Source organism: Polyodon spathula, chromosome 30 (genome assembly GCF_017654505.1).
Source record: "Polyodon spathula isolate WHYD16114869_AA chromosome 30, ASM1765450v1, whole genome shotgun sequence".
NCBI classification, from domain to species: Eukaryota; Metazoa; Chordata; class Actinopteri; order Acipenseriformes; family Polyodontidae; genus Polyodon; species Polyodon spathula.
Window position 1 is genome coordinate 3,224,854 of NC_054563.1, and position 72,089 is coordinate 3,296,942.

A 72,089-nucleotide genomic window follows, 5' to 3' on the forward strand; every position below is an offset into this window, starting at 1 on the left:
AGCTAAACTGGCTCATTAACTGACAATTTAATAAAGGAGAAAGGAGAGGAGCGTCTCAGTTCAACTCAGGACTGTGCTCTGGTTCTCCAGCTCTGCAAGAGCCATTGCCCTGGTGACGGTAAATATCGGAGGTTGCTGTCAATTTAACAAACACAAAAACAGATCAAATTAAAATAATTTGGATTTCAAATTAAATGCAGCTCCCTCGTGTCTACATTTACCATTTTCAAAAGGGAAAACCTGCTTTGTTTTTGTATTAAATGTAATTCTGCAAAGATCGTATTTACTTTTTTGCAGAGCAATAGTGTGGGAGGTGTACACAAGACAACCAGGCCCGGATAGAGAAACTAATCCGGTGAGACATTCAGACCTGCACACTTCTTCACACCTCCAGCGAGGGACAGAAAGAGTTTCAAAGAGAGTTTCATTAAAACATGATGCGGTTAACTGGACAGGAAGCTTCCTTCAGCTCCTGAGAGCCACCCACATGGCACCCAAGCACCTGTAAGTGCTAACTGCTCGCTCTGGTCTGTTGCTTCATGTTAATAAGAGGCAGAAAATGTGTGACCACGTGTTAAAGATGTAAAGATACATGCTATAGACCTTTTCTGCTGACCTACAAAGTAAAATATACAGCTCACACAAAAAATGGAGTGCAGCCGAGGTCCCACCTAAATACTAGTTCGGTATTTGACACAGGATCAGTGCTTGCTCATCGAAAATTAAAACTACCAAAAGGCTTGTTCTAAATAAATGCTGATTTAGTGCATTTTACTTGTATGAATCAAGCGCATTGCAGTGGAGCATTGCACTGAAACATTGCACTTAAATAGCTTAAAGAGCTGTGAATGTTGCCTGCATGGTATGATATTGACACCTAGCCATAATGACACTTTGTGGTCAAAGTGATGGTTTGACAAATGTATATATTTAGGTGCTTTGAAATGTTTTTGTGTTGGTGGTTTTGTGGAGTCTCTTTGTTTCAAGTAAATAACACTGGAAATAAGATTGAGCTGAGTTCACAGGAGACTTCTCAACTTTGAATAACATAACCAGTTGACAACGCCTCTGTGACTACCACCTTCTGCCACCATTCACCACGTTACCAACCACATGGTGTCCTGGGATAGCAATGAGCCTCGTTACACCAGGCCTGCAGGCCTCACAACAAAGACTCCACAACATCTTCCCATGTCTCTACTCACAAACCTTTAAGGATGTTTTAAACAATGTTTTGTTGGGGGCTATATTTTTTTTTAAATTATTTTGATAAACCTTTTCAGCAGTTTGAAAGTATTCTTCTTTTTTTTGTTGTTTTTTTTTGGTTAGTTTTTTGTTTTTTAAGCAGTCATTAAAATCTTCTCAAGTTTTTAAATCCCTGTGAATATGAGCCACCACCCCAAGAACACTTCTCTTAAAGCACACCTCTTAAGTTTCCTGTAATGCTTTCAATTCATTCTGAGGGTGCTTATTATAAGTGTACTGTGAATTCAGTATATGTCTGTTGCTAAGGGCCTCATGTGTAAGGCTAGTGAGTCACCAAGCGATAAAAGCTTTGAGTAAAATGGTCTTCACTCACCTTTCCGATATTTGACTAACATGCTGATCCCCAGTGTGATCGCTGCAGACAGACAGACACACGTGACTATGATTGTGATCCAGCTCAGGGTGCAGCACTGCTCAGCTGAAACAACAGCAACACAACAATGAACACCATGCAGCTTTCCTTTCTACTTTCAGCTTAGCTGAATGAGAAGCAGAGGCACGACTCTCAGCTGTGCTCAGTGCGCTGCGCAGCCTAGGTCGGCCCATGGATCAGTTTACACTTTACACAAAATGAAAAAATAAAAAAATAAATACAAATAATAATTGTCTTCCAAACTTCACAACTGTTCAATGTAAAATAACAATAAAACAATAACCTGAATTATCAACTTTTGTGAACCTGCAACCTTCAGGACTGGAGGCTCTAACTGCTATGCTGTGAAGGCAAGATCCCTGACATGTAAGAATTGAGTCCCAATATATGTGCAGTTGGCTCTAGAGCAGCAGTGCTTGCACCCTGTAAACAGACCCTGGGTTAGCCCATCTACACCTGTTCACATCTACAGCTGTATTCTCGCTTTTCAGATGATGCATGGAAACATAATCTCACCCAGTCTTGCTAGACTGCATTTGGAGGAAGCACTGTGTAGAAAGCCTTTCTTCGAAGTTTGTTTGTTTCATTACCTCCATGGAAAGTAATGGTGATGTTATGAATGATAGGCTGAGCTGTGACTGTGCTGTTCACGTGACAGGAGATCACGTCTCCCTCGTTCCAGTTGGGTTTGCAGAGGCTCAGGGTGCTTCTCAAGGGGTACAAGCTGCTGTTTGTAAGCAGGGTATCGGAAAGTGTCTCCCCCTGTTTACTCCAGGTAACATTGACTCCGGGTGGATAGAAGCCAGCTAGGCTGCAGACCAGCTGTATGCAGTCCAGAGACTTGTTGGAAGACAAGGGAAACAATTCCAGCTTCATACCTGGAAAAGAGAAAACAATCAAGTCAGCACGCCTTGGAACCGTGGAAAGAGGGGCTTCAACGAACAAGTGTAAAAACACAGGCTCCAGCCATCGGCCACCTGGAAGAGCCTTCTATTTCTGAACTGGAGTATTACCGTGCCATTTAATTCACTTGACATACATTTCTTATGGCCCCTGCATAGTATTTTCTTTATAGGACACTAGGTTGGGGGCAGTGTGTTGTATCAAGCAAGGCACTGTCTGTGCCTTGCTCTAACATCACATACAAGCAAATCCATCTGATAAAGGAGCTGGATGTGCTAACAGTTCTCAGTCCACCACATCCTGTCATTTTACTAAAATAAGACATTTCCCACACACTGCTGCGAAGTATTAGTTTTAATAAAGTACCCTGCTTTTAATAATTTGCGTTAATTTACATCAAATTGAATTGACTTAAATGAGTTCATAACATACAAAGTAACTTACATCTGCTTTGGAGAGGGGTGATTAGTTATAGCCTTGCTTTTCTACACAATGTAAGGTAAAACCCTAACCAAGTTAAGTAGTGCCTTCTTCAGTCTGCTGATTAAAGGTGTATATACCCCCCACTCACCCACCCCACAAGAGCAATATGTAAACAGCCCCCTTTATTGTGACGAATGTGTTAATGGTGGGTGACAGGAAGTAGAGTTGTGAAAGGCGGAATTTTGAATGTCACCTCGCTGCTGCAGCCCACCTATCAATCAGGGTGTCATACAGAATGACTGCAAAGATAAAAGAGAGAATGTTTTCAAATGTCATTTGTGGCTTTTGGTGCACGTGGCCAGTGATTCATACCCAGGCATTGCGCTGTTACACTTGCACATGGAAACAGATCAAAGGGAGACAGTTTGTATTCTGTAACAGCAGAGGGAGCAAAGGAAAGGCTGTTGTAGCAGCTTTAGCTTTCCCCCTGTCTGCAAACCCAGGTCGAAATCCCACCCCCTTGATTCAGCACACTCCACTTCACTTTGTATCAAACCAAACGCAAAGGTAGACTTGAATGCATAAAAAAACGCACACTTAAATATACCTACCCTCGACAAGAAGAGTCAGTTCACTTCGGTTTTCTATTGAAGGTGGGGGTATAAGACTAATAGCTACACAGCTGTAAATACCGCTGTCACCGATTGTGAGATCTTTGATTTTCAGATGGTGGCTTTGCCATATCACCTCCATTCGACTCTCGCATTCATTTTGGGTAATAGTGTTGCTTTCAACAGTGTATTTACAGAAAGGACTCTTGCGTTCTCCTCTGCTCCACTGAACCCTGACCATCCTCGAGTTATTGTTTGTAGGGACGGCGCAGGGCAACAGGGTGCTGCTTCCTTTAGATGCTCTAATGATCGGAGGTGAATGTGGAGAGCAGCTGCCAACATCTGTGTTAGATAAAGAAATACAGTGTTAGGAATATCATCCCAACATCCTTCTGTAGGAAAAAAAAAAAAGATTTTTGACAAAGGGGCTGATAAATACGTATGTCTCTGTGAAGGACAATGTACACACAGGCCTGGTTATTATTTGCAAGTGTGTGTATTTTATTTTATTTTTGATTACAGTACAGTGCTCTCACATTATAACACTACAGTTGGGAGCCATAGTTACAAGACCATGCTATTTGTGTTCCACATTACAGCGAGTATGACCGTGCTAATGGAATGGCATGATGGGTAAACGGGAGCCTCAACCATGCTGCTTCACCCCCAATTCCGTGGTAGAAAGGGACACCTCTTATGAAAGTATAATAACGCCCTTGGTTACTAGTGCTGGATTGGGACATTGTATCTGGGCATGGTCTATACACTCTACAACGTCTGTAGAAATATTTGTCATTATAATAACACGTTAAACAAACAATGGATCATCTTGTAAAGAATACCAAAAATTAATAACGTGAAAAATAATAATAATAATACAAAAATGTGTGTGTTGGGTGTCACATTTACTGCCTGTCCTAGAAATTCAGTAACTGTGTGCGTCAATAACTTTGTAAACATACAGATACATACGCATTTCTACATTCGAACATTTCTTAAATCTAATATCGAAATAAACAAATAAATGCAGTGGCCTTTTAACCACAGGCTTTCGTTCCCTACCAGACAATCACTATAGTAACCCCTGAGACATCTGCTTAATAATACATCCATGACAGACTGATAGTATTTGTGTTATCAGCTAGCTTTCTACTCTGAATTAGAACACAAGCTCACTCACTGTTAATACTGCTATATCTTTTTAATTATCCTCTTGAAATATCTATTAAAAAGAGGAATAAAGTAATAATTGGATAGTTGCTATTGCCATGTGTGAAAATTATTCCAGAATAACCCAATATATTACTTACACTGTACTTATCAAAATAATAACCGGTAACAAACGTTCTGCTAGTACTATTAACTTCCATAAACAAATGGAAGTTGGAATAAAGGCTGGCTCAATTTATATAGGAGTTATAAACAATAAACCGTTGCAATTCCTTAATATCGTGACATGACTGAGCCCTCAATTTCACCAGCTGTAAGCCTGGCGTGTGCAATACCCTGTCTCTGGGCCATAGGGGCTGCCTCACATCTGTCAACCTTTGTTTTTTTTTGTTTTTTTTTAAAGATCACATAAACGCTCTTACCTGTGAAAGCAATGATCAGGAAAAGGCCAGCGTGCAGTGTGCAGGCGGGATCTAGCTGTGAAAACATTGTGAACACAAGATGTAAGAGAAAAGTCTTCTTCAAACTGCAAAGGCTTTACTTTAATCTATGTGGGCCCTTCCTGTTTTTAGCATGTATTTCCTGTTCACAAAGACCACAAGGCTCTTTATTACTGCTTGCTCTGTCCCACACTGTCCAGGGCGTAGCTATTTACACGGACAGGTATTATAGATACAGAAAGATATGCTATTTTAGTCTTTTTTCCACCTCTTGCGGTACTTTCCTCCTAAAGGAGTGAAATCACTTTAAAGGAAGGTTATCTTCCCCCCTCCAAGTGCCTCCCATGCCATATTACTGAAAGCAATTGGAATTTCATCATGCATGTTTCTAAAAAAGAAATACATCAAAATAATAAAGTTAAACTTGCTTACCTTCTCCTGTTTCTACAAACACCAGATGCAATAACTATTGTGCAAGCCACCCATTGAGTATACCAGACAATAACCTGAGCCTAGAATGATTACCCGAGCAGCTGTTAGCCTTGTGAGTGGAAAACCCTTTCACAGAGCGGGCAGCAAGGTTATCGGCAGCCCTGATTGCAGTCCGAACCATTGGTTTCCAAACCAAATGCTTTGATTTATTTTATTACCATGTTCTTGACTTCGGGGTTGTGGACGAGGCCGTTCTGTTTGTGGTGATCTTCTCCTTTGTAGTTCTGTTTACTGGAATAGGATCAGCCAAAAGAAAAAGAGAATTGAAAGTGTTTAAAGTCTCGTGATTGTTGTCATGGGATGCAGTGGTCTTCATTTAGGAGGGTGTAGTTAGTGTCCACTTTTGATACTTTGCTATTAGTGCAGAGGACTCAGTTCATTGTGCGACTGGTGCATATCACAGTAAAATTGCGGCAATAATTAATATAAAGTTAAATATTTTTATACTTATTTAACCCCATACACAATCAAAAACAAATGCAATGTTCAGAATGTGCTTATAGCGAGAGATCATTGTGTTTTGCACTCACACAAAACCATTGTGAGTGCACTTCTTTACTCTCTCACTTCTGAATTCCCTCTCTTCATTCATTTCTACACTCTTTTCTCATTTGCAAAGCTGTACACTGCATACGTGATCCAAACAAAAAGCGAAACAGCAGCAAACTAATCCTGACCTAACCGTGCTGGTACTTTACAATAGTGACTGGTGGGTTGGAGGCAACACCCACCTCAATATAGTCAAGATACAGCAGAAAACTAAAAATGATACAATTTGAATTAAAAAAGACAGAAAAAATACAGTTTAATTGCAAAAACTAAAATAAAAAGTCAGCTTGCAAAAATAGAACAATTCAAAACACAGTCTAATAAAAAGACACTACTGACATATAACGGTCCCAGCAGAAACAATGGTCTTACCACTTACCAAACTGGCATGGAACTGCAGGATAATTCCCCTTTCTATCAACTTGAGTTTTAAGTGAGAAACTCACAGGCTGACTGCTTCCTGTTTTGAAATGAGAGCAATGAGCATTAATCAGAACTGCAATCTGCTGAGTGCAATCACTTTTGCACAATAAAGGTTGTTTGACAGTTTAACAAATGTTTGCATTTCAACAATAAAAATAATAATAAACAGTAATAAAAATGTCACAACCAAAAAGTACAGGATACAAAAGGAAAAAAAAAAAAACTGAGGTTACAGTTTCTTTCAGAACCTAACAAAACCACAAAATGGTAATATTTACACACGCCCGCACACAATATATACACAAAACAAGCATGTGAAAGTGCCGTGTCTGAGAGCTTCCTTGGCATTTGAATCAGGTCACCGCGCTGAGAAAGTAGCACATGTCAAAAAACTGTACTTGCAGAATGTGAACTCCCAAAGATTGAGGTTAAATAGGGGTTGTCCTAAAAGCAACAACTGTAGAACGCATTTTGGTTAACAAGCTTATTTTAAAGCTTGATTCATACACTATACAAAATCACTCAGAAGCATTATAACATCCTTACACCTCCAGGTCTAAATTGTCCAAAGAAGTAATCTTTAATTTGATCAAGGAAGGTGATCAGCAGGTTAATCTCGGGATGCCCTGAACTTCAGAATACATAGGAAGGTTTATACTCTCCCCACTCAACCTCAACATTTCTTCACAGTTCAAGGTGCACCTTGATATCAAATGGAATGACACAGTATTATCGTTAGGCCTCTTAAAATTACAATGTATTATTTTGTGATCTTAGTCTGTGACCATTTGAAAGATGACTCACATATGGATTTGAGAAGGACAGATGGACATGTGATTGTTCTAAGTGAAAAAAAAAAACCTAAAAACTAAAACATGCTATACCCTTTGTGAAACCCACTTAAACCAGTCAGTGTTGCAATACATTCTAAAGTTGAATGAATTCAGTCATGTTGCCAAAAAGAGTTGATTAAGAATCTGTATAAATAACCATTCGAAAAGACATGATTTTAATTAATGCAAGAACAGCAAAATATATGACCATGCCATGCTTGAGTAGTGAAGATCGCCTGGTTGCTATTGGCATGATTGAAGGCGGCCTGTCTGTGAGAGAAGTTGCCCCGAGAATGAGATGTTCTGTTTCAACAATCAGTAGACAAGTCCAGAGAAATCAGGAAGGCAGAGGGTCACCACACCGGCCCAGGACCGTTATGCTGACTGTTGCATTGCAAGCCAACCACCACCTTCCACTACTACACCCCTCCTTAGTGGAATTGTCTCCTTTAAACAAACCACGCCTTGTGGTGCAGATTGGGGCAACCTTACTGCTCAGCGTACGTTTGACAAGTCCTTGTCCGTTGTCAAAAACGCATTCCTGCAAGCCAATCTGGAAGTATCAACAATGCAAGACCACACAGTGCTAGGATTACAGTTGCATGACTTTAAGAAAACAACGTCAAGGTCTTGCCATGGGCCAGCGAAAAAAAAAAATATATTAAACATAATAATTATATATATATATATATATATATATATATATATATATATATATATATGGCAACATGCAGGACGTGATGTGAAAAGTAAAAAGATAAACACAACACACTGTATTGCACTTTTGTAGTAGAATACCTTATACTGGGAAACTGATATCTTGCTTAGTATTTGTATTGTATCTACAGTATTTGTAACATTTTTGTAACCAGTACCGTTTGACTTTTACTAAAAAAAAATCCCCTTTACATTTAACCAGTCCCTCACAACAACATTAAGAATTAAACTGTATGGAAATGTCCAATGGAGATGTGAAACCACAGGCAGAATGAGGGCATACATAACCTGAATAGAACGTTGTTCGAGGGGTGAATGAGAAATAACACACCAGTACATACAGACATTGCAGACGTATTCTGCAGTATGCCAGGATCCATTTCAGTGATCAACTTATCTGACACAATCTAAAAGCTAAATACTGAAAAAAAAAGAGATACTAATCGTATTTGTCTTTCGCTCTGGGGTATCAGATGTGAAGAGAAGGGGTGTGATGTTGTATTTAGCAATGCAGAGGTGTAAAAGCATCATCGGCATATGAACCAAAACTTCTAAAGACGCCAAAAGTCTGTCTTTGTAAGACAGTACTGATTTCCGGGGTTAGGTGCAGATAATTGGTAGTTTAGTTACATTGAACATTTCAAAACCTTCTCCTGAAACCTGCTGTACGGGAAAGACAAAGAAAGGCAGTCAGAAGTCAATGAGACCCTTGCAGGTAAAGGTTCTTTCAAGCCAAGGAGCAGCCTTAAAATCCATCCCGGTCTTGCAGGCGTGCATATGCTGTATCTCTTAAGTCATGGACTTGAATAAAGCAGCAAATGCCATGTTGTCTTCATATAGTCAGTGTTCCTTGAACAAAGCATGAGGTTTTCATGTGGTCAGTGTTTCTTGAATACAGCAGCAAATGCCATGCTGTCTTCATATAGTCAGTGTTTCTTGAATAAAGCAGAAATTGTTATGCTGTCCTCATGTGGTCAGTGTTTCTTGAATAAAGAAGAAATCGCCATGCTGTCTTCGTATAGTCAGTGTTTCTTGAATAAAGCAGCAATCGCTATGCGGTCTTCCTGTGGTCAGTGTTTCTTGAATACAGCAGCAAACGCCATGCGGTCTTCATGTGGTTAGCGCTTCATTCCTACCTGCGAGTAGCATGAACACATTTCATTTCCCTCTTCAGGTTGTAGTCTGATTGCATTTACATTTTTACAAGGTTTAGCTTAAGTTTTATTTTGTGTGTGTTTTGGTTTAAAGGTTTCTGATTTGTGCATTCTTAAGGAAGTGCGTAGTTTCAGTTTGTGTGCATGTGTGTGCTGCTTACAGCAAATCAGAAAGACTCTCCAACACTTGGAGCAATCACAGTAGGCCCTAAGGCGGCACCCCCATTCAAAATAATGTTTTTGAAAAAAAAAAAAGTCCTACCGTATTCATGCCTCATGCTGTCAGCTGCATCTAAGCATTCCAAGACCTGAATTTATTACTGGCTTAAAAGCGTCAGGTTAATCACATATGAAACAGGTTTGCATTGATTTAATCCAACTAGTCTCAGCTAAAATATCTGCATTAAGATGGGTGCATTAGCTAGGATGACTATCACAAGCTGAAGCTTTCTGAACCAAGGTCTCCCATTGCGACGGAGTACTGAGACAGGATCTGCCCACATAAAACAAAAGCCATATACTGAAATGCAGAAACTATGACAGACCAATATAGTTTGAAATCTTCTTAACCCAAATACGGTTTAAAAAATAACAACACAGCTACTGATTGGAAAACATAGGATAAGCTTTATTGCCTGCTAGTGATCGTAAATAACAACACTGTAAAACTGCATAAAGCATTGGGAAGAAAAACAAAAAAAGTTTAAAAAAAGTCACATACCAATAGACAGGCTGAAAAAAAAACAATGCCCAGTATAAAATTAATAGTATTTTTGTTTTCCCTTCTTCAAATAAAATTGTGACCAGTGGCTTTAATCTAGTAATCTTCAGTAGTAAATTCTCTGGGATTAATTGTCACACAGCATTATTAGTAAGAAATATACATGGGAGTCTGCAATGCACAATACAAAGGAGCTATTTACGCAGGCACCTTCTGTTGAACATAAAGGTATCTCATGTAACATGGCAACACGATCCTCAGGCTTGTGAGATCGCAGGACGCTCACATGCCCTCAGAATGTCTGTGCTATGTGGGGACTCGCTGGAGTGAGGAGAAAAAAGCATAATGGGACATTCCAAATTAGGGGAAAATAACTAAAAATAATAATTAGTCACTCTAAATTAAAAAAAAAAAAAAAAAAAAAAAAAGGAATGCATGGGAAAATGGAGTATTATCAAACTAATGGGCAGTGACAAAATAAACCTCCCTTAATCCTGCCAGCTGAAGATGATGCATTTTGGCAGCGAGCACTTGTAGTTTCTTGTTTCCTTTTATCCTGAAACATTTTTTAAACCTGTTCTTTTCATATTATCGTAAGCCTTATCTACAGCCTCTGAACATCAGTGTGGACTTTCTCAATGTGAACTTGAATCTGTTCTTCTCCAAGACTAGGTTAAAACCGCATGAAAACATCCCAGACACTGCACCGATGAAGTAGCACAGCAAGGATAAAATCTACTCGACTAAAGTCATGTTAGGGTGTTAATACTAGTGAACTCAGTGTGTGTAAAGAGTGAAAACCAGCAACTTTGACAAGGCTACAACTGGCCGAAGACCAGTAAGTAATGCAAAAAATGAGGCAGGCAGCACTTTTCAATGGCCCTCTTAGCCCTTAACTACAGGGGTGATGTAAAAGATCAAGTGTCTTTCATGTCAAGGAGCAGTAACAGCGTTCTCACGCAGACGCTCACTGCCTGGAAGGGAAGACTCAATCTGGTGCTCAGCTTCTCCTGATACTGTGATCACAGCTGACATGTTTACAAGAGCTCTGGGGAAGGGAAAGGAATGAAACTGCAAACCAGCTAGACGAATGAGGGGGTGAACAGAACCACTTTACCAGTCTACAGTATTTGCATTAGTAAGGCATATATTCTAAAATATTGCACTAAACCTACATAGTAAATCACATATACATATATATTAAAAGGGTTAACAAAACACCATCATCACAACATCGCTTTAAATCCCACATTCTGCTTGAATGCCCCCAAGACTGAACACATCTGAACAACATGTTCTACCAAGCCAATCTTACATCAATACGACCTCCTCCTACATTAGCGAGGCATCAGGTAAACATCTTTATGGGTATCACACATTGTAGTCAACAGGATTTCTTTCTCAATCTGGCTGTATGACTGATCCCTGGGTAAGTGATTTCTAGACTATTCTTAATAGTTGCCCTTAGCATCCTGGGTATTAAATACGGGTGTAAGTAGAGAGACAGTTCTTTGCAGAGGCGGCTTCATTCTGTAATACAAGATCTTGAAGTAACTCCAGCAGGAGAAAACATACAAATAACCTCATTTTAACAGGGAAGTAGGCCTGTTAAAGACTCCTAGATAAATAACCAATCCTTTAAAACAGACCCCTTATTGGTACGCTGACCTTTTTGCTTGCCATGCTGTATTTTAATTCAGGACATTCCTCTATATTTTTTCTTTCTGGGACTTGTGTACTGCACTGGATTTGATGCACAGGAAATTCATCTACACTGTGGTGGCAAGAAAACAAAATGGCAACAACATGCGAGGCTTGTGCCAATGGTGTCATGTGATATGAGAGGGAAGAACAGGTTTCAGGTATTATTACACATGTAATGGGCCGATGTTGCTTGAAACAATAGAGCACCAGTCAATGAAGAGAGATGAAGAAACAGTGTTTACAAAAGCAGCTGATATAATATAGTTTTTTTTAATAAGGGTGTAATAGTTGAGTAAGATCAGGCAGTGTTATAACAGAAAGCTCTGCAGAAAGGGCAGGAGTGCAAAGGTCAGGCTAATCCTTTTGTCATGAGGGTGTTCAGTAAGGCAAAGCTGCATCATCAACAACAGTATTGGAACAATCAAGTCAATATTATCATGATACAGTACTTTTGACATTAAATTAGTTTAAGCACATTGTGTACATAGCTTAAAAGAAGACATATCATAGATCTGTGGGGTTGCCTTGACAAGACATGTCACAACATGTCCTCAGGGCCACACATACCCGCTGTAACATCAGCAGTCACACTCGGCTTTTACACATTCACTGGACATGATTCGTTAAACAAATAAGATTAGTAACTGATGGTTTGGCAAGGTTTGGTTAGATGAAACGCAAGAGGAAAACGTCTGTTTTTGTATTCATTAAAGCCTATATATATATATATATATATATATATATATATATATATATATATATATATATATATATATATATATATATATATATATAAACACAAATCAATCATATAAACAATGTCAACACATTTCTGATACCGCAATACGGTAACAATTACTAGTATCATACTTGGCCAGTCATTACAATGTTTGAATCCAAGGTTTTCAGCAAATATTAATTTTGTGGGGTGCAAACACCCCTACGTCATATATATATATATATATATATATATATATATAATATATATATATATATATATATATATATATATATACACACACACAATGTTGTGTTAAAATTAATCGGTCACATATCAGAAAGTCAATAAAGATAAAAATAGAAAAATACAGGTACAAAATCCCAATACATTCAAGAGACAGTACTAGCACACAATGGGGATATTGTTATTATAATTCTATAGGAAATGTGATTAATATAAACATCTTCTAAATAGGAAAAACAGAAGTCCGCCTTTTTCAAAGTTGAATCACAATGCTGTATAACATGCTTGCTGCACCAAATCGCTACCAGAAGAAATAATAAGCCGCTGGTTATCAACGACCCGGGTTATCTTTTTGAACATTTAATTTATATATATATATATATATATATATATATATATATATATATATATATATATATATATATATATATATATAAAACACACGCAAACATACAGACACACATTTCTTTTCTTCTAAGAAAACTAAAAAAGAGGTTAAGCGATTTGTTATATAGAAAGAACTAACACAGAGAAAAGTATTTAGAAGATCTTGTGATAAGATATTTTGGTTTAGGGTTTAAGGTGCAAGTATTGTTAAAAGAGGCATTTCAATAAGTGTCAGTGTTTTTCTACACTACATCAGAAATGATTTGTGCTGACATAGCACATCTATTACCAGAAAACATCAATGCCCCCAACTAGTTCAGTGCTAACCTAGCGACTTCCTTTCTTTTAAAGAGACTGCCCCCTATTATGTCGGCTGAAAATAACTTTTGTTGCTTGATTATCAATACCCAGCAAATGTTTGTCTTTTTTCCCTAAAGAATCAAGTTTCATTTTTTTATTTTTTTTAATGATTTTACAGAATACCATTTTTGTAATATTTATTTAATAAAAAGCACACATTACTGTTGCTTCCTGGTTATCAGTCCTTGTGCATGATCAGGTGTATATTTAATAATTTCTGAAGTGTTACCAGCACCGTATCACTGGGTTTCTAGTGGTTGCTCAGAGCAGGTAGTGGAGACATTAACAAGGCAAATGCCCAGAGTACAGAGATCTTTTGACATCAAGGAAAAATGTACAAGAAAATACAATATTATTTAAAACTGCGTTCATCAAAATTGTAGGAGGAAGCAACAGAAATAACTATTACAAAAAAAAAAAATGCATTCTGTTACATTAACATTTTTAATTGATAAAAATCACTCTTTTCACAGACCCAGATTAGTGCTAATCAATGTTAATTAAGGTTAAGTATTACTGGCCCAATTGCGACCTGCGCAGAACTCTAGTCACGGTCCACAAAATGTGGACTGCTCCACTTTCTGTAGAGGGGTCACCTCCGGGGTTGACAGATTTCTGACAGAAAAACAGCGACCTCGTTCTTCAAATCAGGCCCAAAAGAAGCAAAACTCTGGCCACGCCCCATTTCTGGTCACACGTGCCGATAAATATATATTTGAAGGCGGGACATATAGGTTTGAAGAAGGTATAACTGCAGTGTACCAAAAGTATGTGAAGAAAAAAAAGATGTTTTGAAGGTCTGAAAGCCCTTCTGCTGTGCAGAAAGACATGTATGTATGCAAGCATGCATGTGTGTATATATATATATATGTGTGTTGTGTCAAAAATGTACATTTCATTTGTAATACTTAAAGTTCACAGTAAAAAACAAACGGCGATGAGTAAATTAATAGCTTTAGTAATCACACGGACAAACTTCAACAAAGCAATCACGCATGAGCATATCTCAAAGTAGTGCAAAATTCAGCAAGGGGCAGAACTGGGAACACCAGGGTGCGAGAAGCGGACCAGGGGAGGGGTCTGAGGCTGCTAAGTGTGCAGACGTGGAAGACTATAGTCTTGTGCACTGACACCGGGAACCTACAGTTTTTATGTATGCACTGGCCATAAACATTTGTTACGTTTTTAACATTCAACTAGGAACCAAAATATGTGCTACACATGATGAACGAAAAATGTAAGCGACAATTCCGCTAGTTGTAAGTGAAACGGGCAACCCTGTTCAACTTGCGAATGAGCTATGCTATCAAAGTCTACTTACAGCATTAACAACCAATCATACAATGCACCCATAAACTACGCTTACCTGTCAAATACCTCTGCGATGTAACCACGGTCGCTGTTGGTACTAAAGCACACTGGATACAATTTCTCTCGCCTGACAAGTGTTTTACCGGACAAAACTGTTTTTTAATCATTTTATTTAAACGGCTATTTAATTCCTTGTGGACGCCGCTTTTACTTGCCTGCTTCAAGACGATTCTGCGCTGCTACACAGCATACACTTTTACTAGAGGCGGTAGTATGCCAAGACTAGTGCTAATCGAGATCTGTGAAAACAGTTGTTAGTCGATCAGTTAAATTCATAGTTTCTTCAGCATTATAAAATACAGGAAAAGGAAGCAGACATGTATATAAAACTATACAGCCTCTTTCCCAATAATACTCAAAGGACATCAGCCAAGAAAGGGTGATGCAGTTGCTTTAAGAATATGAGCTCTCAGAAGCAGTGATGCGGTAACTACTGAGCTAAAAGCTATTCTGTATCTCTACAAGTTTCAGTGCCTATCTGCTTAAGAATTAAGCAATATTATTTTTTTTTCTATGAGCATTTGACAACAGTCATAATCCAGGAGAGGCTAGAGAGGTTAGGAAGAAGAAAAAAAATCAACAAAATAGAAAAGCAAATCAGACAGGTTGCTAATGCACACACACTCAATTGTAAAGAAGCTTAAAATTAATCTCTAAATAAACATTACTATATAAAAACAAACAAAAATAGATAAAAAGCAGAAACGAATATATGATCCCTCCCCCCTCATTTTAACAAACAAGCGCACATTGACACAGTATTGTTGCACCATCGTAAAGGTGTTGCAACCAGAATCCCTCTAGTTCTACAACAGCAAGCATGGCGTCACTCTTTTTCAGCGAAGTGCGAAGCTCAACTGGCGAAGTTCACCTCGCCTCCCATCAACTGTTTAACCTACCACTAGCACCCTAAAGCTCCTCCAAAGAACATTTCTACCACACACACACGCATGCACACGCACACGCGCACGCGCACGCGCACGCGCACACGCACGCGCGCGCACGCACACACACACGCACACACACACACACGTACAAAGAACACTTCCTCCACACACGCACACACACACACACACACACACACACACACACACACACACACACACACACACACACACACACACACACAACACACACACACACACTCACACACACACACACACACACACACACACACACACACACACACACACACACACACACACACACACACACACACAGACGTACAAGGAACACTTCCTCCACACACACACACACAGACACACACACACACACACACACACACACACACACACACACACACACACACACACACACACACACACACAAGGAACACTTCCTCCACACACACACACACACACACACACACACACACACACACACACACACACACACACACGCATACAGGCGTCCTCAGTGATGACACAAGCGATTAGAGGAATCCTTCACTGCTTTCAGCCAATTTGTCCCTAACTGCATCACCCTTTCTGTACAGTACCTTGGAACTTAATTTCAAACAGCGTGAAAAAGTTTAAATTCCACCCAAGCAGCTACTACACCAGTAATGGGTCCCACTGAGTCTGCCTGTCTGTGCGCATGTGTGGGGGGGGATGCAGGGGTAAGCAATACATGTCCCTCCTTAGGAGGGGAAGAAAGGCAATATTCCTACTAATAGGCTGTCAGGCTACTAATTATTATTGGTAAAATACAAACCATACAAATACAACCTGTCCCAAGCAACACATAACACTATAGGAATGTTCTGTGATCAAGACAAAGCAATATATAAATGAGTATTCACAGAATACCAATTGCACACTCAGATAGCAATCCTGCTGGTGGTGTTAGCTAGTGAGGAGGGAGGGATGAGGGAGGAGGGAGGAGGGAGGGAGGGGATGTTTTAGCACTTCAAATTATGCTGGTTATGTCAGCTACTGAAGTATTACTGGAATTCCAACAAAGACAGGGATAAGAGAGACATTTTCAAAAAGCTAAGGGCAATAACACACAGTATCTCAGTCTGACTTAGCAACAGGACAACAAACAGAAGCGTGATGTGTTGACCTACTTTGTACCCACAAACCCAACCGCAACACTTCAACAATAACTGTGACCAATAAGAAGCCTGCCCTTTAAAAGAATGAGGCCATGCTGTACCACTGCATAGAACCCAACCCAATTAATAATGGTACATTCATCCACAATCTCTATATGTACAAGCAAAGGTTCAAATGATTCATAAATAATATACAATGCGTTTAGAACGGTAACAGACACATGGACTGGGAATTCATGTTTTTCTGTTCCACGGTGATAAAATCAGAATAATCAATAATAATTCATCAATAACCACTCATGTCACAAATTAAAAGGGTCTTGACGGTAACAGTACATGGTTATAAACTTTGACAAGCACTGAGGGTCAATCCAAATGGAAATTTGTGAACGGTTCTCAGAACAAAACAAGAAAAAAAAAATAAACGAGAAGCACAAGCATTTCCAGCTAGAAAGGAGTGCAGCGTGTCTGTGCTATTGAACTTCCGCTGAGTATTACAGAAAACTAGCATCACACATTCACACTAGCTTTCCACATGCTACTGTTCTATATGGTCAAGTATCGGCATAAAATGCATTTGTTTTATTTTTCAAGTATTTCAAAGTCATTGTATAAATTGAACATTTTACTCATACATAGACACAACACGTGTATTAATGTGAAATTAGACCGTATTCCTGCATGCTGACCGTATCATCTGGACCAATCCCTTAACATTAGCAGACGAGTCTGACCGAAGAAGCACGTAAACTTGGCCAAGGAAGAGTCTTTGCATTTCCAGTGTAATAAATAGAAAACTTTAAAAGCACGATTGCATAAAGGCCTTGCTGGCGATGGCTATAGAAAGGGCCGGTTCCGTTCACCTTGCCTAGGAGGCTTCTTATCTAGTAGGCTGATAAAGAGGATCTTTTGATCTGAGTTCGGTGCAAAACGTACAGACCACCAACATGCCTGCTCGCTTCATTTTACACTGTACACTGTGAATTGACGAGACTCCAAATTGACGAGACTCCAAAGCTCAACGGAATCGATCAAAGTGCAAACTAAGCTTCCGGTTCTATTTAAAAGGCCAATTTAATTTAGAAGTCAATTTGATTTAAACAGTTAAAAAAAAAAAACAGCAAGGATTTTCTTTCTAAAAAGTGTACTGTATTTATTCATTTAGTTCATTTGTATTTAAAATATGCTTTAGTTTTTAATTTAAGTAACTATAGTAAAAATACAACAAATACAAATAAATAAAACTGGCACTGTGGTTATTATATAAATCAGTCTCACTATCAGTCTACTGTAGATACTACCAAACAATTGAAACCTTGTCTTTATAGGGTTACTGTGTTTACGAACTGAAGCCACCTTCCTGCTGTGCAAGCCTGGGCATGATGCTTCACTAGGGATGGATCCCACTCAGGATGAGACACCTTAGATAAATATTTTATTGTGTTCATTTAAGAAAAAACAGAAAGCAAAGTAAACAAATTAATAAAAATAAATAAATAAAAATAGAAAAAATGCACTTTTGCTACAACACTTGACCATAAAAAAGGCAGCCTTCTCAGAACACAGCAGTTATCTGCTATCCTGTCACAGCCATCGAGTGGCAAGCTAAGATCTGGGACCAGCTACGGGAGGTCCAGTCCCCGTGGTGTTAAATCGACTCCCCCGAACACTCAAGCAAAACTGAATCGCTCAGGACAACATCTCACACGGGCCTTCCATAGTCAGGACTTGGGAAGGGGATTCAAAAACAAAAAAAGCACTATTTTTTGTTTTTAAAAATGCCTTCACTGGTCTGCACAGGAAATGAGCACTGAGGTTTGGCCCATGTCGTTCGGCGTGCCTTCGCGTTGCATGGATACCGTGTGCTGGTTCCTGTAATAAACACAAAATCAACAGTGTTATGGAAACGGGCACAAAACTGAAAGAGGGTTTGAAAGAATATCTGGAAAAATGCAAGAGTGGCATTGCACAGAGAGCTTCGTAAAGGTTCCTCTTTAAAGAAGTGGTAACCAACCAGCTTCTAACCCCTTCAATCAGCTTCATTAGCATTATCAACTGCCCCCCTTTTACTGTGCAGAGAAGCTTTCGGATCTTCAATAGTTTTTTTGTTAATTTAAAAAGGTATGCGAATGCGCTGCTTACCGTGTATTGTGTTCTACTTAAAATATCTGCATATCCAACACAAGCAAAGGACCAATAGGTCTTCAAGACTAACACAGGCAATCATACATCTAGTGCTAACAACAGGTAGGAAGGTATATTTTAAAAGCTTAGTTAGCTACTCTGTTAAATACTAGTAAACAATGGACTGGACTGCTATATTGTGTGACTAAACCTATTAACTGCTTTTCACTGCTTGCAGGTGCAGCAACCCATAACGATCAATGTTAAGGCTATATTGTGCAGATTGTATAAAATCTAACATTAAATGCTGTACTACTGTTATGGCTTCCGGTAGACTTTTGCAATATCCTTTTGCAGTTCCTTTGATATTATATATAAATCAGTTATTACAAAATACTAAAATTCAAAATGGCAAACATTTTGACTAGAAGTCATTTTCAGCGTCTCTTAAATGGATATTTCAATGTCTAGTCGAAGACACCGACAACAGCGTCTGGTCAAAACGTTTGTCATTGAGCTTTAGTTTCTTTTAGTATGTCTTAATTCAGCGCTATAGCGTGTTTCACAGTCATGGATAACTGAGAGTCACGTCTCCTCCAGTAGTTTCTGAGGAGTTGTTTCAGAGGCCCTCGTCCACTGGCCAAAAGCTGGTAGAGTCATGAAGTGAAAACGCTTCACACCGAGCTGCAAGGCATGACAGGGAGAACAGCAACGTCAAACATGGAGACCTTAAGGGATGTGATGAAGTGTGACCAAAGAGCTCTAATCCCCCCCAAAGGATGTGATTAGCTCACGTTAATCCCCGATGTGAAGGGCGATTGCAATGATAAATGTGTATGTGCTTCAATTGCAGAGAGATTGTCAGTCGTTTAAAAGGTAATGTGGTGAATTGTATTTAGTGTGATACACTAAATCTTCCTGGCGGGAGACAAGCAGCTATTTAGCACTCGCTAGTGGATGGAATGCAGAACATTGTTTGTGAGGGGGCTCATGGAAAATAAAACTGCAGCAACAGAGAAAAACCAAAAAAGATACAGTTTACTAAATAAGCCTTTAAAATCACTCTAGTGGACAGTTATGCAAGGCTATGTGGCACCACACATGGCTTATATTCCTGGCTTACCTGTGCACATTCTCCATCGCTGCTACCTCTGCCAGTGCAGCTAGGCTGAAGAAGGCTGGGATAGGAGGTACACTTGGCATGTCTGCTGTAATACTGCACTCTGGATGGGCCTCTGTGCCTCTGCAGCTCCCCCGGTCCTCGTTGCATAACGTCTCCTGGTTGAATGGCTTCTCCTCATGGTCCTGCAACAGTTCCCCAGCCTGGTCTCCTATTCACAGAAGCATAAAACCCAGGTAGGATTTAGGCTTCAGAAACGTCAACATGAAGCGCATTGCACACTTCCAGTCAAAGGTGCTGTGGAGAGCTCTGGGTACAGCTACGGCTAAAAGTACTGCATCACCCAATAAAATTCACTCATTTAGCTTTATAAAATCGAATGCAACCTAATGAATAATGTTACGTTAACATATTGAATTACATACCTCTTTGTAGTTTCCCATATACTTATATATATATATATATATATATATATATATATATATATATATATATATATATATATATATATATATATATATATATATATATATATATAAAATTTCAAAATCAAAATCCAACATGAAATACTGTTATACTTTTATGGCTTCCAGTAGACTTTTGCAATATAATTTTGTAGTTTTCTTGATTACACAATGTTAATTAAAAGACCTAAATAATGTTCAGATTTTTAATTTTTTTGTTTGTTTTAATGATGTCTCAATACTAAAATTCTAGGTGATGCAAAACGTTTGGCCAGATCTGTACATTACTGTATAGTTTCACATACTGTACGATTCAGATCTTTAGTAATACAGCAGTTATCATTCAGTAAATTAATAAGAAATAGAACAAAAGTAAATCAGCTGAGTTTACATGAATCTTCTTTAATCTCAAATGACATTTAATTTATTGAACAGTGCCACCCTGTGGTTTTATGTTATACTTTTCTTTCAAAAGAGACTAAAAAAAATCTAAATCTGACAGCTTCTGCATAACCCGGTCTACACTACTCAATCGAGTCCTTGTCACTTGTCAGGAATGGATCACAGGGCTGTAACAACTGAACAGACGTACAGGTTTTTAATTTTGTGCCCAATTCTTACACTGTTAGCCGGATCAACAGATGTCCTTGATTCCTGATACGAAGCCAATTTCCAAATCCAGTGCAGGCCAAGTCCGAGCTCCCTTTGAGCCCCCCAGCCGAGACGGAGAGTGGGATTCAGAGAGCTCACACAGCCCTCCATGCAGCAGTGCCTTTAAAACGCGAGTAACAGGCAGTCCCACCCATTACTCAGTCCCGGTGTGACTGGCTGCCCTTTCTAACACAACGCCCTACCTTGTGCACGGGACACGCCCCCATCTGAGCTGCGCACGAGGTGAGTGATCTTCTTCTTCCTCGCCTTCCTCTTCTGGCTGCCCACCAGAGGCTCTCCCTCTCCTGCTGCTGCCTCCGGAGGGGGGTGGGGGTTTGAGGGCGCTGAAGCCTTTGCTTTCTGGGCAGCCTCGGCTGGGTTGGTGTCTTGGGATACTATGGCTGAAAGCAAAGAGAGGGGATGATGCCTGGTGATATTGACCTGGATACTCCTTGGGCTGATCAGGAACGATTTGGCTGTACTCACCAGACCAAAGATGGTAATGCAAGATTAAAAGGTTGTGGTATGAGATAGATAGATAGATAGATAGATAGATAGATAGATAGATAGATAGATAGATAGATAGATAGATAGATAGATAGATAGGCAGTCCTCGCACTTACGACACTTATAAATTGGGGTTACGTTCCTGACTCTTCAGCCAGATAATACAGTTTTACAAAAATGACTTCTTATATATGCAAATATTTATTTAACTCTTTACACTCAATGATTAAGCGCATATCATTCAGACACCAACCCAGCTTGTTTAAAAGTACAGACTCGGAGATTTCCAATGACGTATCAGTGTGTGTATGTGGTACTCCTAGCAGCAAATACGATCGCCTGATGTTAAGCCTCTCATCATGTGACAGAGTTCACAGCTTAGGTTCTGTTTTGAGTCAATTGCTCTTATCAGACATTGTTAACAACAAATATATTAAAAAAAAAAAAAAAAAAAGTTACATGCATAAAAAAACAAAACAAAACAAAAAAAAAGCGCTAGACTAAGTCAGGGTGATCACGGCAGGTTCTGCAGTTCGGACACCGAGCTGCGCGCATGACGAATGGCTCAGGTCTCGCCGTGTCGTAAAGTCTAAGCAGGGTATTAATACAAAGGAGTCGTAAGTCGAGGATCGCCTGTATATATATATGAGATCAAACAGTTTTTTTCTAGAAAAAAAAAAACAAACTAACAGACTTGGGCCCTTAAACTTTTCAAATAATTCAGGCAGCACAGAAAAAAAAAATCAGCTGAATTTCCAAGTTCCGTTTTTCGACTTAAATACCTTTATCCGACGTGCTGGTTTTCTCCTTTTTGTGCTTATACTTGTTGACGATTTTGTGAAATAAATTCTTTTTCTGTGTTGGAGATGAACCTGACCAAAAAAACAAACAGACAGACTTTAAAACAAAGAGCTTTGAATCAACCAAACACCTCGGTGAAAGAAGGTAAACCAAAACCATGAAACAGAACTTCGGAACAGGTCTTGCTACATTACCACAGCACCACCCACAGGCCATATTTACTAAGATGCTAGATGTGTAACCTTTACATTGCCATTCCTGAAACATCATAAGAGACCCCATTTCAAAGAAGGGTCCTGTCTTATCATTAAAACCCATTCATGCTATTCCACAGTCCAGACAACATGGCTATAACTGTTGTTCTAATCATTACAATGGGAGTTGTCACAGCTGTCCACTGGAGGCACAGCAATGCAAGATCAAAGCGTGGCCAGGTCAACAGCTTTAAAAAATGAATTGTACAAAACGTATATATCAATCTTCTGATGTGGCAACACACCGAGGCGTGCAATTATAAGACAACAACGCCCACTCTGTCGTTGCTTAAATGTAGCAATTTGCACATTATTTCAGCAATGACAGTGCGGGCTCTCGGCTCACCCCCTTTGTTTGGTTTCTGCTGCTCGGATGCCCCAATCCCGCTGCTTCTCTTCTTATTTGTGGAGGTTGTGATGTTCTTGCGGTCGAAGGTCAGAGGGCTGTACTGTGGCAGGCTGTTGAACTTCTTTTCAAATTCTTCTTCCAGCTTCCCTAAACTGCTGAGAACAAGACAAGCAATATTGCAATGTCACTTCTACTCCAGGGGGAACATGTCTTCGTATTAGTTAGTGTACAGTGACTGTAAAGCCGAGGGAACGCAAAGACACTATAATGACCCATACAACTGCCCATAGGGAGCGCTGCTGAAGCCTGTATCATGATGTTGACTGAATTAGTCAAGAGCTCAAACACAGCATTAAAGCAGCTCATGCCTAATTAACCAGGTGATGTGCACATACACTCACCCAAGTACAGATTCCTCTTTAGATTTGGATTTCTTTAGCTTCTTGGGGTTGCTGCTCCCAGTCTGTGAAAACGTCCAGCTGTCATCCGTCCAGCAACCTTCCTGATCAGAGATACTGCCTCTGCAGGAGCCTCTCTTACCTGCACAACACAGGACAATGCAGAGCGAAACTAATACATAAACCACCCCCAACACAACCCAGCACAAAGACCACAGCCCCAGCACCAAGGAGATACGCCATCTAAAACAAGTACTGTATCAGGAGGCTTCTTAAAAAGACAAAGGTCTTCTGAAAGACCTGCTATTTTTCTCTCATCAGCCAGTGAGGTAGTTTGTTTACCTGATGTATAAATTGGGAAGATCATTAATAGCCAATGGTATGGGCCCAAACATTATGGTTTAAAACAAACAGTACAGAAATGACTTGAGCACTTGTGTTTTGCTCTTAGCTCATTAGAACCATGAAAAGCGTCCTCAGGTGTAAGGAGGCAAGCACTTCTTTTTATGAACTCGTTCAGGAGGGAGTTCAGTTTTGACTCACCTCTGTCTACGTTAGCCCGCAGTGATGTCAGCATTCCCTCCGACACAAGTGTCTTGTACAGAGCGCCTTTGCAGGTCCTCTCGGACTTTCTGGATCCGCAGATTTCTGCCTTTGCGTGGCCGTCCTTCTCCTCGGCTTCAACGTGCACCGGTGGAGGGCTCGGGGCGGGCTCTTCCTCGGGAACAGCGAGTGCCTCTTTCTTTATACTCGTCTCCTCAACCTTTGCTGCCAAAATCACATTGGAGCTGATGGAATCCAAATCCAAGTGGGGCGGCTTGGAGTCCTTGCTCGACTCGTGCTCTTTAGTTTTCTGCAGCTGCTTTGCTTTGGGCTTCAACTTCTTCTTCGGTGGGGATGAATCAGACAGGGTTCTCTTGCCGCTAGATGGGGAGCCTGTCTTCTTTCGAGGGGTCTCCTCTTCTGCGCTCCCCCAGTCTCCCTTGGCGACCGCCTCAATCGTGTAAATGACACTCTCCAGGTCGGACTCGGACGACTGGCGCTTCTTGCAGGACTTTTTGGGCGTGGTCTTCTCGGTTTTTGGAGTCTCCGGTCTGTCTTTTTTCTTCTTCTTTTTCACTTTCTCCGCTTTGCCAAACGCCGGCGGGCTGGCGTCAGTGGGGGTGGAGGAGGCGGATGATGAAGATGATGATGAGGATGGCGGTGGTAGTTGTCCCAGCTCATCCGGAGTCTCACAGCTCCGCAGTTTGCTGTCAGTCCCTGCTTTGCCGGCCACTGAACAGTCATCTAGAGCAGAGGCTTCTGGGAACGGGGTGCTCTCTGGTGCTTTGGCACAGCTTTCAATTTCTACTCCTTCAGATGCCAGACACATCTGCAATAAAAAGGACACGATCACTTCCATTGTACATTTAAAGCCAGTATGGTGTGTTATATCATTTGCATGATATTTCCATAATAAATGAAACTGAAGATTAGTTTTATTCCCCCCTATTTAAACAGTTCCTGTCATAGGCCCAAGTACAGCAACGAAATACTAATGTTGCTATAGAAACCTGCATTAATGAGCATAGTGCTATTGTTAGTCTGTACATTAACAAGCATAACCTATAATGTTACATAATGAAATGAAAACCCAAAAGCTAAAAATCTCAAACTTATTGATTTGAAAGGTGCAGTTAAACAAACAAAAGTGTAAAACCCTGACTATACCTTTACAAGGAGTTGAAAACTGAAACTAAAAGAGACACAAGCAATGGTACTAACAAGCTCTGCAGTCTAAAAATAAAACCTCGAGTCTTTCCAGTCTTCCTCAGCAATAAAATATACTGGGCCAGTCTTTAATTCACAACTTTTTTTAAATGAGAAAAATGCCTGTTATTGTTATAAAACTAAGAAGTAAACTTACTGAGAGAGCTTAAGAGACCTTGAATTAAATTGTCAGACCATGTCTGTGGAACTATAACATTGTTCAATGTTCACAGTTTCTAATGTTTAATACACAAAATCAGCATAATACAAATAAATAATTATAAATAATTAAGAAAATGATGTAATCAGCTGTGGGCTAAATAATCAAATAGAGGTGCTGCTTGCTGCCAGCAGATGGCAGTGTTTACAATCTAAAAAGTGTCAGCAGGAGTTATTTACACCAATTGTGAACTCTAGTTTCTAAAGAAATCAAAACGCAGTGTTAATGTCATTATCTTAACCGTGCCAGTCTCAAACTTATACAGCGTTTGACTACACTGAAGGATTGAACATTAAATCATTAATAACTTCAAAACACTCAAATTAAAAATATGATCACAAAATGTAAAATAAATATAAAAACCTCTAATAAAACACTGCTGAAGGCACTCGCCAAAATATTTGTTTACTAGACTTGGTTTCATATATGTTTTTACGTTGAAAAATATTATTTTATTCTGTAGTACTGCAGTTACAATATCAGGCCACTAGGTGTCACAGTTGAAGGTCAACGCCATAGAAGGGTACCTCTTCATTGTTAAGCACACAAATAGAAATCACACAAATATCTCCACTGACTTGTAATACAGGAGTTACGTGTCACGCAATGAATGGAGGCGAAAAAGAGGTAAGAAACAGATATGCCAGGACCTCTATGACCTGGTTCATAATAGCTTACCTCTGCAAGCTGGAAGAGTGCTGACTGGCCACACTGCTTCGCTTCAGGGACAATGGAATGAGATGTACTTGAAGAGATCTGCACCAGAACACAATGCATCAGGGGCCTGTACTGTACAGTATATCACTGCATGAAGGCATTTCCCTGGAAACTTGAACGTGGTATGGTCACCAGCTCCCTGGAAACACCACCCATCAACATTCATCATTGCGTGCTGCTTGGTAGAGAGTGCAGAGCAGGCTAACACATTTTTTTTTTAAATTCAGGTCACAAGTTGCCCTCCCCTTTGAAACCAGCATGCCACTACATTACTCCACAACATACACAGCAGTGTTATAACTGACACTCGCATACTCACGCTCTGTCACTGATCAGGAAGCTACATTTAAAAAGGGGGGAATGCTCCCACTCACCCCCCCACCCCCACAGATTCCCTTACCTCTGCCAGCTGAAACAATGGGGACTTCTCACACGGCTTTGAGGAGCCCGTGGTTCCAGCCCGGGACGTACTGGAAGAGACCTGCATTCAGAGCACAGCACACTGATCACGTCAGATTCTGTTCGGCAATTATTTTCAAAAAGATACTTTTATTACTGCAGCAAAACTTTATAAATAAATGAGAGCAGTTCAGTTGACACAACTTTAAAAAGGTCAGCCAAGGCACTGTAGCTTCAACCAAAAGAACTGCTTTCACTGACCACTGCGTGCCCTTAAAACTCATTACAAAGCACTTGGAATACCTGTTAGTTAGAAAATGATCACCCCCATCTGTTTCTGTGCTATTATGTGACTGCAATCAGTTGGAGGGGGGGGGGGGGGGGGGGGATTCTAAGGGACTAAATGAGCTCAGATTTTTGTCACTTTACATTACAAGTTCAGATCATGTGGATTGCAAACTACATACAGTTGCATTGACGGTTGTAAATGAGTCAAGGACAATGGTTTTAAAGACATAGAACAAAAAAGGGAAATAAATGGAGTCAATAAAAAGCCTTAATGTTCAAATGAGACTTAATGGAAAAGGACTAGGCTTATTCGCCTCCCCTCAGCAAACTCAAACATAGGTGACTTCCCACTCTGGGAAGGGTCCAGCACATCTGAATGGGAGGTACACAAGGGAATCTGGGGTTAAACAAAAAGGATGTTTCTCTGCTGCCAAAATGCTAACCATTTGGAAAAACGTTGGGGGGGTGGGTAGTATTCCTAATTTACACTGTCATCGCTGACAACAAACACAACATTTGTAAAAAAAAAAGAAAAAAAAAATAATATATATAACACTAGGCATGGCAGGGATGCTATTTCGAGAACACAATTAAGCAGCCATGCAGATTGCACCTTTCAAGTGTGTGCTTCATATTCTCATGCTCAGCCACAGCCCTTTCAGCCTGTCCTTTCCTGAAATCATGCTTCAGCAGCCTGCTATTCAATGGACCAGCAGCACATTTACTCCAGTTAAAAACAATATATTCTCAATATATTTTTAAACACTACATCTTTAGAATGGCTTGTCATTTCCATTTATCTTTTACAAGTGATAATATTGAACTGACTTTAGGCAGAATATATATGCCTGTCTTTGATAAAGCTCCACAAAATTACACTGACCTGTGTCCAAAGGCTTTCAAACAAAAAACAACTCCATTTAACTATGGAAGTGCAGGTTCATTATTACCCAGTAATGACCCGGGGGTTGCCCATTTGTTCAATGTAGTACGAATGTCTTTTGCGTGTTTTTTTTAACTGTTAAAAGAATTTCACATTCAATCAGCAGATGGGTATTAAACAGGGAGGGAGACAGGCCTTGAAGATCTTTAAATTGCCAGCTGCATTATTCACTGCTCTGCTGGTCCCTGCAGGATTAGCCTTGCATAGCTCACCCCCCTCGAACCTCACCTCTGCAAGCTGAAAGAGAGCGCACTGCCCAGGGTGCTTTGCAGGCTCCGTTACTTCTGACTGGGGTGTGCTTGAGGAAATCTGCAGGAAACAACAAGGAAAGGAGCTGCGTCAAGCACTTCTCACCAACTCGGCTTCACAGCGAGTGATTTACTGATACAGACAAATCAGACCAGGGGCTGGGTTCAGAACTGTACTTGTGCCTTTAATATTGTTTCCCATTTTACTTCTCCAGCATTGCCTAATAGGGCTGCATGCTGGGAGCACATGGCATTTGCATTGATCCACTGCACTGTTCTTAAGATGATGGAAAGCAAAGATACTGTACCGTTCCACAACAGAAGGTTACAGGCAGGGTTGGGGTCAATTCCTGTTTTTCGATTCTAATTCAAATTCCTTTTTAAAAATCAATTATAATTCTAATTCCAATTCTAATTCCTTTTTAAAATCAATTCCAATTCTTATCAAATTCCAACATATCACTGATTCCAATTAGCAGCATTCTGTTAAAATGAGCTTCTCACAGTGGCAACAAATTACTTCAGTTGAAAGTTGCTGTTAGTCAATCAAATTGCCCTCAAATGAAAGCAGCTGAACAAATGACAACAATTATTCGTGTCTCTAAAATATAAATTAAAATGTAAATTCATTTGAAGGAATTAGAAACAGAATTGGAATTGGGAATTGATTTGAAATTGGAATTGAAAAACAGGAATTGACCCCAACCCTGGATACAGGCATGCACGTCCCTTCAATTCTTAAATGAGATGAGCTGGGAATATAAATACATTTCTAGTGATTATCTGTGCGATTTCTTTTGCAACAATTGCATTTTCTTTTGGCCATTTTCACAAGAAAGCAGAGATATTACTTGGGGCTCAGAGGCCTCCTGATCCCAGTAACCCAAATCAACCCAGCAGGGTCACGGGTTATTTCTGCCTAGGAGGCTGTGCAACCTGAAGAGCAAAACGCCACCCAGGATACTGTTCCCCATAAAAGAACACTGTCCATCATTTCTACACAGTGCAGTACACTGCATGGCGGCACTCCAGCCAAAAGGACAACCTGAAGTACAGTTTGCAATTGAAACCAGTTCCAGGAGTGCTTCCCCGAGCGAGCTGAAACAGTGCTGACTTCCCACACCGCCTGTCAGAGCCTGGGGTTTCTGCAGGCAATGCACCTGAGGTGATCTATCTATATCTATATCTACATATATATCTATATATATGTAAAATAACTACTGACAGCATTACTCTATGCAAGTTCAACATGCATCCTTGCTCTATATAGAACAATCTCTGTAAAGCAAAGCACAGGGAAGCATGTTGATCAACCTGAAAATGGTATCCGATCACACGTTGAATAAGCCCAAGCCTTCCTGTCAGTGTGCACTGTGCTGCTGACACTTTCTGTTCTAACTAGTGCTAGACAGACTCTGGGCTGGGAAACCCACATTCACGGAGAACGTTGACGTGCTGCCCGTGCTTTTGGGGTCACTCTGTGCCAAATTCATATCAAAAAGAGTCCACATTTTTAAACGCTGGAAAGCAAACTCTGTAAAGGACTTTGACATGTGAGATTGTGCAGGGCTACACAAAACTGACACAGTGACCCTGCCAGTGATCCAGCACAGAAAACACACCCCTTCTATCATACCAGAACAATAATAATAATAATAATAATAATAATAATAATAATAATAATAATAATCCCTGCCTTCTGTATTGGAATGGTTATAGTATTTGACTCTCCCTAAATGTTTCAATAAAACGAAACAGGCAACCATTTCAAGCAGGCCAGCCTTTGCTGCAAATGTGTCTGTACGAGGACAGCTCCTACCACCGCAGTGCTCCGTCGAGGGACTCTGCAATCTCCTAATCCAAACTCATTTTGCTCAGTTGAACGCTCAAGTTAATAATCTGCTGCTCATGTAAGACCCTGCTATGATGCTTCAGCAGACTGTTGCGCTGCCAGTCCCCTCCGTCACAGAAATATTGTGCGGAGGAGTAATTAGGACCAATTTGCGGAGAGTAAATGGAATTTGTGGAGGATTACTGAAAACATCTCTCTAGGCATTTCCTTTTTTTTTTTTTTTTGCTCTGTAATGAAGTGCCTGGCAGGGCACTGAAGAGATCCTTGTAATTGCACACACAGCCATGAGCCTCTCCTCATTTTCATGAACTGGAACATGCATCACTCCGATTTGTGCTCATTCACTAAAGCGCTGCTGAGCACCGAGTTGCTTCCCTGCTTCAGCCGGTTATAAATCACTGCACCTGACAGCTCGCCCTCGCTGGGTTCAATGCAGCAGAAGGCAGCTCCAGCACTTTCTCTGTCTGTCCGTCTCTCAGCAATGCATTATTACACATATAGGCAGACCAGAAAATCAGTGGAAGCACTTTTAATGGGTTCAGCAGAAAATCTCAGGAAAACACAGTATACAACATTGATTACGAAAGGCATAGATGCCTGGGTTTTGGTTAACACTCTGTTTGCCGATGCCTCGTCTATTCTGGAGCTGTTTCACGCTGTGATTTGGATGCAACAATATACTAAGGTCAGGATACCATACATATCATTATACAGGTCATGATAAGATATATACATGATGTGTCATTACACACGTCATGATAGTGCTGGGCTACTTTGTATCATTCATTATGGAACACATGCATTTCTGTCAAAACTTGACACATGTATTCAAGCATGCACTGGCATCAATTATAATTCGCATGCAATCATCCTGTAAGAAACATCTGGGGAACAGCAAGAAGCTATAAAGTGCTTTTGGCTGTGTATCTCTACACACCATTTAAAGAATGGCTATACGAGGATTTGCTCTACTCTAACTAGTATGTTCTGCTTCCAGGCTATACGCTTCAAGTCAAGGTGCCCCCATATGGCATTTCATAACGAACATAAAATTATGCACCAGCACATCTAGGCACATAAATAACAAAATGTGCAGAATACACTAGTGGGAGGATTTTAACATCGGGTACCATTATGGGAGACAGAAAACATGACTACTTTTATTCCAAACTTTTTTTCTTTTGTATTTTGCAACCAAGAAAGTATACCAACAATATACGTAGAAAGTCACAGCCAGGGTCGGGTCCACTACTGGTTTTCAATTCCAATTCCATTTGCAAAATCAATTCCCAATTCCAATTTCAATTTCTGTGATTGTTCAACTGCTTTCATTGGAAGCCAGTTTAACTGACTAACGGTGACTTCAACTGAAGTCATTTGTTGCCACTGCGAGAAGCTTATTTTAACAGAATACTGTTAATTGCGCATTTAATCAGTGATGTGATGGAATTGATTAAAAAGGGGAATGGGATTTGGAATTGGGAACTGATTTTAGAAATTGGAATTGAGAAACAGGAATTGACCCGACCCTGTTCAGAGCACTCCCAATGCTGTACATGGTGACAGGACAGGGGGCAGATCTTGAATGCATCTGACAGTCATGCATGTATTATATTCTGACCCAAGGCAAAGTGACAGGAGATCACTGCAGTCGGGCAAAGGAAAACCCTGAGCCTCTGGCTGGAAACGGTGTGTGCTCAGCTACAAAAAAACATTTCACCAGGGAAACTTTCCTTCTCGTTTATATAAGACATCTTTCCTCCAAAGACCATTACCAGGGAATCAAGAGATAAGAGGATTTAGGGTTTATAGCATCAAAGGACAGCTTGCAGAATGACAGGATGCACTGTAGTGTATTAATATCAGGCTATGGACGCTTCCCCAGAGCCTGTCCACAGGTGTACTGAAATAATACTTTCTTTGCATTAGGAAGAAGGATTAAATAGTCCAGACTTGCTCCTCTAAAATAGTCACCTAGTATTTCATTCTATAATCCAGTTCCCTCTAAATCATCTTCTGGTGGGTGTGTGCAAAAACACTAGAGTGGAGACTACTGTATATCTTTCTGAGGGATTTTGTTTGAATTGCAATTTGGCACCACCTGGTGGACAATTTTTGCCAAGTATAACGTGCAAGCAAATAATTTTAAAAAGTGTGATAAGATATCATGTGCAAATAGGTAATAAAATAGGAATTTAAAACCTTGGTTAGCATTCCTTTAAAAGAGAAACTCATATCTCATGTTTGAGAAACCGTTTATTAATATTCACTCAGTCAAAGGCATCGACTAACAGTGCTTTCTGCTTCAGCGCCTGGTCTACAGTTTTATAGATCCCCTCTAGCATGGTTTGTCCACTGCTACACAAAAGCTTCCCCCAATTTGAAGCACTGCCTGCTGCCAGAGTCATCAATATCCATGCACGGTTCTACAACTTCACCTCTGCAATCTGGCTGCCGGTCTCTTCCGATTTCGTGATCACGGCTCACCATTCTACTGCAACTACAGCTTTGTTTTTTATTATTTTAGTTTTAAATCAGTAGCCTCACCTCTCGAGCTGTCAGCGCATGCTCCCCCGCTAACAGCAGCATGCTGAGACCGCCCATCTGTGTAGGATCTGTGCAGAATACAGAGACAATGCAGGGGGTTTAGCGTCCAGGTACACAATGGATACAGTACTGTTTTGTAACCTGATAACTCATCATCAATACTGCTCCTGTACATGTATTCATAATGAATCTAGAGCTGCTTCTGCGTTTTGTATAGGGGTGCTGTGTTAACTTAGTTTGACAGTTAGTTTGTTAATGTTACTTTATTATTATAGTTTATTAACATACACTTGCCTATTGATTTTTTCTTACATATTCAGTTCTTTTCATATGTTGATGCTTGTGCGTCATGACAAGTAATAAATATTTCTTTATGTATTTATTGATTCATATTGTATCTGGTGGTCAGCTGCGTCTTAGAGAACACTTTGCTTACTTCCCAAGAGGTGTTCTCTTAGCCGGAGGCTGCACTGTTAAAACAGACCCTCAAAAAAGAAGTCTGGAATCTGCAACACCACATTCACGGAAATCACGCTCCAAGAAAACTCCTGTCCACAGAGACTCGCCAACATGCACCCGGCAGGTCATTAAGCAGTTATTTGGAGAAACCCACCTGCCATAGCGAAGTTAAGCTGTGGCATCTCCTCCAGCTTGCCCTTTCTTTTTGCAGCAGGGCAGTCCTTGGAGGGGTCTGGAGGGAAGCTCCACACTTTCTTCCTGGTTGTGACGGTGTGAGAGGGGCTCTTCACTGGCTTGTTGGTCGTGGGACACCACTTGTACCCAGGATTAGCCTTCATGAAGGCATCTTTATACTGGAAAAGAACAGGAAAGTGCAGGGTGGTGTTGGGGTTTATATATAGTTAAGGGTTCATTGGTTTGAATGAGCACCCAAAATAGACAGTGTAGCTGGTAATGTATTTTAATGTGCACCAACTCATTCAAGTTATCAAAGAGAGACACTATTCTAAAAAACATGCACACACAGACTTATGTTTGGCTTGTTATGTAACATGTTTATTTAAAATTGCATTTTGAAGTAAATGCATTATAAAGCCTCTCTACCATGCCTGTACAGTATACCCTGGTATCAAACGAGACGTGCTGCATTCTCTACTTTCATCTGTATTTCCAATGAAGTCCACATCCCATGAATTCATAACAATGTGCCGATAGACTGGACAAACCCAGCTGTAAGCTCCTTCAGAGCCTGTGTCTGTCACTGCTTGCCCCTGGTTCACAGCAACCACCTGGCACTATTAAATAAATGGCCAAGTTGCATTACAGCCTACCTACGCTAACTGAAAATGAACCAAGAAAGAGCTTCAGAATGCAGACAAGGAAACATATCATCTCATAACATAATAATCAAAGTCTGCAATACACTTTAGTCTGGCCTTAGAGAGAGAGAGAGAGAGAGAGAGAGAGAGAGAGAGAGAGAGAGGAGACAACAGACACATGCTTGTTTGTTATTGTCGATTCAATTCTAAAACAAGCATTTTCCTTAAGGTGATCTTTACCGCTGTTGTCGGCTCATTTGTGTGGCTTATCCACTGCTCACTTCAAGCGCACAAACCTTTCACCCTGACTGCAATACAGCTTCATTGCTGATGGAGGATGGAGGCAGGGAAGGATATGTGGAAAGCCTTGTCTAACAAGGATTCATAGTCGGTGCTGTTGCATGCTGTGGAAACTCAAAGGGGCCCCTGACTACAGATAATCTTGCAATGCAATTTGGGAGCAGAATATATATTTACAACCACACTAATTAAGTGTCACCAGAAGACAGGTCCTGCAATAATACTCCGAAACACAACAAGATACTCAGCGACTGGAACTAATCTTTACTGTTTACAAACAAGTCAAATCTGCTATACATGATAGCATTTATTCAAGCAGGCACCAAGGAAGCTTTCCCTTACAGAAGTACATTTTGCGCTGGAGTGTTGCCTTTTCAGTTTCCTGTCAGAACAAAAGCGTGGCATTTTATGCCCCCCCCCATTCTTTTTCTATTCATTATGATTGCTGTGTTATGCAAGCAGTTTCAGACATTAAGATAAAACCCATACTATAATATTTTTGTTCAACAAACACTGTTAGGATCACTTCTGAAATCAACAGTTTACACAATATAGCCGTATGACTATTTATGATTTACTTCATACCAGATACTGATCGAATTTCTTCTTGAAAATGAACAGCACTGTAGGACTGCAAGCATGCCTTACTATCACCCATTATTTCTAATAGTTTTATAGTGTCTTCCATTCAATGTTTTCTCACGATAACATAAGAATTCTCCGTTGCAGGTCTAAGACATCAGCCTGTATTATCCTCAGTACAGGTTGTATAGTGGCCCATGAGCGCTGGATAAGCTAGGTTTCTGTTTGACACTGTGTCATTAACTCATGATCTTCCAGTCCTTAATCTGAAGAACTAAAGAAGCACCCTCCCCCAGTCTAAGTGGTAAAAATTCTCAAACATGCAAGCTCAAAATGACAGGCTGCCTATTTTTTTTTTACATTAGGTACTGTATACCCACACAACCTGATACAGGAGCACGCTCAAGACAATGGAGCCCAAAAACACAGCAGCTAGGTCACTCAGAAACTCACTGAAGATAGGTTCTTCCCCCACACCACAATGTCTCCCAGAGAAGCTGCCTGACACCAAGCCCCATACTCAGAGACAGACAAAACAGCACAGCCCAGACACATCCCACGCAAGTGGTCTCCTTTCCCCTGCCGGCTCACACAAGGTCCGCAGCGACCTTTCCTTGATTTGCAGCCTTATCTGACAAGTGTTATTGTGTCTGAGAGGACCGTTACCCTGGATGCAGTGCTGGGTAATGTTTTCTACTGAAGGGGGTCCAGGGCCCTCTCTCAGACAATTAAAATGATTCTTAAAGAATTCAGTATAAAAAAAAGTAACAGAAAACCAGCTGTCAAAAATATAAGCCCTGGTCTTCAGACAGGCAGTCAGTTTACACAACGGCAAGTTACCAGCTTAGGCGAGTAGTGCTTCAGTCATTCACTACCTGATGATCAGTGGAAATGCAGGACTTTATTTGAAACACTCACACAGGGGCTCTGCAGTTTAAAGCCCTACCTAGGAAGTCACTAGAAGCTGTCTCTTGTAGTACATTAGGACCCACATTTGTTTTTGCACAATGGCAGCCTCCGATTTACTGAGCCATGCTGCCGAAATGACTGTAGCTAACAAAAGAATGTGACAAATCTAACAGGGTTTGCGCTTCCATTTGCTACATAGGTCTCAAATGTGCAGCTCTGAAAGAAACACTAGATTACAGGTGTTTTCATTTTAAACCACATCTCGTACTGCACTAGGTTAAAGAAAGCTCAGTGTCTACCTCACATGCATATCCTAGGTAAGTTCACCTCAGCAGTGTCTTCTTGGTTAAAGCATGTCAGTCAATTGGGGAAGTAGCGGGTTGACTGATGACAGGAAATGAGCTGTTAAAGTGGTGGGCACGCCCACCCACCAAGTGAAATAAACAAGGAAGCGCAACACTATCTGAAAGCACAGTTTACAAACACAGATTTATTTAATCTAGTGTAGTACCGGAGATCTGGGTTTTAAAATAAAACGTTTTCTGTAACACATGTTTCTTTCGAAACGCCACATTTGAGATCAACATAATAAACGGTTCCCCCCTCACCTCCTTGGCCATGTCAGTGTACTTCTGCTTCTCCTTGGGCTCCAGCACTGCCCACCAGTCTGCCAGGATCTTGGTGGCGCCGCGGTTGTCGAGCCGTGGGTGCTCCTGGCGCACCAGGGAGCGGTGGCGCTTGCAGAAGAGCAGGAAGGCGTTCATGGGGCGGCGGGCGCGCTGCTCTGAAGAATCCTCGTCCTCCAGCTCGTCCAGCCCCTCCGGGCTCAGCGCCTGCTCCTGCACAGACACACAACAAGCAGCGCTCAGCTCTCACACACTCACTTCAGTGTCACAGGGTTTTATTACTTACATGTTTAATACTGAGTTCATTCAGACATTACAAAGCATCAATTACAGATGCACACTGGCATTGTTTTAAAATCAGCTCACTTCAAGAATCCAGCTTTTGGGAGTCTTTTCAGAAGCAGAACCAGCGATAGAAAATAGGCATTTTTTTGCTGCAGTAGTTAGCAAGTATGGTAAATAAGTACAGCTAAATAGAAAGAACAATAGACAATGACAGAACATACTGTAATATACTGTATAATCACTGACACAGCCGTTAGCTCAGAAAACACCTTATATGTTTTACCATCATTTCATAGATCTCACATTTTCCTATACAAACAAATGCACAGATTATAGTAAAAGTGAATTAGATTTTATAAATTTAGTGGAATTAGTTCCTGAGCTTTACATACTTTAAGCTGGATCAATATGAATTTAAAGCTCAACTAAATCTAAATAAAAATGAACTGTAAGGAAAGGATCTGCAAACATACTGTTTATTGAAGATACTTCAGCAGAGTATGTCACTGGAATTTACACTCATGTACACTCTTAGGCCCTAGAGCTGACCCAACTTGCACATTCCAGCTTTGACAGACATAACAGTACATAATGCAGGCCTGATTGCAGTTACTGTACTGGAATGTTTATTAACATTTTTGGAACAATACTACCAGTATACATTTTTACAGCAGAAGGGCGGGGGGAATGCCATAATATGTTTGTGGTCGGCTTTTATTCACAACTACTGTTGAACAACAGCTGTGAAAACAAACCCTCTCCTTCCATGGAAACAGGAGCTTTGTACTGCACTGTGAACCGTGCCCCACCTTGTCCAGCTCTTCCTCCTCGTCATCCTCCTCCTCCTCCTCGGGGAAGTCCAGCACCTTCTTGGAGAGCAGCGGGTGCCACTGCAGACACTTGCGCTTTGGGCGCTTGACACTCCCCTCTCCCTCCATCGGGGGCTCCTTACTCCTGCCACCACCCTTCATTGAGGCGCTCTGGGGGAGCAAGCATAGAACATCAGGGCATTCACTCAGGCTCAAGGAGGACAAGTGTTGGTTCTTGGGGTCAAAAAGCCACAGCGGATGAATGTAGTAGCCTGTTTCCACTCATTTTTATCCATCTCTTTTTTTCACATGCAAGCCATTTAGTGTGTGTTTAATAGCACAAAGACTAAGGAAAGGGGGCTAGTAAATGAACCCTTATACTACCCTGTACCATTATTGTTTTAAATGTACACTGTCACTTATAAAGGGATCATCTTTAAGCAGTTTGCACCAATGCCAGTTTGAGGCCTGTTGACAGTACAGTAAAAATCAGACAGAACATACTATGAACACCTTCAATGACAAGGATATGCTGCAACAGAAGAGCTCCCTTTTCAAAACAGGCACCATTATTAAAAGGAGGGATAAACTGAACAATGTCTGTATGTGACGGTTACAACAATATTCCTCTCAGGCTTCTCTCACTACCGTGCGATCTAGCGTGACATTTATGGACATTGCTGGAGACCCATTGATTGTATTTCTGAATTGACTTGCAATACACCCCCAGCCCCAAAGCCTGCATTTAGGATATAAATAGACACAGGAATCCTTTCATTTTCTCTTCTCAGCTGGAAAAGGTTTGATACCCTCACATTAAATACATATTATCCTGTCTGTCATAATCTTTGGAGCTGCTGTACACGCTGTATAAAGAACTTAGTAACTAGCAGTTTTGTAACCTCCTCGGTGTTATCTGTTGGCAGAAAATCATCCTATCGAATCTCTGCAGATCCATGTATGCATTGGGACCTGCACCTAATACTGTATCAGACTGGGATGCTACTGCCCACTTTACACCCTTCATACGAGGTGGCATTAACTCCAAAAGGTGTTGGAAGGTGTCAAGGGAAGTTAACGTATTCAGTCATTCATATTTTAGACTTGACAAGCCCCTCTAACCATCCCCAATTGTATGTGATCACAGCTGTCTCTCTTGCTGACCCCTTTCCCTTCGATTTGTCATTGCTTATACACAGACACGACTATCATGCCTCTTTCGAACGGTGTCAGATCTTTGCCTTTCCTTGTTCCTGATAAACTGTTTGCAAGTGTGCTGCTCCCACATCTTGCAGGTCCTCACAAGGCAGTGTACGCGATTCAAATAGCTTACTGTATCTTAACATTGCTTTGGTCTCCCCTTTAAAATGATCGTATTATTGTTTCTCTTAAAGGGAATGTAACATCTAGAAGTTCTGCCACCACTGATGACCAGCTTTTACTCCTTCTGAATGATAGAGGTTCCTCCCAGTCAACAGACGCTGCTGCTTGTTCAATATTTACATGGACCTATCCTTTAAACAATCAACATCAAAACAAGTCAATAATCCAAGCTCAAATGAAATTAGTTTTGTTACTGGCTCAGAGAGACTTACTCATGCTGTGGTAACTGTAGTGCTGGGACAAAAATCAAGATATTCAGATACAAAAAACAGACGTTTGTATTCACTACAAATGACAAAAATGCCTTGCACTTATTTACCGTCTCAGCAGAATTTACGCAACAGTTTAAAAAAATGGCAAATGAAAAAGAGCTCTCTCTCTCATATATATACACACACAGACACACACACACACACACACACACACACACACACACACACACAACACAGCAGCTCTTGAGCCTCTATTTAAGTTTTAGACAGCAAAAAGCGAGCAAGCCAGAATTTCATGGGACAGAAAAAAGGGCAAGCACATCATTCTGAAATGCCTCGCTTAAACAATACCCAACTTCCTGAAAATGTTGTGTAGTGATTTTTATATAGACTGTGTGTGTGTGTGTGTGTGTGTGTGTGTGTGTGTGTGTGTGTGTGTGTGTATATATATATATATATATATATATATATATATATATATATATATAGTTGCAACTTCCTTTATGAGGAATGTAATAAACGAAAACCAAAATGGTGAGTTTTCTCCCCCACTTCACTTTACAACGCTATTTCCACGTTTGTTTTATTTGAAGTGTTGGTTAAATTTCAGTTTCCGTTTGCTTGTTCAGCTACAAAAAGGCACAAGTAAACCTCACGTTATTACTTTATGAAAAGGTGTCTATGGTCACGGTTTACTGTGAAGAAACGGCAATGGCAAGGAATGAAAAAAAATTAAAAAATGACAAAATAAAATAAAATGTGCTGTCCACTTTATGTACTGTCTATTTTGGGAATAAACAAAACAACGTTTAACTTGAACTGCTGTTTGGCATCCTTTGCTTTGTATTTAATCCACTGGGGTAAAGTAAGGGGATATTTTTCTATTTTAACATGTCACATATTGTAAGGTCTTGAGCAAGAGGAAGAGAGCAATATAATAGCTTTTATTAATTTTTGAAAAACAAACAAATATTTGAACGAATATTTAAATTATGAGCGAATATCTGAACATGAAAATCTTGTGTTTGTCCCAGCACTAGGGAAGTGTGATATGTTCTGTGGAGAATCAGAAGCCTCAAATTCCTGGCACCTGATGGTATGAAAAAATAAACAGAAGAGAAGTCATCAAAGTTTTAGTTACCGACACACAAGACAGCATAAAAATGAGAATAGAAAACAAATTCAGCACTAAAACAAGCTTTACAGCCAGGACAGGTACAGTAGGGTCTCCCACAATGCAACTGCCTGACTGTAACTTTGGAGCTAAATGAGTAAAAGGAACACACCACTGCAAGATAATTTATTGCACTCTGCTGCCCCCTGCTTGTAAATGCAATATCACCAAAAAAAAAAAGCAGATGGGATCAAGTCCAAAACATGCATTACCGATTGGAGTGGCTGTAGCACGTCAATCTGGTATTTCTTAACCTCTGCAATACTGGTTAAATACACAATCACTCCACCACCTCATTACATCTCAGCCCCCACTCCTCGCTCATGTTTTCCTCACACACGTTTCTTCCGACTCAGAGTCGGTGCGACACGGTACCCCGTGTGCATGCACTTGCCTGAGGTGGTCCTGGGTACATCATTACTTTACTGTTGTATCACACGTGTGGTTTTAACATCAGCCGTTCTCTTTAAAATATGTGCAGTTCATAATGCATGACTATTGATTTGCTGCTGATACAGTAAATCAATATGTGTAAAATGCACACAAAGCCCATTCCCTCTGTAATAATCGGGATTTGGCATGGCCACTGTTAGGCTATTGTACCCAGCAACTGAACAGGTAGCATCAGTACGAGGCGGTGGGATGATCACTGTACAGCTATGGCCAAACATTTTGCATGACCTATAGAATAAACTCATTCTATTTCATAAAGTCTAATGAAACCTGTTGAATAATGTTACGTTAACGTATTGAATTGCATACTGCTTTGTAGTTTTCCACTATACAAACAGAAAAAATGTGACATTTCAAAATCTAACATGAAATTCTGTACTACTATTTTGGCTTCCGGTAGACTTTTGCAATATCATTTTGTAGTTTCTTTGATGATATGATGTTAAATAAAACATTTAAATGATGTTCACATGCAAAAAACTTTTGGCCACAGCTGTTGCTTTCAACAGCCTCACTCCCCCCTCCGCTCTGACTGTCGGTGTTCCCCAGGGCTCTGTCCTTGGACCCTTGCTATTCTCCCTGTACACCTCACCCCCTGAAGCTCTTATTTCTTCATTTAACTTCCCCATCATTGCTGACGACACCCAGATTTTCTTTCCGTTCCCCTCCTTTAACCCTGACCTTGCCTCCCGTAAATCAGCTTGCTTGGTTGCTATCCAATCTTGGATGGCTCACCGCTACCTCATTCCATCCCTCTCTGCTCGTAACTTCGGCTCTACCCTCTCCCTTCTGACCATATCTCGGCCATAACACACACCTGCCGTTTCTACTTATTCAACATCCGCAAAATACACCCGTTTCCTTTTCTGCTACTAAACTCGTGGTCCACGCTCTCATTTTCACCCGCCTTGACTACTGCAATTCCCTCCTTCTTGGCCTCCTATGCTTTTACACCATTGCAACAAATTCAAACCGCCTCTGCCCGTATCATATTGAACCTCCCCCGCGCCTTCCACACCTCCCCTCTCCTCCTCCAGCCATACTGGCTCCCTGTCTATTATCGTTGTCAGTTCATATTTCTTACCCTTTTGTACAAATCTCTCCATGGTCTTGCCCCACCTTATCTGGCTGCACCGATCACCTACTACGTTCCCCCACGTCCCTTATGCTCCCAATCCCTATTGTCCCTCTCTGTCTCACCCTTGCCCTGTGCCCAATCCCGTTTCCGTTCCTTTTCCCTTCATTGAAATAGACTCCCACTTATCATAAAACGGTCACCCACACTACGTAGTTTCCACTCCTCCCCCTAGCCCATCCTACTAATACTCCTGGCCCCTGACCTCCTGCTATGATCCTGCTTGCCTGACCCTGACCTAGCCTCTGGCCCTCTGCTTTCATATTAGCAACTCATTTGTATCTCCCCACCCTCGTCCAATAACTTAGATTCTTTCTTCACCTATTTTTCTTGATTGTATTATTTTGTTTCAATTTGTAAAGCGCCTTGGTTAATAAATAAATATTAAAGCACTCTCCGTGGTCAGAACAGCCACAGTTTCCACTCTGCTCCAAGCACAGTTGAGAGCAGGCCATGCATTATGAGCTTTTCCATTTCTTGGCTCTATTCTCTCCCTCTTTTATCTTCTACAATGCAGTAGCTAAAAAGGTCATTCATCATTCTCTAGCAAAACCATGTTCTGGGGGCAAACGCAATAATTATTTGATACCTGGTTGATTTCTTCACATATATATGCATTTTTTATTTATTACTATTATGGGGGTCTATTTTTTTCCGGTGCTTTTGTTAGGAATTTGTAGACTTTGTAAAATGTGTGGAACAGGTAAATCAGTTCTATTAGCAATCGCCGTCTCTGACACCCAGATGCCTTTAAATAGACTGGGGACTGGACTCTGTAATATGTGGTATACAGTCATAATGCACACATACATCCAGTTGGTTACTTTGTATTATGTGTAATCTAATCACAAGATCATGAATGACGATGGCATTTTAAATAATAATAATAATAATAATAATAATAATAATCAATATTTCCTATAAAGTCAATTACCACTTTGACAAACGATGATGACAAAATATGCAATAAACTTATCAAGGCTCAGGCTACTCTACAAACATCTTAAGTAAATTACTGTGTTGTGATTTTCGCAAATACTGAAAAACACCCAGCTTAATCCAAGATACTAACCTTACACAAGTGTAAATGTCTTCAAGCCATGCTTCCTAATTCTGAGTTTACAAGGCTTCCACCCCCTCCTTACCTTGTGACTGTATCAGCTTGTGTCTGTGGGCAAGGGGACTTACTTTCCAATCCTTTCGACTCACTAGCTGGACAATAACCTACAGGGATTCACAGTGGTCCACAAGTCTGCAAGAGGACCAGAGTTGTAAACCATCTGCTCACTTTTACAGTATCACTTCACATCCCTTCTAAAAACGTTTCTGTTCCAACACATATTGTTTTGCATGAGGAACTCCACCTATGCCTTGCCGACAACAATGCAAAGAACTACACGCTCGCATTGGAGCAGCTTACTGGAAGTACCATGCTTTTGAAATAAAAACGGTTTACTCTGTCAAATAGACTGCAACCCTGATTTAATTAAGAGGACTCAGGAATGACATAAGGGCGCTCCCTGTTGTACATCTCACACGTTTTTAAAAGATGACACTTTTTTGCTATTATTGATCACAATGTGAAACCACAGTTGTTTTTATTCACAATAGCTTCTGGCTAGCATAAAACAAAGAAATCTCATAGTGACCTGGAATGTGCAGGACTTGGAAAGAAATGGCTTGTTGTTTCCGGAGAAGTGTCTGTGCCACTGGATACTTACTCGAATGTAGACCATATGACAGTGTGCAGTAGTACAGTGAAGGGCCGAAGCCAGGAACGGAGCCCGGACCATTTCCAAAGCTGCAGGAAATGCACTCGGTCTACAAAGCAGCTCACGTATAGGAATTAAGGTTTCGGTTTCCATGGTAAACATACATACACGTTTCAGATGCTGTGCAAGATTGCCTGCTGCCATCCTTTTTCAGTAATAACAGCAGGCACAATCAATCTTTCCAAAGTACAGATTCCACTCTGCATATAGAATGTTCTGTTTGCTCAGTATTTGCAGTGGAACTGAATATTTTAGGCTATTCTGTTAAATGTTTGCAGACATAAGACTGCTCAACAGTTCCTTTACAAAGTGTGAACTCGGGCCCTGGGACACTTAGGTTTCCACGACAACTGAGAAGCCTTAAAAAAAGTACATTCTAAATGTAGATTTATATACAAGATGCTGAACTGAGCACGCATCACTGTACTGTATACCAAAACCTAAACTGAAATTCCACTGAAACAAGACAAGTGTTTTTAAATGTACACACAGAGACACATTTTCAAAGCATTTCTTCCAGGTTTAATTAACTCCTATTTTTTTTAAAGTGGTAAAACCCTTGTTTATTTTACAAACCTGAAACCATACAACTACCAGTAAGTGATCTATTTTAAGTTCTCTTTGGCGCCCTCTCGGTGCGTTTGCATCTCTCTTTTTTTTTTCTTTTTTAAAAAGAATAGGAGTTAAAGAATGGTGTAAACGTTTTGAAAATAAGGCCCATTCGATGTATCCAGACTGTTCCTGACCGAACGCATGTCTGGGTTTCAGGCTCTCACAGTCTAAAGATACAGGAGGTGAATATTTGCCTAAACATACTAGTGATATTTTCTGTACTTACAGTACATTCATTTAAAAAGAACAGTTTTAATGTGAAGGAGAATGTCAACCTCATTCTTGGGAATGAGATGAAAACCTTCCTGACTTTCTGTGCAAATAATAAAATAAGCATAAAAATAGCACAGGCAGCCTTTTTATCAACAACTCATTGTTTTTGACTGCTAAACATGATAGGTATTGGCATTTGATGTGAGGCTTATTCAGCCCAGATGGCACAAAACACAGTTTGCTTAATAAAATACACACAGGACATCTTTCAGCGCGGCAAAACCACGACCCCAGTACAACTAATTAAATCATTTCAGTGTCTACATAGCTACTAGTCATACACCAATTACACAGGTACACACCCAACACAAGGACCTGTTACCTGGTCTCCTGTGTGCACTGAAGTCATTTTCCTCAACTACACTAGCAGGCAGAATTTGACAGTAGAGGGAGACTGCTGGAATTGATCATACAAATGTAATGTACTGCAAGTCCAGCGTTTATTATACTGCGACAACACAGAAACACCCCGACGACCCCACAGTGGTAATTCAGGGTATATAACTTCTGCACAAAATCCACTTAGAGGCTTTTCTTTATTTGGTACAGTACAACTTATTTCTCCCCTCCTCGAGTATAATGCACAACCCTGCCAGTTTGCATAAACTTGACTCAAGTAACACAAAACGCACATTTCCCCTGGATGTACTCCCGCACAATCGAAATGCTGAACTGAAAAGCAACACACATGCAGGCTTTATTTCTGCTTGCATGGCTATCATCGTCATTGCACTGATATTTCTGCTCTGACTTCTCCAAGCGCATCTTATAATCCAGGAACAAAGCGAGGCACAAGATACCTGCTGTACTTGACAAACGCTGGTCTGATTTACTCTTAATTAAGCAAATTGTGGCTAAATATTGTTGGAAAAGAAATTATTTGATGCTTAGAAGTGCTACAAAAAAAGTGAAAGCAATACAATTGTTTCAATGCGGTCAGTGAGCCCTGTAATAATTGTCTACAGTAGGAATGTGGCATGGCTAGGTTTGGTTCAAATATACACAATGACTCACTGGGTGAGCTGGGATTAAGACTGTCCAAAATGTCCAAACAGCTACGCAGGTTACACATTCCTAACATATAGGGGGGAAAAAGAGCACAAACTTTTTATTTTTTACAATTTAAAAAAAGACAAAGTCAATTTTGGCCTATACAAACACAAAAACCAGTACTTACAACAGCAATCCGTAGCCAAAAACACACCCTAAGTAAATGATAGAAGGTTTCCCAGAAGCGAATAATCACACTTGTAAATGGAAAGAAGACTCTCCTTGCAAAGCAGATTGATCCATTCCTGGTTTTACTATCAGTTTAATAAGACATCTGGACTTGTTACCTATGCGCTGTGGCTAATCAAGCTTATGGTAAAACTCGGAATGGGTGAAACTGCTATGCAACAGGAGTCTGATTAACACTCTTGGGGTGCCTCAGAAATTCAAATAAATTGCCACATTAAGCCAACTTAATGCACAAGTTGTGAATTTGTAAGAATTAATTTTCAAAGACACAAACAATCAATAGGGGCCCTTTTTATAAACATGACCCAGGTCTAGCTGCATGACATCCTATGGATACTTTTGGGACAGAACATTAGGCTGATGAAAATAATTCAGTTTCAAGCTGGCATTGCTATGCCCGTCATACAGTTTTCAAACCATGCTTGAGATGGTCATATACCCCCAGATAGAGATCTCAATAACTAAACATAAAACTCTAAATTGTAACACACAGACGGACGCCCGCATGAATAAATGAATATACTGTGACTTAATACTTTATTTTAAATGAATTGCACTTACAAGTGGAGGTAAACACGATCTTCTGGAAAAGCTACATTTAATTTTGCAAGTGATTATTATTATTATTATTATTATTATTATTATTATTATACAGTATGTTGTGATACTGGGGCACAGCTCAACTACCTGTAACTGGCCTACAAGTCATGTTAAAATGCAGACAAAACTGTCTTTGGAAAGCCACATATACCAAGAACACATACAATATTGTTTATTTTATATATATATACAGACACGCACACACACATATAGATACAGTGTTTAACATCATATATACAATTTGAGAAGTCTACATGCTGGAACACATATTTGAAAATTCCATTTGTGAAAATCTTGAGGATTCTTTTTATTGTTATGAAAAACAAAAACACACTGCTTGTTTAAAACTATGAAAACAGTAGGTTATGTTTTATATTTGATTACTTTAATGAAGAACAGATATTCAAAGAGACATTTAAAACAAGCAGCATTCATTTCTGCACCACCATTAATGAGTGGAGTCTTATTATCACACTAATTTGTTGTTGCTGGTAACACACACCTCCACCAACACTGTAAATACTAAATCAAATCCACCGTTGTGTCATGAAAAAGTAGGTCACCCTGACCTACTGACAAGGTTGAGGTCAATTCCAATGCCATTTCCAACTCATTATTAAAATCCATACCCATTCCCATGTAATCAATTCCAACACATCATTGATTAAAATTGCAATCAGCAGTATTCTGTTAAAATGAGTTTCTCACTGTGGCTTAAACTGGTCATTGGTAGTCGATTAAATTGGCATCAAATGAAAGCAGCTGAACAATCACAACATTTACGTCTAGTTCTGGAATTGGAATTGATTTTAAAAAAGGAATTGGAACGGGGTTAGAATTTAAAAACAGGAATTGACCCCGCCTCCTGAACATCCACTGAATTTAAATGTGACACGTGAATGGATGAACCAATTCCTCCATATGGAACTTGCTAAATAACGTCCAAACCAAGTTATACAGTATCACAACTGGATAACAAGTACAGACAGGAGGACAGGCACCTCTATATTCAGATTCTACACCCTCAGGAACTCGCTCGAGAACGTGCAGAACCAGGGGTTCTCGCAACTGGACAGCGTAAAGCTCTGAAGAGCGAGTTTATGTGTGAGCCCCTCCTCTGTAGCTCTGTTTATGGGGTTACACACTCCCCAGTGGGGCATGATAAACTAAAGAAGACAAACTCAAAGGGGAATCGCAGATTCATGAAGAATTCAGACTGAACACATGATGCCCTATCCATGGGATCAATGTTCAAAGGCCCACGGAATGAATACAGGTAATTAAATCCACATGAATTAACAGGACTGAATTCAAAATGAATTAGCTTCAGAACTCACAAGAAGTGCATAAGATCTCCGGGTGTTATTCCTGTGGTACTCGAACGGAATTCATTATGAATTTGAAGCAATTATTTTAAAGTGTTCCCAGTGCTCATTCCTCCCTAAACTGTAGCTACAGTACCTTGTAAACATAATCATTTGGACACCATTCGAGTCAGCACAAGTAACGAAATCCAAACAAGACAAAACTGACTTCCTAAATGAGCAACGCGTTTGTTTAAAACGTGCTGCACTGAATCTCACAACACGGCGAAACAAAATAATGCATTTAAATTATGAATCAATTAGGGTTTAATTAACAAAGACTGCATCCTTAAATACATCCAACCAGCACTCTATTAACAGTAAACGCTGTAACAGATGGAGACCTCTGTGATGTGCACCGTGTATGGGGGCTTCTGGTAAGCATTTATCAATATTGCACTGGCGTAGCTTTAAAAAAATAAAATAAATAAACTTTAACAAAGTACAAATATATTTTAAACAATGTAAACCTCAAACTTTTTTCTCAATCAGTAATATTACACTGGCCTGTTCTAGACATAATACTGTAGGTCAGTGCTTGCCAAAGCTGGCTACTTCTACTCCTGGTTTTTGTTCTAACCCTGTTCTAAATTATTTAATTGAACCAATTAAACCTCATTCAAGGTAATTATATAATTTTACCTGTTAAACCTGGAGCGGAATGACCCTCCAGGACTGGACTGGACACCCCTGCTGCAGATTAAAAGCGGATTTTAAAACAGTAAAAAAAAAAAAAAAAAAAAAAAAAACACAATTCTGAGCTACCTGGCGCTAAACAGTTTAATAACCCATTCTAATGGCCACTGCAACGTATTTTAATCAAACTACATTAATGCTTGACATATGAACATTGAACAGCTTGGTGGGTTCCATTCCTTAGATCATATTCCGTTCTGTATTTCACAGTGAGAAAGGCTGGGTTAACTAGCCATCCACCACTGTTAACAGGTGGAAGGAGTTTGGAAAGGAGGTAGTTAGTGCCACTGTACAGTAGCCCCAGAATTTTTGGTCATGGAGACTGAACCCATTGCTTGTTCAAATTCCGCAAGACAGTAAAAATTGGCTTGCAAGTTGCTAACCCTATTGCCGAGCACCTCATTTAAAAACAAAGAAAGAAAATAAGTAATTCTGATGAGAGCTTCGAAAATAAACAAATTGGTTATTCTACACACACTGGTTTCATGTGTAGTTACTGCCAACAGATTTGATAGATGTGGTATTTTGAAATACCTGCTAGTCCTGCTTATAACAGAAGAATACGTGTGTTTATTACGCAGGCCTAGCATACTGATTTCTATTTTCTAAATGCTGGTCATTATACCGGCAGACAGTTTGAAATGAACCAGGTATTAGATGTTGGATGCATTTTCAAATGTGGACTGATGTTGTCCAGATATTAAACTGATCAGAAGGATAACTCTTTCTCGTGAATTTGTGTTAAAATGCAGGTGCAGTAGTAAGGACTAGAATTCCATATGGAACAGTGTGGTATTATAAATAGAAAGTAACTTGGAATCGTAGCCACCACATTTAAATAACTACAATTTACAATTACTGGTAATAATAGGATACCTTTCACCAATACACCTCAGAGTCCCCTGCTTGCTGTAGGATAATGAAGCAGGAATTCACTGTAACCTCATCCTATAAATCTGCCAAGATCCTAATAACTGCAGCACCTATAACACCCCAGCACCAATCAAAGACCTACAATGAGCCTCCATCACCTTTCCTATTGCAGTCACCTGTTCAACCCTAAGCCAATACAATACTCCTTCATTATTGCACTATCCGACTTCAAACAATAACATGAACTATGAAGGGCAGCGAATCAGTTGAGATTCCTCACACAGCAAAGTACTGTGCGTGCACAATGTACCGTCATCATTGTTTAATAGGAAAGCACCTCAATATGTGAGTTATCGGACCATGACAACACAAGGGTGCACTGTAATTATACTAAAATGAACAGCTCTAGTTTTACTGTGGGTATATACTACTCCAAACCCATAAAGCACCGTGTCAGTACCTTGGCTACAAATACAGCACAAGACGACCCACAGCAATAATATTGAGAACTACAGTGAAAACCACTTAAAACAATCACTGGCTACAGAATCAACTGCATACTGTAAATCAAAACCTACCGCTTGTATCGAACGATTTGTTTCATGTGACCAAAATAAAGTTGCACAAACTTAAGAGGTTTCCACTGTAATAACAAAGCCTAAAACAGAAAACCGTACCTTCCCCTTCCCCACTTTCACCACTAACAAACGCCATTATTAGCTTGTTTTTCTTTCTTTCTTTCACTCTGTATGTGTTGTTTTGGTTTTATTTTTAGTTGTTCAGTACCCACAGAGCTTATTTGCCATGAAATCTTTTCATATGTCTTAACACCAAAAATAATAGCGTTTGCAGCTGTGACATCATCCTTTATTGTTATTCGGTTAACTGTGTGTAACAGCATGGGATGTGTTTGCTTGGTGCTACTACTCACACTGCACCATCAGCTTTTAATGGCTTTCAGACATGGGCACCTGGAAGACTTTGTTTTACTTTTCACTGCAAAACCAAACAGATGTGTCACATGAGCGCAGACAAAAACAAGAGAAAGTCAAGCTCCTCTCCTGTCCTCTTACAAAATAAATGTTTTTTTATTAGCAAATAGCTCAACAAAACCTAAAAAGGAAAACATGCGGTACATTTTGTTATGTGAAATCCCCACGCTAAAATGGTCGTCATGCGCTGAAAGTCAAAGCTTGTACATTCAGATCAGGACAAAAATAAATAAACAGTTATCCTATGTTACTTGTCAAGTCATCTCAGAACTGACTATTACAGAAATACCCAACAAAAGTGCAGTGGCACAACAATGCATACTTTGTAAACTTGCAGGCTATTGCATATTAGATTTGTAAGCGCGCCTCTAAACACTCACACACTACAAACTGCACTGCCACGGGCATCTCCAAGGAATAGTCCATTTGCGCCTTACTGGTTTAAAATGGGAACTTAATTACAGTACAACCCTGCCTTACAGATCTGCAGTCAGCTTTGGGCAGTGTGAGCATCAGTGGCCCTTGGCTGTGGGACTATGCTGTAACAGGTGCCCTAGCACAATGCCTCTACACTTGGACAAAAATGCATCTGCCAGCGTTCAACCCTACCTACCTTTCTGAAACAGTCTTAAGCCTGGTATTGCTAAATGCCTCATAACAAAGTGAACACGGCAATGCAAGGACTTATTAATAAAAGGCTCCTGGTGTAAATTGTTCTGGATAGGCAGACATAACTAGGATTTTCATTCCTCAGAAATATCTGATAATTTGGTGCACACTGGTACTGAATGTGTTCGGCTTTGCACAGGAGATGTAACTGTAACAAGTTTTGATCCTAGGTCAAACCTTTGCCCTCTATGAAAGGCAAGGATGAATGGCTCACCATAGTCTAATGTCAGGATGCAATGCAATGGTCAGGTTCTGTAATGGTGATGTATAGGGACTAGCATGACAGGTTGTAATGGGGTTTTATTTAGGTTTCTGTCGTCTGATCTTATTACTAGCCTGTTAGCAAAATTATAAACCCACATTGTAATCAACAGTACACTCTATTAAATACAGGTTACATGTCAACATATGCTGCAGTATTCAATGAATATTTTGATTAAGAAGTCAGTCAATGTGACACAAACTCTTTCATAACAGGGGGACAGAGGCCAACCTCACTAACGCTGTGATGGAAATGAGACTTTTTATTTTTAAAAAGCCTCAAAGCACTTGAAAACTTTTGTGGCTTTCTTGCATGGAGTAGAAAAGAAGAGTCTTCTGGCGCTGTGCTTCACTAACGGAAGAACAGAGGAGTCCCAAAGACTGTTGCGCCACCCCAATGTAAAACTCTTGTACCACACGTTCTTGTTGGTTTTTTTCATTTCATTGCACGTAGCAATACTGCATCAACCCCCTATGTCAATTCTAAAGAGCTACATATCTGCAACCTGTGCAGTATCTGAAGACTTGGCAGCTACAGTTTAGGCGCATTGCCTCTGTGCTCTGCGATTTGACTTCTTACGACCTTAAACTATACTGTGAAAAGACCAAAAGGAGCTTGTGTCAAATACAACTACTTTCTGCCCATCTTGAAATTAACTGTGACTTTACATGCAAGAAAACACGCCCTGGACATACATACATCATATATATATATATATATATATATATATATATATATATATATATATATATATATATATACACATACACACACACACACATATATATATATATATATATATATATATATATATATATATATATATATATATATATATAAAAGAAGAGCTTATTGGCCACTGGAAAAGCATATACCAAGTTTTGTACTTTCTGCCTGCGACAAACTGAAAACAATGATAGTAATACAATACCAGTGACACATACTATTAACTAAAAAAAAAAAAAAGACAAACAACTACTGAAATATTAAAATAAAATAAAAACACCGGGTACTGATAAATGAACAGTAAGTGTACTTACTTATGCACAGAAAATGGAAATATCTGATAGATGAAGATGATGAAGCTGTCACTCAGCTGTCATGTGATGGTGACCTATAAAATATAAAACACTGTCTCCTCAGTACTGTACAATAATTTTACAGTTTTAAGACGCTGGACAAAACTCGAAATAACATCTAACACGTCGATTATAAAGGTGGGAGCACTTCTACCAAACCAAATACGATCTAAAGGGAACTTTCTTACGTGTGCACAATACATGCATGCGTTAAGAAACTGCCAACAAGCAGCGGGGCATTTTATTACGTACCAAAGCATATGAAGTTCACTAATGTTACCTTTTCAGCAACCATGACTAAAATTAAAAAACATTTCGTAACTTTGCATCTATCGATCGCTGTGGAAAACAAGCATCGCAGGACAAGTAAAACCGAGTTCCTGTAACTGCAACGTAGTTGCAGTTTTCAGGTAAGCCCGACTTTCTGCTGCAAACCGGTGGTGATCAGTTCTCAATAACACCGAGGCAGTGAAAAAAAATATATACCGTAGAGCATGTATTAAGAGTCCTGGTGCAAAAGTCGGCCTTCAGCGAATGTTAATAATGTTGTTGTGCCGTAATAATCTATGCCTGACCAGGCTCAAGTTTGCATCTCAGTGCAAAATGTCGATCTCGGGTCTGACAAGACAGACGAGCGAGCGAGAGTCCATCTTGCTTCAGGGAAAAATGAAGTACAAATCTCACTCCACTCAAAACTCCGCAAAACACGTTCATTAACAGTGATTTTCAGCCTGACGATTCGACACCTTTCATTACTTAAACTAAGGTTTATAAGTCCGTATCTTCCAAAAAATGCGTGAATTTTGCCCGATCTCCGCCTCCGATCTGTTAGATGGAATAAACAAAAAGTACCCTGATGCGAGCGGCTCTACCGAACGTGTCATTAGCAGGACATGCAATGGTTTCAAACCCCATGAGCCACTTTGTGAACCGACACATCACATCACCATTCGCCCACAAACTTTTTTGTAATTTGATAATTCGGGACTACTTGACGCCGTTTTCTAATATTTAGTTACAAAACAGTAAAATATTGAGAGAAGGGAAGTGATCATACCGTTTCGCACAGTGAGGAAAGCAAACATCTCTCTCTCTCTCTCTCTCTCTCTCTCTCTCGTCTATGTCGTACATGTTGTCTCAGGCTTTTTGCATCGTCTGTTTAACCACATAACTACAGATTTGATTCAAACGCAGGGATGATCAGTGTTGCAATCTAACGAGATTTTAATTGATTACATACAGTTTGCCTAGCGATAATTGTTATAACACCGAGGAGCGGCACACACTCGGTTCCCTACAGTCAGATCGGTGCAATAATTTCAATTTCTGCTACGGATGACCGAGTGCTCTCGTTAAAAAAGCCACTCGGATCTTATTCCGGGATAGATTAGCGCCAAGTTTTCTGTCATGACGACCACTAAACATCACAACTTACCTCTGAAACACGGCATAAAACACCAAGGCCTTCTCATTCCAGGCTCCGTCCACCTTTAAACTTATTGACACATCATAACAGTTCTGCACTGGTACAGAATAACACAACCGTGCTCTGAACACTTATTTTTGCAATTCTGCCTTCCGCATAAACGGCAACACTACAAATATCAACTCCCACAACTAAATTAACCTTGCTTGTTGTATTTAAGGCACTTGTTCAGTGTTCAATTGCAATTTATCTTTTTGATGTTGCAGTACTTTCGTTTTCCTGCCCTCTCCACCAAGTCTTTTCTCTCGACTCCACGGCACTAGTCAAGTGTGGATGTTTCCACACTCAGCCTGATACTGACTGGCCTACCAATGTAACCATTCAGCTTCTGGCCTATATAGAGAGCATATCTCTCTTGTGCAAACTTTTTATTTATGCAAAAAGAAAGAAAGAAAAAAAAAAGTCGCTGGAAATTTGTCACCGAGAAAGGCGAGACACACACACAGCACAGAATGCTGCGTTTGGCGTATGAGCCCGTCTCTCGCACACTGACGGTACTCTATACGACTGGTACTGTATTAGGCAGTAAGTATACGAGCTTCCTGTATGTATACGGCAAGTAAGGGATTGGGGGAAAAAGTGTTTTGAAAATGAAGTGGAACGGGAAAAGTGTGCAAGTCGTACTTACCCCCTTAGTGGCCAGCCGGTGTTATTATGTTAAAGTGAAGAGACAAGCGTCAATAAACCGATCTCCCTCTTTCTCTCTGTATGTGTCGGTACAATTTTGCAACATACACTGTACTGTACATGCACTGACTGAAAATATATATTTTTTCAAGTAAGGCTGCCTCTGATTGGGCCGCAGCCTGAGAGACAGGCTGAAACAGCCACACAGCGAACACCTTTACTGGAGAAACGTTGGGAGAGACAGATAGATTATTATTACATCTTCATAATGCTGTCTGGACATATACTGCACAAAGGACCAGGTAGGGGAAGTGAGGGCGAAATGTTAATCCAACTAAATGGAAACTATGCCTAATGTAATCTGGACGTGGCATTATCACGCACCCGCCTAATAAACGACGAAGCACACAAAACACGAAAGAAAAACTAAACAAAAAACACAAGCTTTCTGTCTGTTACTTGCACACACATGTCACAGACTGCCCTTTTCTAATTAACGTTTGTGTGATTTAAGACCAAATAAATATACAAACATCCACATTTTGTCCATACTGTTATGTAAAGGATGTTTGTTATCAACTGCCCTTTACAAACTTACAAAAATATAATAATAATAATAATAATAATAATAATAATAATAATAATAATAATAATAATAATGCCTGGGGTTCTTTTCAGACTATAACGTTCTAGGAGCTTCATATAATTCTTCAGCATATTTTTTGGTGTTCTTAAACATTGATTCTATGTCATTGAAGGTCAAAGTGCAAACACATGGCATTATGTTTTTGCATAACTGTAGTTTAATTATTATTACCTAATATTATCAAGGGCGTTGTAGGGCAAAACACTAGCCAATCTAAATGGTCAGATTACTCTTGCTACAATTTCATTGTGAACGATTTACCCCTGTAAGTCTAGTTATGTCTGTGCTGTCAAACATTTTTTTCAAACTGGTAGCAACTGGTGTGCAGTGGTTTTGAGATAACCTGATAACATAAAGTGCCTTTAACATCACTTTAACCATACAAGCACACACAATGCTCTGCCATAACAATGCTGTAGCATTTGATTTCTGAATTTATTCATTCATTCATTCATAATGCACAGTTACTACAATATACAACATCAGTATACCTTTACTCTATCCTGAGATTTCAGGGGTTCGAAAGGTTAGAGCGGCTGTAATGAAAAACACACATTCCAAGCTGACTTTTTCTTATCTTTTATTTTACCTGTTCTGTCAACAGCAGTGAATCTTTTACAGAGAGCTGTGCTTTAAAAGTCTCAGATTAAAAATAACACACATGCACAAAATCGTGGTTATACAAGTACAGCCACTGAATGCTGCTGTACTGTATGTATTTCTATAGTATAAGTCATTTTTTTTTTTTTTTTTTTTTTTTTGCAGAGTAGACCTGAGCCACTTTTCTAGTTTTAAAGAGTCAAAGAGCAGAATTTACCGTTTTCACAGGAACCGGCTTCTTAACAAACGGCATTCTTCGATGAGCTAAGGCATGTTTTTGTCACCAAATCAAAGTGACCAAGTGCTACTGTACTTTTAGCTGTTGCAAACAAGAAGGTTTTTCACCTCTCGAATCCCGCCCTTACTCCCAGACATGTTCTATCAGGTTTTAGTCATGGTCAGCCTGTGGCTGGCACAGGATTCCCGTCCTGTTTAACAATGTTGGTGCCATGCAGTTTGAAGCCTGCTGGTCTGACAGCTTTTTCTTGCCATGGCCCACGACTGTGGAACGTGCTGCTGGGTGGCAGACTGGAGGAGATGCATGTAACTTTTATTATAAGATTCTTATAAAACAGGCAAGACATATTCATAAGTTTTGTTTGATTTCAGATGTTAAGTGTCTGTGTTAGTTTTATTTTTTTTAATGTAATACAGTATTACACTTTCCCACCACACTGTCGTCCTTAGATGTTAAGTGTCTGTGTTAGTTTTATTATTTTTAATGTAATACAGTATTACACTTTCCCGCCACACTGTGTTTCTTCTATTGTTTCCTGTCTGAAGCCCCCAGCAACACTCCAAGCAATGCAGTCAACCCCATGTAGTATCATTGTGAAGGGATTGAGCACAAATGATGACAATAGTGGAGCTGTCTTTATCAAGAGTTCACAAAGACACTGGCAAAAAATGCATTGAAACACAACAGAAGTATTGATACAACAAATGCATTGAAACACAACAGAAGTATTGATACAACAAATGCATTTTTTTTTTTTTTTTTGCTGCAGGTATTGCATTGGTTACCGTGTTCACTGATATATTTGATATTGAATTCTCACATTCTCATTGCACAGTGCAGTATGCACTATTGTGCTTTATCACTTTTTCAGATACTCAGTCATTTAGTCTGAATGTTGTCCAAAACAGAAATGAACTTGATCATAAGTTCTGACGCCCATTTCAATGTATCTGAAAGGACAACGGACTATAAAATGAGAATGTTTCCTGCAGGTGAAGGCGAAATATTGAACATTTACTATGGAAGTGGTTTAATCTTTAATGGACGCACCATAGGGTATATTTGCAGAATTGAACTTGTCTATTACCACATTCTTATTTTTTTCCATATGCAATGACTCCTACAGGACTGTATGTACAGCTCTGGCCAAAAGTTTTGTATCACTTACGATTGAGACATTAAAAAAACAACTACTTTTTCATTAAGTATATGGAAAACTACAAAGCGGTGTGTAATTCAGTGTGTTGACATAACATTATTCAGCAGGTTTCATTCGACTTTATGAAGCTAAATTAGTTAATTCTATAGGTGGATGCAAAACTCTTGGCCATATATATCTTTGCTACTCTTCTCAACCAATCTGTTTCAGTGTCTCAAAACTTTTCACCCCCTGCTTCAGATTGATCCAGCAATACTTGATTGGATTGAGAACAGGGGGTAGTTTGGGTTATGACTCAGGAGTCGTGATGTTTTCACTCCACTGTTAAAACATTTCAACAAAATCAATAGAGGGTGACAGTACTTAAGGGCACCGCTGTGTATATAGTCACAAACATTTTCACATTACTAATTTAAAGTATATACAGTCATGTATATACAGTACTTGTCAATTTCATACACAACCCATGCTGAATGCCTGTACACTCAAGGCCTTTTAGCATGTAGTAGATAATTAAGACATGTTTTTTAATCCAGTTGGCTGTTGGTTGGCCTAAGTTCAGTTCCTATAGGCCAAGTGTCCACATCATAAAAAGAAATAACAACTTTTTAGGAAGTGTGTCAAACAGGTTGAGCCCCTCTTTCTACCCGGTGACTGTGGGCCCTGTGGAGGGCTGGGTTGTGGAGGTGCAGTTCCAGGATGGAAAGCAGTGAGAGGGAAGGCCCTGTGCAGGGCAGGGTTGTGGAAGCACAGTTCCAGGGTGGAAAGCAGTGAGAGGGAAGGCCCTGTGCAGTGCAGGGTTGTGGAGGTGCAGTTCCAGGATGGAAAGCAGTGAGAGGGAAGGCCCTGTGCAGGGCAGGGTTGTGGAGGCGCAGTTCCAGGGCGGAAAGCAGTGAGAGGGAAGGCCCTGTGCAGGGCAGGGTTGTGGAGGCGCAGTTCCAGGGCGGAAAGCAGTGAGAGGGAAGGCCCTGTGCAGGGTAGGGTTGTGGAGGCGCAGTTCCAGGGTGGAAAGCAGTGAGAGGGAAGGCCCTGTGCAGGGCAGGGTTGTGGAGGTGCAGTTCCAGGGTGGAAAGCAGTGAGAGGGAAGGCCCTGTGCAGGGCAGAGTTGTGGAGGTGCAGTTCCAGGGTGGAAAGCAGTGAGAGGGAAGGCCCTGTGCAGGGCAGAGTTGTGGAGGTGCAGTTCCAGGGTGGAAAGCAGCGAGAGGGAAGGCCCTGTGCAGGGCTGGGTTGTGGAAGCACAGTTCCAGGGTGGAAAGCAGTGAGAGGGAAGGCCCTGTGCAGGGCGGAGTTGTGAAGGCACAGTTCCAGGATGGAAAGTAGTGAGAGGGAAGGACCTGTGCAGGGCAGGGTTGTGGAGGTGCAGTTCCAGGGTGGAAAGTAGTGAGAGGGAAGGCCCTGTGCAGGACAGGGTTGTGGAGGTGCAGTTCCAGGGTGGAAAGCAGTGAGAGGGAAGGCCCTGTGCAGGGCGGGGTTGTGAATGCACAGTTCCAGGATGGAAAGCAATGAGAGGGAAGGCCCTGTGCAGGGCAGGGTTGTGGAGGTGCAGTTCCAGGGTGGAAAGTAGTGAGAGGGAAGGCCCTGTGCAGGACAGGGTTGTGGAGGTGCAGTTCCAGGGTGGAAAGCAGTGAGAGGGAAGGCCCTGTGCAGGGCTGGGTTGTGGAAGCACAGTTCCAGGATGGAAAGCAGTGAGAGGGAAGGCCCTGTGCAAGGCTGGGTTGTGGAGGTGCAGTTCCAGGATGGAAAGCAGTGAGAGGGAAGGCCCTGTGCAGGGCTGGGTTGTGGAGGCACAGTTCCAGGGTGGAAAGCAGTGAGAGGGAAGCTCACATTGTTACTGAATGTGCTGCGCCTTCTCTGTGGGTAAAAAGAGGATTTCAGCTTCTAATGCTTTTACTCCTCATGATATTATCAGGTCAGGTATTTTATTTTTTTTTTTATGAATGGTTTGGATCTTATTATTTTTATTTAACTGATTTAAGGTACATTTACAATATATATATATATATATATATATATATATATATATATATATATATATATATATATATATATATATATATATATATATACATACATACATACATACACACACACACACTAAAAATGGTCTAATCAGGCTTTACTCAGAGTAAGGGAAAACTACGTGAAATTACGTTTTATTTATTTTTTTATCATTAACAGAAAAATGCACCAGAAGCTTTACATTTTAATGTGCCCCGTTTAAAAGTGAAAAACAAGCTATTGTTGTAACATTTCCTACCTCTTTTCTTCTATTAAAGATAATTTGGTTCTTTGCTTTTACTTTATGATTCAATTTGGAATATGCAGATATCTCAAAGACGGTATACTGTAGAGGAAAAGTTTCTCCTGGTTTCTTGTGCCCAATGACTTCATGTGTTGTACTTCTCCAATGGTACAGCTGCAAACATACCATCTGATTAGGATTTCCACCTCTGAGGTACAAAAAAACAGGGCATCTGAACGGAAGGGCGGCAGTTAAAAGATTCAACTCTCTAGAAATCCTGCAGTCATCCATATTGTTCGTCTATTGCAGTGGTATTGTGTCTTGATTTATCTAAGTTGTGCGCAATTTATGAGACTGGCATTGCGGTGTTGCTGTAGTGATCTTAGCTACATGGGTGCGGAAGTGTATGATTAAAAACGGGATAAGATTAAAAACCAGGATCTTTTAGTGTCCCGGGAAGATGTATTGAAATGCTGGGACACCTTCCTCAAAACCAGAATGATCCAGGGAAAACAGGGACAGGTGACAACCCTACACCTAACCTACAGTATAGTAAAGTACCCAGATGCAGCTGTTTATCTACAGAGCTGCATTTCAAATATATATATTTTTTTTAGCTCAGGAAAAGAGGAACCAGTTATAATGTTGGTAAAGCTGGTCAGATGTAGGAAAAACCATGCCTAGCATTCTTTAGAAGACCTATTAAAAATGGCACACATTTAATGATTGGTGAGTAAATGTACTGGGCTTTCCTGTGCTCAGATACAGCTTGGTTTACAGGGAAATGGGTTTAGACTTCTCAACATACCGGGAGGTTCTTTCAAGCCAGTGTTCGTATGTAATGGGGTAGCTCACACAGGGACCACCATCACGCTCCAGTAATGGCATAAACCAATGCACTCGCATTTTCTCCACAGAAGCAGCCCATTCAACCTATTTTAAATTGCTACAAAACAATTCCATAACCTACCTGTTGTGCACTCCCATGTGCTATATAGGTCTCACATGCTCAGTTCAGAAAGAAACAAGTGATATCGGCTACGACACCTGCTTAAAGATTTGCAAGCCATGCTATCAGATAATGCTTTTCCATGGCAACCAATGCCTCTAAAAACAAGTGCGCTTATTAAGTTTATTTCTTTCAGTAACAAACCCTAAGAGAGTAATAGGTTTTGTGTATTGATTTGAATGGCAGTGATATAAAGATGTTTTTATCAATTTAGGTTAAAGAAAGTACGCCATTTCTATGCCTTATTCTCAGGAAACTCTCAGCTGTCGTTACACCCCAGCACTGTCTTCCGGGTATAAGCGTGCTACTGGCTGAAAGCATGTCAGTCAGTAGGGGAAGCAGGTGACTGGTTATTGACAGGAAAGAAGCCAGTGAAGGGGGTGGGGACAATTTCACTCTCCATTTTAATAACCCAGGAAGAGCAAGACCTACAGACAGAGGTTTCTTTACCCTAGAGTCGTACCAGATCTTATGTTTTAAAATGAAAATACATGTCTGCTAAAACCATGTCTTACTTTCAAAACTGCATATTTGAGGCCTAGATAACGGATGTGTCATTGCAGACAAAAATGCATTTTGTCAGCTGCAGTTACTGTGCTAATCATGTTACAGAGCTGGGCTCTCACGTGCTTGGGACCAAGTAAGCAATTTCCATAGAAGCCATGCCTATCCTCTGGGTCCCTTTCAAGGCCACGATTTCTACTGTTTCTGTCCAAGAGGGTTTTGAATAAATTTCCTTTATATTTGTTTATTTAGCAGACGCCTTTATCCAAGACAACTTACAGAGACTAGGGTGTGTGAGCTATGAATCAGCTGCAGAGTCACTCGCAACAGCTTCTTACCCGAAAGACAGAGCGCAAGGCGGTTAAGTGACTTGCTCAGAGTCAGTGAGTGAGCCGGATTTGAACCAGGGACCTCCTGGTCACAAGCCCTTTTCTTACCACACAGTCTCCTTATATTAAAGGTTTGTACATTCGGGGCAGTGCATTTATCTGAAACATGACTGGTGATTAATCTCTGAAAAATACATCATGTCTTCCTTGCGTCCCAAGATATAATAGTCTGAAAAAAAGATCAAATGTGCTTGTTAAGAAATCTAGAGATGCACTGACTGGTCAAAACATTAGAGAATGCAATGAGAAAATCCCCTAGTCTGAAATACATGGGCATTGTGCCATTAAGCGACATGCCATGTGCTCTACAAGACCTACGGGTATGTTGAAAGCTGTCAGAGTTGTGTGCAGTTGTTCAGGAACAATTCTTTACCAGCAGAAGGTTCTCAGTGACTTCACAAGGGAAACGATAGCAGGTGCCAGTTCAACCAGCTGATTCTTTGACGCGGTGTCTACATTGACCAATGTGTCCGGCGAGACAGTCATCCGAGAGTTGCTGGAAAGGCAACGTTTGCAGGAAACCCCATCCAGAAAGCAGTCACAAGAGCCTACAGGTCTACGCAACTGTGACAGGACAGACAGACAGGCAAGCAGGAGTCACACAAACACAGGGTTGCACACTTTTACTTATAACAAATAAACTACAAAACAAAAATCAAACAGAAGCTCTACAAGAGGACACCAGCTAGAACCCTCTCTTTACAAGTCCCCCCCCCCCTCACCCCCACCCATGAACTGCCTAACTCAGTCAACCTGTGCTTTTTATGTCTGCAGCCAGGTTAAATTGGCAATCGCACATTCCAGTTTAATCTGACCACATTCCATGTGGATTTTTTTGGTTTTGTTTTTTGTTTTTAATTCCCTGCTAATTGAGTCAGGACTTCCATACAAACATACATGTTTTCCTTGTTTTACTGGCCCACCAAATTGGAAGGAAAGTGCAAATTAATTTACTTTGTTCAGGGCTACTGTGGCCCAAATCACAGAAACACTCAACACTGAAAAAGACACACCAGCTTCCGTTCAGTGAGCCGGGGAGCTACACGCTGTGGGCTTTGGGAGCAGGTAACTTGGCCTGTAAGTGTGCTAGTAGAATACATGTCTGGGCACACTGCTTTCATATAAGAAATAAACACCCCCTTTTTCAGATCTCTGGCTCCACCAGCTACAGTATAAACAGTTGATCCTGATTGGACGCCACTGTCAGATCAATAATTCCAGGGACTTATTATATCAGGTTGGGTTGGATTACAGCCAGACCATTTTATAATGATCACTCAAGGCACCATCTAAAAGCAGTTTATATCCCCTTTATATCCAGGTGCCTTTGCATGAGATAATATACACACACACACTGGGGATAATCAGTGGTCACGATATTAATGGTGCTTCTGTGAGGGTTTAATCGTAGCTAATCATAGTAATGGATGGGGAGCAGTTTAGTAACAACCTAAGGGTTATGATAGCTCAGATTGAGATGCAAGTCCATCCATTTTAGTAATAGTTAATATTTTTGGAGAAAAACTGAGCTTAAATAATTAGGCACAAAACAGGATGCAGCCCCTCTATTAGGAGGACCCCCCCGCAAAATGTGCCAGTGATTAGCATCATCACACAGTGAGTATACAAGCCTCTGCGGTGTTAGAGGTAAAGACTCAGTAACATCGCCGGCATGTGGTCGAGACTGGTGTTCAAAACATAATCCAAATAGCTGACCCTGCCCTCCTGCCAAGCCACATGGCTCAGAGGTGCATGATTTATTTTGAATTGAACTGGAAGCAGCAGCAGTTTGCAACAAACCCAGTGAAGAACAGAAACGCTTCGGCTGTGAAACCCACTGTTGGATTAGATGAAACACAGCAGTCAAATGCATTGCCCCTGACCCTCACTGCAACCTTTCACTTCGTACTGTACCAGGCCCTAGCAACCAGACCGATTTACACAGCCCTGCATTGACTCAATTTCTACACGAGCTTTGTTAACACTGGCGAGCGCACTGAGTGCACCTCAAGCCTGGGCAGCAGCTCTCTCTCCACTACACAGGGAAAGTTTCCTAGTTTCTCATATTATTATCGGGCTGGGTTTCGAAGCACGGTACTTTTCATTTGTTGGCTGTTTAGCCTTTGTTTAGCTCATATTGGGGAAGTGAGCTACGTTGTGTGTACTGTATATATTTCATGTGGTATTCTTTCTGATTGAGTCTGGTATAACTGTTTGTTGGTAGTCTGGTTGTGTTGACAGTGAAGTCGCTCTGTGTTTGTGTAGTTTAGTGCTGCAGGGGTGGCTGATTAGTGTTGAAGACACAGCCTAGCTCTGTGGGTGTTTGTGTATTGAAATCCTAGTAACACTGAGATCGTTGGATGTGCAGCTCTTAACATTGGTCTCCTTTGCAGAGATGTTCCATTTACTAACTTGCAGTTGCCATGGTTGCAGTGGGGGCATAAATTACAGTTGCACCATTTCTAAAACCACTTTGCTTCTGAAATTCAGCTTTTGCAAGTGTAAACCCTTATGATAACTTCACGTTAACGTTCCACATTAAAAACAAGCATGGTCCCATGCATAGATATGCGTGTGTGGGGGGGCATGTGCTGAATCTCCAGTCCAGGCTGTTACTGGGGTGCTGGATGTTATTAGGAGCATTACAGCAATTGCAGTCCAGTAGCCTGCATGCTCATCCACTTCCCTAATCATGTACACAGTTGGTAGAGAAAGCAACACATGCTCTAGGCTCTCCCTCCTCCGGCTGCACACAGAGGACACTGCCATTGCATTGAGGACACTTCTTCAGTGCACTGTGTGTAGCCCTGGTACTGGTATTCTGATCCAGACCTACACTTTAGTTCCGTTTCTTAGCTTTTCCCTGCCTTTTTTCCACTCTACTGCTCAGGGCCTACAATATATTCCTATTTTGCCTTCACACATAAACACTGTTTGCCAGGTTTGCAAGGGCAATGTCTAAATGTACTGTGAAATAGATGGGGAGCTTTTTTCGGTGTTCACTCATCAAAGTTTACTATGGTGAAGCTGCACAATAACCCTGACGTCCTCCATGCTTTTCTATGCTTGGAGGTGATAATGTCACTTGTCTGCTCAATGCAGGCTAAGCAACAGGCCATAGAGGGCGCTGTTGCTTATAAAAGAGGTGAGCCACATGAGCTAACTAAAGAGCCACAGCTGTGGCCTTCAAAGGCCCAAAGGTCCCCTTACAGCTCAGATAAGAAGTTGAAGTGAAATTTACAATCTACATTTTTTCAAAGCTGCTTATTAACAGCTGCTTTGACATGATTTACCTAATTTTTATTTTAAACAAAAACATTAAGCATTAAGCATCCCTGCAGGTTGCCCCTTGGACAGCTGCAGCCCTGGCTTACTGCAGCATTGCCTTGTTCAAGATAGCTACATCGACAGCTAGGTGTGCTCATCAAAGGTATAGATGGCGTCCTCCATTTCGGTTTGGTTTTTGCTGTCACGGCACTTAGAGTGTCCTGTAGTCTGCATACTTATCCACTTCCCTAAACACTGACACCGTTTTAAGCAACACATGCTGTTTACTGTGTTTATGCCGCGACCTGCACACAGACTGTTGTTCTGCATGATTAGTGTTGATCAGCATGGCATATTTCAACTGTTTGATAAGCAATTCTTCAGATATAATCAACAATTTAAGTGTGACAGACGGACACATGAACAGTCAGACAGGCAGCCACCTCCATATATCCTGAGAATCTGATGTTCTCAATAACCTGGACTAAAATACATTAATACCTGCTAAAGATTTATGAAGTTTGACATTCATATGGACGTAGTACTGCCCCCACTACACTATATCCCATTCAAAGGGAGTTTCATCCCCAGCCTGAGATCATAAGAACCACTCAGATTGACCGCAAACATCATAAATTTAATAGAATGTGATTTGAAGCCACATGATCTCAAAGGCACACATTGTAGACTGCCAACTCCCTAAAGTTGTATCGGGAATCATAACAATCCATTTTATATGATTTTTTTACATTTCAGGACCATTTACTATGCAAAAGGGTGGCACATGGATTCCCTCAAGCCACAGTGATGATTCAAAGTGAAGTGCTTTCTCTGTAAAATCTAATTTGCCATCTGCGAGTGTGGCTCCTACCTACACAACAAAACCAAGTTGATAAGGAACAACAGATATATCTTCTCCAAAGAAGGAACAGTTTCACAGGTGGTACACTAGTGCAGGCCCTCTTTACCAGAAACTCTTCATAGCTCCTTCAGGCATTGAGCTGCCTGAAGTCCTGTTCATATCTCATGAGCATGAAGCAGTTAAAGTGACAGTGGAGAGTACTGGTAAAAATCTACACACACAACTGAATCTGTGCACTCTGTTCACTGAATACTAAAGCTGCCTACAGTGGTTTGAGCTGCAGGACTGAAGTGAACAGCAGACTAGGAGAGCAACAGAACATGTTCTACAGGAGGCACACTGCACAGAGCAGCACATGTGGCACGTATTGAATGCAGTGCCCAGGCATTGTACAATAACAGCACTTTGAGAAATGCTTTCTGCAGGCAAAGGCATTCCTGCCAGCTCCTCTTCCTGTATTTAGTGGGCTTTGGAGCTGTAAAGGGGTGATATCCAAGGTTTACCCGAACCGGTTTTCTATCGGTGACTTGTTAGGGTTAAAAACACTCCTTGTAACGTTTTGCTTAAGATGTTTTTTGGGGGGGACCAGCGCTATTTGAGACACAGCCTTTAACTTGTTATAACATTTTGGTGATTTGTGGTTCTGTGATTAACATCCCATGCATGCGTGGAAGCTGTGAAGGTATTTGGTTAAGAATAAGGTGGGGTTTTGTTTTTTTAAAACACTGTTTGTTTGTAAAGCACACAGTAGTTATTTTTGTTTCAATTGTCCGAATAAAAAAAAAAAAAGCAATAGCACTCAGCTGGGTTTTCCAGTACGGTCCAATCTCCGCCCACCAGGGATGTGGTTCATTACAAGGCAATGTGATTGGGCTTAGAAAATGGGCAACACACCCACCCCATCCCACACCACCCACAAGTATATTATATAAGTACATAAGTCTTTGGTCAACACTTATTCATATTAACAGTTATAATCCAACCCTTACCATTCTCTTCATTACTATTTTTAATGTCAACTGAGTACTGATGACTGATTCTATCCAGTAGGGGGAGCAAAAGAACAATGTATGTTCAATTCTATTGATGACTTAATGAGGGAATTATTTCGAGACAACGATAGACTGCTGGGTAAGGCAGCATTTGTTTGTTTATTTCAATAATGTGTTGTTTACCAGAAACACTTGTTTCATTAACTTAATCAATTAACAAACATTTTTATCAATTAAAGCTAATTTAAGCAGGTAACCATGGATATTATGCAGTGTGTAAAAAAAATAAAAAAATCTAATTAAATACAGAATGCAAAAGAAATCCGCTCCCCCCCCCCCTTTCCATCCTGGTTCCAATCTTCTATAAAACTACTCCCATCTCTTTCAGTTCAGCCATGTTACGACTAGGCAAAATAATATTAGTGCTTAAAACAATCTGTGGTAAGACAAGATGGAATGCAAGGTTAAATGAATATGCCATACCCTCTGAAGCTACATTATATGTATGTTTATTTACTCATTTTATGTGTACTTTTTAACCCTTTTTCTGTACTCATATTCGGCATGCTTAAAGAAAGTCCCCAGCATATGTTACCTCTTAGCAAGCCTGGATTTCTGGAATGAGGCAAATATAAAAATGTCCTAAGGGGTGTGTGCTGGTAATTGCTGTCTCCCAAAACAGTGAGTTTGTTTCGAGGTTCCAATTGCAGTTATTTAACAAGCTCACTGTTTCAGAGGAGGAGAAAGTGCTGCTGCACACGTACACACACACACCCACGCACGCACGCACACGTCAGTGCTGTACTGGCCTCATTAAACACATTTCCTGCACTACCCCAAAATTGAAATATACCAAATATCCAGTATCGAACTATGCATGAACTGCAGAGTCGCTTACAACAACGACTCACCCAACTTGCTCAAGGTCACACAATGAGTCAGTGGCTGAGCTGGGATTTGAACCAGGGAACCTGCTGGTTACAAACGAGAGGAGGCCTGTGACAGGCTGGCGAGTGGATAGAGGCCCAGAGACAGTCTGTAGTTCAAAAAAAATTATTATTTTATTATAAATACACAAAAAAAGGGCACAAGGGCCAAAACAAAGCAATTTAAACACAAAAAGAAAGACTAAAAGCAAAACTAACAAAAATAATAATGTCCAGGCTGGGCAATGCCCTCACTGGATTTATCAAAGTTCAAAAAAATCACACACCAAAAACCCACCAACCTGCTTCCTCAGCTCCCTCTTCCCAAATGAAAAGCAGAGGCCTCCTTTTATGTCAGGTGGCTGGGCGCTGATTGATCGTTAATTAAACTAATCATCTAATCAACCCCAGCCACCTGAACACAATGAACCAAGGCAGGTAGGGGAATTTAACCCCATCCCTGCCAATTTCTAAAGAGCAGAGCTGTGCTCTGCCACAAGGCCATTTAGCCCTTCTTGCTTGTTTGGTTGTTAGTAGCTTATTGATCCCAAAACCTCATCAAACAGGTTCCCAGGATGTCTGCTTCAACAACATTACTCCTCTCGTTTGTAAATTTTCTTATGTTCTTACAGTATGTTTTTATGTTCTTATATCTGAGCATCTTGTTGGCCTTTTTTATAGCTTCCCCACATGTCTAGAGCAGGGGTCTCCAACCCTGGTCCTGGAGAGCCCCTATCCAGCAAGTTTTAGAGATGTCTTTACATCATCTTAGGCTAAAGATCTGGAACACCTGTTAATCCTGACTAATCAAGCCAACAATTGGTCCAATTAAGTAACTGAGAGATTGGTTGAAACGAAAACCAGCAGCCACCGTAGCTCTCCAGGACCAGGGTTGGAGACCCCTGGTCTAGATGAAGGCATCAACATAAACTCCTACATCTTTTTCATAGATTCCTTCTTCAATTTCAGTATCTCCCATATGTTTTTTATAATGCACATTTCTATTGCTTGCATGCAGTACCTTACACTTTTCTCTATTAAATGTCATGCCATGTGTCTGTCCAGTTTTGAATGCTGTCTAGATCATTTTGAATGACCTTTGCTGCTGCAACGGTGTTTGCCACTCCTGCTTTTTTTGTGTCTGTAAATTTAACAAGTTTGCTTACTATACCAGAATCTAAGTTATTAATGTAGAGTAGGAAGAGCAGAGGACCTAATACTGATCCCTGTGGTACTCCACTGGTTACCTCGCTCCATTTTGAGGTTTCTCCTCTAATCAGTACTTTCTGTTTTCTACTTGTTAACCACTCCCTAATCCATGTGCATGCATTTCCTTGAATCCCTACTGCGCTCAGTTTGAGAATGAATCTTTTATGCAGAACTTTGTTAAAAGCTTTCTGCAATCATCCATTGTTGATGTTACATCCACAAAAATCAAGCAGGTTAGTTAGACAGGATCTCTCTTTCCTAAAACCATGCTGACTGTCTCCTAGGATACTGTTACCATATAGGTCATTTTCCATTTTGATTTTTATTATAGTTTCCATAAGTTTACATATAATAGAAATCAGGCTTACCGGTCTGTAGTTACCTGGTTTGGTTTTGTCTCCCTTTTTGTGGATTGGTATTATGTTTGCAATTTTCCAGTCTGTCGGTACAACCCCTGTCTCAAGAGACTGCTGCATGATCTTGGTTAGCGGTTTGTAAATAACTTCTTTCATTTCCTTGAGTACTGTTGGGAGGATCTCATCCCCGGCCCAGGGGATTTGTTTATTTTATGAGCTCCTAGTCCCTTTACACTTCTGCCTCTGTTATGCTAAAGTTATTTAAAACTGGATAGGGACAGGTCAACATGTGGGGCATGTTGTCCGTATCCTCCTTTGTAAAAACTAAAACGTAATCATTTAATATAGTTGCTATTTTTTCTCTTCATCAATGATTTTGCCATTTGTATCTCTTAGACATTTTCTTCCTCTTTGAAGGTTCTTTTGCTGTTATAATATTGGAAAAACTTTTTGGAATTGGTTTTAGCCCTTTTGGCAATGTTCATTTCTATCTCTCTCTTGGCATTTCTAACTTACTTTTTGACTTGCGTTTGAAGTTTGCACTCTTTCTGTGTACTTTGTTCTTTGTCCCTTTTAAATGCTCTGTAAATTGTCTTTTTTTCTCTGAATATTTTTTTTAAATTAATCTATTAAACAATTTTGGCCAATTTGTTTTAGATGTTGATTTGTCTACTTTTGGGATGTAATTGTTTTGCGCCTCTAGTACTACATTTTTGAAAAACATCCATCCTTTTTCTGTGGATGTTTTCTCTAGTTTACTCCAATCTACTTCTGTTAGTCTCTGTTCCATTCTTTCATAGTTTGCCTTTTTAAAATTGTTAGCTTTAATAAAAATAAGAGTTAATTAGAGAGGCAACAGTGAATTGATGAATCAATTATTGATCGGCACGGCTTTTATTTTGCAAGCCTCAGTTAAACAATCATTAAGTTGTCAATCACCCTGGTTCTCTTTTTTGAAGCCTCATGTAGCTCACTACCCACAAACTAAAGCTCTTCCATTCGTCTTTGTGAGAAGAAATGTCAGATGACATCTTATTTTGTAATAATAAAGTTTATAAAGATGTAGAATAACATGCATGTTTTCAGTTCTATTTTAGAGTCAGTTTTTGATTTTTTTTTTCCTAATGAATAGTAAAGTGTTCTTAATGCATTGCTTGTGGTCGATCATAACCTGTCTGTTAATCAGTTAGGAAAATGACAGGACCTCTTTTTCTGTGAAAACCTAAAGTGCATTTTGAATTTCACAGCCTTGGTTTGATGTGTCTTTCAGCAGTTTTTATTGAAGAGTGTAGACAGCATTCACTTGACTTTTAAACCAGCTCTTTGACAAGCACAAGGGTCTCTTGAGCCAACACGACCAGTTCAGATTTGCAGTAGATTACTGCTCTACACGTTCTGTGGATTAACAGCACTACATGGTGCAGTGGATTATCATGCTTCTGTTACACACTAACCTTTTACATCAGAGCCCGTTTTAATCTGGCTGTGGCCACAGTGAGGAGAAATCCTTTTGATCTTGTGGCTCAGGTCCGTAGATATCAGGGGGGGCTGCCTCCACACATGAATAACGCCCTGCTCGGATCCCTAACCGGATAAGGTACTAATGAAATCAACAGGAAAGGAGCCGGTACACATGTGGTGATTGGATGATATTGTCATGAATTGATCATGTTGGCATCAATGATCTAATTCATTTAACAATGCTCTATTAGATTGCTCTGCCTCCAGTTGTCGAATAGACAGTAGAACATGTCATCAGGGGAGATGGATGATGCGGTGAATGACACAGATGGCTGCTGTGTCAAATAGCACTGGTTTGAATATGGAGGGAGTAGGTGAGGAGAAGACAGCGTCTGGCTATGAAAGTAACATCAGCCTGTTTTAAGGACATTCATTAAAAAAGCATACACAGCCCAGTATATGTCTGTGAAGGGGATTGGCCCTGCTAATGGATTTGCAGTTAGGTTGGTTTAGACAATCTGTTTAAAATCCTATTGCACATAAATGTGTGTCTCAACCTCTCCCAAAATTAGCAGCCACTCACATTTATCATAATGTCAGCACTGTGGCACTGCTTTTTTCTCGCTGGAAATTGCATTGAGGTGGACAGAACTTTTCCCCATTGAGGATATGATGCCCTAAAACTACATGAGCAGCCTTTGTTTGCTCAGCCAGGTTGGAGAGGCAGGAAGACTGCAGTTGAGTTTGGTGATGTTGATAAGACCCCGGTTGAGTTTGGTGATGTTGATAAGACCCCGGTTGAGTTTGGTGATGTTGATAAGACCCCGGTTGAGTTTGGTGATGTTGATAAGACCCCGGTTGAGTTTGGTGATGTTGATAAGACCCCGGTTGAGTTTGGTGATGTTGATAAGACCCCGGTTGAGTTTGGTGATGTTGATAAGACCCCGGTTGAGTTTGGTGATGTTGATAAGACCCCGGTTGAGTTTGGTGATGTTGATAAGACCCCGATTGAGTTTGGTGATGTTGGTAAGACCCCGGTTGAGTTTGGTGATGTTATTAAAACTGCAGTTGAGTTTGGTGTTGTTGATTCCATCAGTTTTACTTGTCATGCTCCTGCATTATCTATGCTGGTTTTAACGAGGAATAAAACCTTTGTGGTGGTATAAATCTAGTAAAAACCCAGGAAGGATCATGCCACTAAAATGAGTTTCTTTCACACTTTTGTTTTCTGGTGCCTATGGTGCTGCTATGAGTCGATAATGTTGCAGCAAAACAACACTAACTGCAGTGGAAACAATATTGAGGCTGGTGTGACAGGAGCAGAGAGACTCTGGAGACTTGGGGGGGGGGGGGGTGTTGGGGGGTCCGGGCTGAAATGCTGGTTTGGCACACTATTAGCTAGATACTATTAAAGACATTCAAAATCAAGCTGGATATTATTACAGCAACATAGGTAATTTAGCAAACTGAAAAAATAGTGCAAAACACTAAGCTTTGACACACTCCAGGACCATTCACAGTCTTCTAGTGTAAATGAACACTGGAATGTAGATAGTTTTCAAAAACAAAGCAGACCTTTATATTTATTCATAAAAACCCTAAACAAAAGCCTAACTCCTTCTAGGAGTCTTAAGTAAAGTTTAATAAGTTCTTAAATTGTAACCGGACGGCTAAACTGTTTACCAGTAACCAGGATCACAATACCTGATATCAGGTCTGTCCCACACAGACAGCATAAGAAACTATCCAATTACCACACAGGTGTCCCTCATTAAATTAGTGCCAGGTGATTCTGATAAAACAATGAATCAGTAAAACAATTAAACATGTGACTGTGTAAAAGCAGCCCCAAAACACCTTCCCCAGTGCGCCTGGCCTCTGCCCTGTCACATAAGACAAACATGAATATAGCTTGGTTTAAACAAAGTGACCGCCCCACACAGAGAGCACAGCTCATTCCCTCGCTATGCTTGTTTGCCACCTTTAAGATTT

The 72,089-nt window shown here is 40.4% G+C and overlaps 2 protein-coding genes across 8 annotated transcripts in view; both read right to left on the reverse strand.

Annotated features, from left to right (window-relative positions):
* Positions 1 to 6,932, reverse strand: part of LOC121302660 — a 9,294-nt gene extending 2,362 nt beyond the window's left edge. The window contains exons 1-6 of the mRNA XM_041232694.1: positions 6,607 to 6,932; positions 5,837 to 5,909; positions 5,169 to 5,223; positions 3,577 to 3,918; positions 2,230 to 2,517; positions 1,580 to 1,684 (exon numbers count right to left, since the gene is read on the reverse strand). Of these exons, the coding sequence (XP_041088628.1) occupies positions 1,580 to 1,684; positions 2,230 to 2,517; positions 3,577 to 3,918; positions 5,169 to 5,223; positions 5,837 to 5,909; positions 6,607 to 6,617 (874 nt within the window). The 5' untranslated portion in view covers positions 6,618 to 6,932. The remainder of the gene's footprint in view (positions 1 to 1,579; positions 1,685 to 2,229; positions 2,518 to 3,576; positions 3,919 to 5,168; positions 5,224 to 5,836; positions 5,910 to 6,606) is intronic.
* Positions 6,933 to 18,101: 11,169 nt separating this feature from the next.
* LOC121302914 (HMG box transcription factor BBX) lies at positions 18,102 to 54,346 on the reverse strand. 7 transcript variants are annotated; one of them, XM_041233257.1, is made up of 16 exons: positions 54,239 to 54,346; positions 52,086 to 52,159; positions 37,337 to 37,507; positions 36,225 to 36,455; positions 33,162 to 33,360; positions 32,549 to 32,616; positions 28,130 to 28,210; positions 26,672 to 26,752; positions 26,233 to 26,310; positions 24,129 to 24,957; positions 23,589 to 23,727; positions 23,185 to 23,339; positions 22,566 to 22,655; positions 21,480 to 21,677; positions 20,165 to 20,372; positions 18,103 to 18,789 (listed from the first exon to the last, which is right to left on the reverse strand). In XM_041233257.1, the coding sequence occupies exons 3-16, from the start codon at positions 37,496 to 37,498 to the stop codon at positions 18,702 to 18,704; spliced, it is 2,607 nt and encodes an 868-aa protein (XP_041089191.1). In that variant the 5' UTR covers positions 37,499 to 37,507; positions 52,086 to 52,159; positions 54,239 to 54,346; the 3' UTR covers positions 18,103 to 18,701. The 7 variants fall into 7 exon arrangements, with proteins under 7 accessions (XP_041089190.1, XP_041089192.1, XP_041089191.1 ...); XM_041233253.1 differs by having other exon boundaries at positions 23,185 to 23,342; XM_041233254.1 differs by lacking the exon at positions 54,239 to 54,346 and adding an exon at positions 53,560 to 54,044 and having other exon boundaries at positions 23,185 to 23,342.
* Positions 54,347 to 72,089: the final 17,743 nt, after the last annotated feature.

Excerpts from the sequence above, each read along its gene's own strand:
- LOC121302914 (XM_041233256.1), bottom strand. The coding sequence starts at position 37,498 with ATGAAGGGTGGTGGCAGGAGTAAGGAGCCCCCGATGGAGGGAGAGGGG. Across the intron at positions 20,373-21,479 it reads GGGCGTGTCCCGTGCACAAG|GAGACCAGGCTGGGGAACTG; the intron begins GTAGGGCGTTGT and ends TTCTGTGAATAG. Across the intron at positions 18,790-20,164 it reads GCGATGGAGAATGTGCACAG|GAACCAGCACACGGTATCCA; the intron begins GTAAGCCAGGAA and ends TGTTTATTACAG.